Raw genomic sequence first — 72,089 nt, 5'->3', positions numbered from 1 at the left:
CCAAGATCCCGGGCCATTTTCCTCTGCTTTCCCAGGCTCATTAGCAAAGAGCTGGACCAGAAGTAGAGCAGTGGGGACTCTAACCAGCTGTGTCTATATGGGATGCCAGCACTGCAGGTGGCATCTCCACCCACTATGCCACAGTGTGGGCCCCACCATGTGGCTTTTTAAATGTTAACCTGAACTTGTTAATGCTAACGTTTAAATTTGAATTCCTTAGTTACACTAGCTGCATTTAAGTGTTGAATAGTCCCTGTAGCTAATGGCTGTTAGTGCAGACTAGATTTCCTTCATTGCAAAAATCACTATTGAACATTAGGAGGGTGAAAATTATCATTTCCTGCTTAGACACCAAAAAACTAAGATACTTTCTCTTTGTAGTCCTCAAATCTACTTTCCTATTAGTAGCCTAAAGAAATCTATCAACAGGAAAAATTGGTCAGTTCACTTACATATTTTGAATCATTTAACAGTGTCCTGTGGCTTGCTTACTTCCTGTATCATCCCACTCAACTGTTCTCAACCTTATTGAACTATTTTCTCTTCCGCTTTCTATCCCCACACGGTCGGTCTTGCTCTGTTTCTTGTATGTGTCACAATTAATTCCTCCTTTAGCCCTTTGGCTGTATTGTTTGGGCTTGCCCTCCTCAGTGGCAATTATGAGAACAGTAAGCTCACCACTGTGACAAACTTGACACAGTCACTAGGTGTGTCCCTTCTACAGATCAGCTCAAGCATCACATCCCAGGGTCTCCACAAGCATCTCTGACAGATTACATTTCCCATGGTCCTTTAAATTTTGATTTCTACCACAGTGGCTTCCGTAGAGCAGGCTTTTGTGAGACACAGAAATGACTCCAGTTCTTGAGTTGGCACTACTACTGTTACTATAAAAAGCTATAGGACCTTATATAGAACCAAATTGATCAGAACACTAAAATCAGTCTCCAGAGGGCATCAATTTCCCCCTGTCTCATGTTTCTATTTTATTTGAACTAGAATTTCGTAATAGGTGAATTATATAAGTAGATGTGAAATGGAAATCTGAGCTTCTACTTCTAGAATGTTAATAGTTAATATAACACATACTAATTGCTCCAGGGAGATTATTGTGAAATGTCCATTTCCTTAAAGCTGAAATGCAGTTCTGGTTCAAGAAAGCAAATTCTTTTTGGATTATTTGATCTTCTAACAAAAAAAATATTTCTATGTTCCTCCTCAGGGCTTCTGTCATGCCAGCATTTTAATATGCTTGACATTTTTGACTTTATAGTTAATGTCTAAAAGAAATTGTAAATTAAATTTAAATGTTTAATGGTGTTCAAGTTCATAATTATATATTTTATTTACAGGTGACTTAAAATATTTTTCAGCAGGATTTCAATGATCAGCTTAATGACTCATCAATGTGTTTTATGTCAGACTGTATTGGCTATCAAACTCTACTCTTCAAAGGGTAAAAATCTAATATTAATTAAAATAATGTGACCAACACTTAGTTGAAAAATACTTACGCTTAACTTCTTTAGAATGAAGGCACAACAGAAGCAAATTACAACTGCCTAGATATAATTGAACTTGTAAAGGATATTGTGTTTTCCTTCCTAAATGTTTATTAACTTTTTTTCAATAACAGAACTTCTCACTCATGATGTAAGTATGTAGAATCCCTAAATACATACACATGGTTATGAAATTTCTTTATTAGAAATACGTTGCTTTCTCTCCTTCCTCTTTTGCTGTCCTGCTGCTTTCTTACTCTCTTAGGTTTGATGTGCATAAACAAGAAGCTCTTCTTTGTTTCTCTCTTTAGTGTCATCAGCAGCTAATGTCACCTTAAGAGTTCTTCTGGGCCTTGGAGAATGTGTAATAATGATAATGATAATAGCTTCCATTTGTTGAGAACTTACTAAGCACTTTGCACCTACTTTCACAAAAAACACAAGGGGGCATATATCATTCTGTCTCTGAGAAGAGGCAACTGAACCTCCCAGAGATTAAAAAATCTAATAAAAAATTAAAATAATGTGACCAACACTTGGTTGCACTTAACTTCTTTAGAATGAAGGCCTTAAATTAAGTGGCTGGTTCAAAGTCACATTTTTTATAAGGGATAAAGATTGGAATCTAGGTAGTCTTAATTCCAATTCCACATTCCAAGATACTAGACTATGCTGTCTGGTAGAACTACCTATTCTCACCATAATTTGGTGAAGGGAATTCAACATCTACATTGTGTCTGGTTTCACTTATGACTAAGCTATGTTAGCATAAAACCACTATTAATAGGTTTTAGTAGGGCCACTTTCCTAACAGTTACTAAGCAATGCATCATCAGAAAGTGTTTTTGGCAAAAGTCTGTAATTTGTAATCTTTATGTCCAAGCAATGACCCTTACTTCAGTTTATTGGGGTTACATGCGCTAGTTTGAGTCATGGATCTATTACTCACCATCAAAACCCTCAAGAGGGTATGCTACCTCAGTTATGCCATCTATAAAATAGAGATGATAATTGTACTTTCCCTTATAGACCATAATAAAGATTAAATGTTAAAAGTTCTTTGAAAAGTGTCTGGCATATAATATTACCTACTACTATTTTGCTATTATCTTGGTTTCATAAAAATTCTCATATGAACTCCTCAGAAGTAAAATAAGAATACAACTGTTATCCAAAAGAATTATAAATAATATAATAGTTCTAATAACATGACTTAATTTTTTCTTAGGTTCATACTAAACTTCAGACAATATGCTATCATTTAGCTATCAGAATACTAAATAAATACTAAATACAGAATACTAAATATCATTTAGGATCTGGACATGAAGCCCATCTCTTTCATGGGCTTGGAAAGTTTTGATGACAAGGATCTCCAGGGAGCAATTGATGGTGTATAGAACACACTAGTCCAAAATATGCCATCTTGACTTTTGAGAGACTAGAAAGAGCAGGAACATTACAAATCATACCACCTAGGAAGGATTTTCTTATTTATTTATTTATTTGACAGATAGAGTTAGACAGTGAGAGAGAGAGACAGAGAGAAAGGTCTTCCATTGCCGTTGGTTCACCCCCCAAATGACCGCTATGGCTGGAACTATGCCCATCCGAAGCCAGGAGCCCGGTGCTTCCTCCTGGTCTCCCATGCTGGTGCAGGAACCCAAGCACCTGGGCCATCCTCCTCTGCTCTCCTGGGCCACAGCAGAGAGCTGGACTGGAAGAGGGGCAACCGGGACTAGAACCTGGTGTCCATATGGGATGCCGGTGCCACAGTCAGAGGATTAACCAAGTGAGCCACGGCACCGGCCCCACCACCTAGGAAGGATTTTCTAACCTTACCCTGAAGCAGGTGATAAGACACTTGCATGAGTAATGCTCTTCTTAGCAGTGAACATCCTTATTCTGCATATGAAGATCATCATGAAGAATATAAACAAATAGGCTTTTCTAGGTGCACTTCAGATTATTGCCATTATATGTTTGTTCAATCATGTATCTCCAAAACTGTCTACTCATCATCAAACCTAGCATGAACATACACAAATTTAACCTTTTGTTATTCATTTCCTGTAAAGACTTCATGCCACATAGAGGTTATGAGGAAATCTGTATCAATTCCTTTTGTTCCTCTGACTTTTGTTTTAGGAACCTCAGTTATAAATCTATGATAGTTTTTTTTTAAAAGATATTTTTCATCTCCTACACCATCAGATAGGAGTATGCTGAATATACAGTTTCCCAAATCCTTTCCAGGCTGACAGTGAAACCTGATTATCTGCATTTTAACATGATCCCTATGTGATATTGATTATATCCAAGCCTGGGAACTCCTAGATATCAGAAATACTTCAAGGGAGTTCAATTAACAGAGGGAAGCCGGTGGTGGAACAGCTAGATAAGCAGAGTTTTGGAGCTGTAAAGACTGTAAAGGTAAGAAATAGGGTCAGTCGGAGAAGAGAAGTTTAGCTACCAGGCCACACACCTGTAGGGCTAGCCAAGAATTTCAGCTTCTGGAAGATGCTTATAAATCTCTACTGGTAAGTCTCTGGCACGTGTCTGGAGCAGGAGTGCTACCCAAATGGTCTTCTAGCTCAAGAAGTAGAGCCCTAGGGTTAGAAAACATTATTTCCCCCACATAGGAAAGAGTGAGAGAGGAAGGGAGAGAGAAGACAGGGAGGGAGGCAGAGAGAGAGAGAGAGAGAGAGAGAGAGAGAGAGGCCAATTAACCTTATATATAGCAATTCTCAAAGAGCTAGTACCTCAATTTTATACTCATCAAACGCCTTCAGAAGAAAGCTGACTTTGAGTATCCTTGGCAAAATGTGTTAAAAGGAAACAAATGGCAACAAAAAATACTCCCACCTCCAAAATAAAGCAATATCATGAAGGCTTCTCACATTTTGCTCAAATGCTCAATTTCTTGGTTCCATCCCTCATGATTAGAATGATAGAGCTCTAGAGTCAAATGGAAGCTCAGAAATAATCATAAGTAACCTAGGGTTTTCTGGAGTAAGGACAGTGGCCTAACTACATTAAGTACCTTTGTTTCTAACCATGCATCTATGTATTTTTACTTAAAACAATGGCATTTTTCCCGAGGATAACATTCTTTAGTTTTTGTGACCCCTCTCTGAATTTTTCTTTGGGAAAAGAGACAAAGAGCAAACATGTCTTCATAAAACATTCTTATTTACATCCCATGAAGTCAGTCTTCTTTCACTAACTCATCTTTATGTGTAGATTTAGTCTTGACTATTTGTCTTTTCCAGATGTGTCTGAGGATACAGTTCTTCCTCTTAGTTTCTTATCCCAAGTCAGTCATTTCCCACAGCTTCTCTGCCTCTTCATTTGTGCCCCTCGGAGAGCTCATTTGTTTTGAACGTGTTACCTTTCCTCTTTTTCTTTCCACTATTTTTAATGTCTGTGTCCAATCAGCTAGTGTAAAAACATCTGTCATTGCATAAAGCATTAAACATGAAGGTAGTTTTCACTTATACCCATTTTGCCCACTCATTCTTCCTCAAAGCCATCTCTGTGCATATAATCTGATGCTTAAGGACTTGCAAGATTCATAATGACCTCTTGTGCTTGGACATCCTATTTATTCACAAGATGCTTTCAGCATGGCCGTATAAAATAGGCAAATAGCTCACTCCAGAACCACTTCTCACAATTTAGCTTCACCTTTTGCTCCCTGTCTGAATTCAGAAGAGGTCAATTTTTTTCCCATTTGCCCTCTCTTCTGGCCACAGGTCTCCAAGTTTAAAATATGTACTCTAGCTCTGCTGCCATCATTTAAGTCGTAAAAATTCACACATCTTCTAGTTAGTCTCTGTGCTGGTCTGTTACAAAGAAAGATTTTGTAGAAAGTGATTTTTCTAGTAGATATGTGCTAAGATTTTTAGTAACTGTTTTAAGCAAATGCCTTTTGATTCCATTTTCTCAGCAAATCATATGCTGCCCAATTTTGAAAGCCTTATAAAATGTTAAAGAATCAATTTATATGTATAAACCATTTTATAAAAGTTAGTAATCAGGTAGAATCCAGAAAATATTTTAGTTAATTGTGATTTGAAATTTTTTAAATGAGCAGAGATTCTTATATCTACTTTGTAATAGAGGATGTGGAGGAAATTATTTCTATTTTGTTAAGGAAGCTGGTAAGTGGTTTGTTCATGACAATATAACCAGCAAATTGTAAAGTAAAACTAGAACCCAGGGATTCTGGCTTCTGATCATATCAGAGCATATCATAACACTAATCACATAGGATGTGTAAAATTTACCCAGATGCAATATAATGTGCTTGTACTTCTATCTCGCTACATTTTGTTAAAAGTGCACCAGAACTGGGTAAGATAAGTGTCTGAGATGCTCACTACACTCACTCTTAAATCTCACTATGCTTTTGCATATGCTCTTAAAAAAGAACTTGGTGTATAGAAGAAATATTTGGACTGGGCTCTGAAACACAGGTAACAGCCCATTAGTTATTAACAGAAGAAATAGTATTACAGACAGAAAAAAACACGATGTTCCAAGGCACTACTCAGAAAAGCATTATCAACAGGCAGAGTAGGAGTCTGCATTAAAATCATACAGTGATTCGGCAAGTCACATGGCATAATATAGCCACAGAAGGATCCAATTTCGAGATTTATCCTATGGGTTTTTGAAAATAGTACTGCTGTAGGAGTAGATAACTGATTTTCCAGTGATGCTTTTAGTATTTTGTCTTGGAAATACCAAAATAAGTCATTTATTTTGGTATCTACAAAGGCTCCCAGTTGTAGAAGGCTTTATAAATTATGAAAAAATTTGGCCGGTGCTGCGGCTCACTAGGCTAATCCTCTGCCTTGCGGCGCCGGCACACTGGGTTCTAGTTCCGGTCGGGGCGCCGGATTCTGTCCCAGTTGCCCCTTTTCCAGGCCAGCTCTCTGCTGTGGCCAGGGAGTGCAGTGGAGGATGGCCCAAGTATTTGGGCCCTGCACCCCAAGGGAGACCAGGAGAAGCACCTGGCTCCTGCCATTGGATCAGCGCTGTGCGCCGGCCACGGCGGCCATTGGAGGGTGAACCAATGGCAAAGGAAGACCTTTCTCTCTGTCTCTCTCTCTCACTGTCCACTCTGCCTGTCAAAATAAATAAATAAATAAATAAATAATGAAAAAATCCATATAACTAATGTTATCAGGTCCTTACCAGAATCCTACTATATATATTACTCTTAGGGTTTACTCTGAGGTTTTCAGAGGGTGGACTTGAAAATTTAATATATCAAATTATGTAAAATCACTTAAGTGATTTATCTCAGAGATGGATCTGAAAAATATAGATTGGGACCCTTTGTATAGTACTCTGTAAAATAAGCCAGCTTGGGATCCTTCTTGACTAAAAATTCTGGAGGGTAATAGATAAACAAAAGCAAATCAGAAAAAGAAACCAACTGTAGCCCAACTTTAGACAGGTCATGGTTTGTCTTTGCTAACCTAAGATTGTTAATCTTTAAAAACAATAGTACTTGTGGATATTCTTCTGCTGTCGTTTCCGTTGATGTTTAGGACTTTAAGATTTTAAGACTTTCCTTTCTGTTTTGTTCTATGGATACCTAATCACATCAGAACTGTTTTTCAACTAACGTCTTATCAATCAAATAAATAAAGCAATGGTAATCATCTCTACATCACAGGACTTTTTACTGAGGTGCCTCTTACATGAAATAAAAGCCCAAGTCCAATGGTGGGCAAGTACTCTTAAATAATTGCAAAGTGTCTTCCAACATTCTGAACATAAATGAAAAGAAAGGGCATTTTTTGGTATGCAAGATTCATGAAATTACTGGCAGCTTCAAATTATGCTCCTTGAAAAAGTTTCTCAACCTCTATCATAATTGCCTCAGGGGTTTTACTCACTTGATAGAGCCATTGTTGGAATTGTATGATATAACATGTGAAAATTCTCAGAATGATGCATGGCACACAATAAATGTGGACCACATTTCTTCCTGTCATTCATTTTGCATGATATTTTTTGAATAATATACCAGAATTTGCTATTACTTCCCTGCCCCCCTCAATTGATCTTGAATCACACATGCTAAATGGGGCGGAAGTTTCAAAGGTACATAATACCACCAATTATTCTGTATGAGCAAATAATATGTGGTCACTGAACTGATCCCTTGGAAGTGGACACAGTATGGTTTTAATCCTAAATGGACCATAATTCTCTTGCCCCCAGTAGAAATGAGATAGTGCTAAGTGTGCTGGTATGTGTTCAATGACTCTCTGATGAATCTAATTATATTAATCACCATCCTTTTCAGCCTCCAGATATGCAAACAGATGCAGGGAGGCACACCATATGAGATTTTTGGCTTTACTCTCTTATTAATCTCTTTCTATTCTCTTTGTCATTTTTTCCACTCACCTTTTAGCTTTACGGGACTGAAATTGCAAATTCAGCTGCTTTTGAACAGGTGGACTTGTGGTGGATTCCTGGAGCATGTGGTTAATGGGGTCCTTTTTGGGGGAATGTTTAGATTTGTCTAAAAGAGAGATTGCTGCAGCTTTCACTACAGCTGCTTCTCTTCTCTCTGTAACTCCGTACACCTCAGGAAGAAGCAGTAGGGAGGAATAACAAATTATTTTATGTTCTGCATCTTGAACAGCAAGATTTTATTACAAAGTAGATGAACTCTTTCCTTCTCCATCCCACTTGAAATTTTAAAAATATGTAATTCAACCTAGTATTTTAACCACATATGAGATACAATTTTTCATCAAAATTTCTACAACATAGCATCATCATCTAGAACTAAGCCATCCTTTACTACTACTGCTAATCTAGCAATAATAGTGGTAGTAACACTAACAAATAAAGGTGAGATGTGTGGAGCCAATAGAGGGATGTAACTGGGTGAGTCCTGATGAGTCTTCCTACTCAACACCTTCTGTCCATCATGAAAAGAATAAAAACCATTAAAATCACAGCATTTTCTTTCATTCTATTTGTATCTTAACAGACAGTTAAAAGACAGGGTCATCTCCAGGAAGGACCACTTTTCTTTTAAAGACCTATTTATTTGAAAGAAAGAATGAGCAGAGAGAGAGAGGAGGGAGAGAGAGAGAAGGAGAGAGAGATCTACCTGCTGGCTCACTTTCCAAATGACTGCAACAACCATGGCTAGCCCAGGCTGAAGCCAAGAGCCAGGGACTCCATCCAGATCTTACACATGGGTGGCAAGACTTCAAATATTTTAGCTATCACTGCTAATTCCCAGAAAAAGTATTAGGGAGCTGGATTGGAAGCAGAATAGCCAAGACTCAAATCAGAGTTCCGTGATGGGACACAGGCATCCAAATCAGTGGCTTAATGTGTTGCAATTATAATCCTTGACTTAGGAAGGACCATTTTAAAGAAAGTTATAGAGAATGTTAGAACCTAAATTTGACCTTAAAATGTAATGATCCCAAGCCAATTTGCTTCCAAGTCTGTAATCCTAGTTCAAGCCACTAGCATGTCACATCAGAATTGTTCCCTTAGCCTTGTAACTGGAGACTGTCCCTTGCATTTTAACCTGTGTCCCTGCCTGAATCCCTGTTCTTCTTTCTGTACTGAAAACAAAATCTTGTTTTCTAACATGAAAATTTGATCAGGACAGTTGTCACTTAAATCTGTCCAATGCCTTTTAATATCTCTGGGTCTTAAAGTTTAGACTTTACTGTGTGCACTTGGTTTAATAAGTCCAATAAGGTATAACCATGTTAAGTCTATAGTAGATCTCATTCCTTCACTGTGTTTGTTTTCTGTAATCTAACTCTATTGAAAACTTAATGCATAGATTCTAAGACACATTTTTTTTCACATTCCAGATATCTTGGTGAATTTCACAGTGATACAATTTAGTGTTTTTCCTTTATAGTGGTTTGCAAAATTATTCTGCATTTTATATCTGATATAAACCTAAATTTTAAAGATGCAATTATTTTAATTTCCTTGAATATACCAACTTGTTTTAAATTTTTGCCCTTGGCCTAGGTAGGCAGACTTCCAGCACATCTACCATGTTACCATTCTGCTCATGGAATGCTCCTTTGTTTTTATTGTTTCAACTTCATAGAACTTAATTTTATAGTTTTCAACCAATATTTTTATGAGTCCAAAATATATTTATGTTTCCCATATTTAAAGAAATATTCTTTAACAAAAATGATTCATAGGAAAATTCTCAAGTTGCAATCCAAATACAGCTGCTAGATTGCCAGAGTCACTTTTATAAAAACTGAAAAAGGTGTCCAATGTCAAGAAAGGCATGTGTTCCTTGGAGATTGCTGCCTGAAAGAGCTGTAGCCCAGTGCCTTCTGGATGTTAGCAGTTCTCCGTCACTGTATGCCTGTGTAGAATGTGTTTTCACAGTGGCTTTCATATTTACCCTCTACCCTCTCATGTAGTTTGTGATAGTATTAAAGAACATTATGGAGAAATAAAGAAATTGAGAAAGATGATAAAATTAGGATATGCCACTGCATACAAAACATCAATAAATAACTAAATTGAGGTGATATTAATTTAGTAGACCATTTTAAATATTTTAAAATATAAAATAAGCATTTTTACTTAAACATCATGACACTGCAATTTTAGTTATATTCTAGGCTTGAATATTTGGGTTGAGATGTGCAGCAGATCCTTTAATATTCTGTTGAAGTATTGCAAAGTGGTGGCTTTGTAGGGCCTTATCATGTATGGACATAGACAGATAAAAGACTTGACATGGCCAACAAGATGATAGCAAATCCATGCCAACGAAAGGTCCAAATTCTGCTTGTGTGTTGTTTATACATTTTTTAGTGTTTTTTAAATTTTTGTAAAGATTTTCATGTATTTATTTGAGAAGTAGAGATACAGAGAGAGAGAGGGAGAGACAGAGAGAAAGATCTTCCATCCGCTGGTTCACTCCCCAAATAGCCACAAAACTGTGGAGCTGGGCTGATCTAAAACCAGAAGCCAAGGGATTCCTGCAGATCTCCCACAGGGATGCAGGGGCCCAGCCACTTGGGCCATCTTCTACTGTTTTCCTGGGGTCATGGCAGAGAGCTGGATCAGAAGAGGAGCAGCCAGAACATGAACCAGTACCCATGTGGGATGCTAGCCACTATACATATATTTTAATTTTCTATATCCCGTAGTAATTTCACATTTTAAAATCTTTGGGGTATGTGTTTTAATGCAACAAGTTAATCCATTGCTTAGGTGCCTGCATTCCATTTGGGGATGCCTCGTTTGAGTCCCAGCTACTCCACTTCCAATCTACCATCATGCTAATGTACCTGTGAAGGCAGACAGTGAAGGCTTGGATCCTGCCACCCACACAGAAGAGCTGGATGAAGTTCCAGGCTTCTATCTTTGACCTGGCTATTGTGGGCATTTGGGGAGTAAACAAATAGATAGAAGATTTTTCTTTCTACCCACTCTCCTTTCTGTCATACTCTCTTTCAAGTAAATAAGTAAATAAATACTTCTTTCAAACCATGAAAATTTGGGCTGGCACTAAAGTGTAGTGAGTAAAGCTGCCACCTACAGTGCATGCATCGCATATGCATATGTTTGGAGTCTCAGCTGTATCACTTCCAACCCAACTCCCTGATAATGCACCTGGGAAAGCAGCAGAAGATGACCCAGGTCTTTAGGCCCCTGCACCAAGAAAAATCCAGAAGAAGCTCCTGACTATGGAAGGGCCCAGCTCTGGCTGTAGCAGCCATCTGGGGAGTGAACCAATGAATGGAAGATCTCTTCTTCTTCCTTCTTCTTCCTTTTCCTTCTTTTCTCACTCTCTAAATCTGTCTTTAAGATAAATAAATAAATCTTTTAAAAAATTATGAAAACTTTGCTAATTCTTATGGATCACAAGAGGTTAATACATAAATCTGCCTTTGATATGCAAACTAACCCATGCAGAGCCCTAACTTCTCTATCTGGACAACACACCCCAGGGAGAATTAATCTGCCTTAATCTGAGTCTAGGTGGCAGGCAACTAGGACCACCCCTATAGTTAAAACCTGCCAAAATTGTTCGAACTAGCCTACCCTAAACTGCTAATTGTGACCTGTGCTTCCTATGGAAAGCTCAATATATGCTGCAGCCTTGACTTTCCTCTTGCTCCTCCCTTTGCCTCCTTGCCTCTGGTTTCTAGACCAGAGAGAATAATAAACTTTGTTTCCCTGAGCCTCTCCTCTGTTCCCCTCAGGGCCTGACTGACCATCAAGGAACACACAGCAGCTTGTATGGTGGGGCTCGTTGTTCTGTGCCATTGCTTTTCTTCATGAGATGACTGTGCCTCCAGTAGAGCTGATGTGCTGAGCACAGTGAGAGACACGTGAGTAGTCTGGGACTCAACCCAGCATAGATTAGCCAAACTTCAGTCTGCGTATAAATGTGTGAACAGGAAATAAATGCTTATTTTTGTAAGTGAACAAGTTCTAGGGTGACATGTTTTGCAGAATTATTGTGGAATAGCAGCTGACTAGTACCATGTAAACTATCATTTAATGAGGGAAAAAAGGCTGGCTAGAGATGTTGCTCAGAGCACGTGAAATTGGAATGAGTTGCTGGGGAAGTAAATCAAACCATCTCTAATATTTGCCATCAGCCAAGTGACTCTAACTACTTTTGCTTATATATTTGTCTTTTGATTGCCTTAATTGGGCTGATAGCCCTTTCTCCATTTTCCACAGAAACCTGAATTCTTCTATGCATCTATCATCAAATTGCACAGTAGTTGTTTACCTACGCTAGTGGATCAGATCTTGTATACCTGGAAAGTAGGAACAATATGTATTGCTGGCATTCAGCATGATGGTTGACACATAACAGAATCTAAAAATAATTAACTGAGCTAAGTGTATATCTCAACTCAGTTTGTGTCTAAAAAAAAGTAGGAGCCTGTACAAGATCTTTATTTTTATAGTCTCAATATCCCTTTGTGTCAATGAGAAGGTTGCTGTAAATAATTTTGGAGATTCTAATTCTATAAAACAATTTCAAGTACCAAAATTAAAAATTAAGTATTTGTTCCACTATAAATTTGCATAAATTCATGTTAACTTCAATAAATATTTATTCACCAACATTTTCATAAAAAGATAAAAAATAAAACAGTAGGGTCACAAAAATAAGATTAATAGCTTTATGTTTAAATATTTAAACTATTATACTGACTTACGTGCACACACACACATTTCCACTATTTTATTACATTCCTTTTCTTTTTTTTTCAAAGGTTTATTCACTTGAAATTCAGAGTTACAGAAAGAGGAAGATCCAGAGAAAGAGGTTCACTCCCTAAATGGCCCCAGAGGCATGGCACAGCCCTGGCTGGAGCCAACCACTTCATCCTGGTTTCCCACATGAGTGGCAGGAGCCCATCTTTCACAGCTTTTCCCAGGCCATCAGCAGGGAACTGAATCAGAAATGGAGCAACCAGGACATAAATCAATGCCCATATGGGATGCTGGTATTTCGGGAGGCAGCTTACCCAATGCACCATACTACTGGCTGTTACATTCATTTTCTTGATGAATATTTATGTAATTAGTATTTCATTCCACAGATTTTTTTATCTTATATTTTATTTATATCATGTTATAAGTTTAAGTAGAATGTTTAGTTATTGAATTTCAACATTTAAAAAAAAACTAACACAAAAATCATACATTTTTATGGGTTACCACATGATGTTTCATTACAAGTGTACATTGTGCACTGTACAACTTAAAAATTATTAGAGCTTTAGCCGGCGCCGTGGCTCAATAGGCTAATCCTCCACCTTGCAGCGCCGGCACACCGGGTTCTAGTCCCGGTCGGGGTGCCGGATTCTGTCCCGGTTGCTCCTCTTCCAGTCCAGCTCTCTGCTGTGGCCCAGGACCCTGCACCCACGTGGGAGACCAGGAGAAGCACCTGGCTCTTGGCTTCAGATCAGCGCCGGCGGCAGCAGCCATTGGAGGGTAAACCAATGGTAAAAGGAAGACATTTCTCCCTGTCTCTCTCTTTCACTGTCCACTCTGCCTGTAATAAAAAAAAAAAAAAATTATTAGAGCTTTTAAATTATAGAATTTTCTAGGTGGGAAATTTGTGAAGTGATTTGAATGGCACTAGGGAGGCCTGGAATCTGTACTGAAGCATTTAGGTTTTCTGATACAGTTGAGTTCTGGCTCAACTCTCACAGCTCTCTGCTAATATGTACCCTGGGAGGCAGCAGGTAGCGTCCCAAGTACTTGGGTCCCCTCCCATTCATGTGGGAGATGTGGGTTGAATTCCCAGCTCCAGGCTTTGGTATAGCCTAATCCAAACTGTTGCTAGTATTTGAGGACTAAATCACTCTCACTTTCATTCTCTACCTCTGAAATAAATAATTTGTAAATTAAATAATTAAAGTATGGATTTTTCTAATTGTAGCTTTAACTGTACTCCATTAGTCTTGGTGTATAATTTTCAATATTTTTATTTATTTAGTCATGCTTATCTTTATTCACTTAACACATTAAGTGTGTTGGTGTGTTCAGCATTGTTGCAAGCAGTGGAATTACAGATGTGTGCAAAAGAGATAAAACCCTGTCTTAACAGAATTCTTAGTAGTTTATAGTCTGAGGTATATATTGAACAAGAAGACCAGGGCTTCCACTGAGAAACAATATTTCACTTTTCTTTCAAATTCTTAAACAAAATTTACTTAACCTCTCATTTGTCAGTTTGAACAAAGACATCCCTATGTGCTAATGAGGCTTTTCCTGGGTTCTCACAGCACAGGTTCTAAGAATCAGGTTCTCTTCCTAAGGGCCCCCCACAAAGTTGTTTGCCACTAACTTCAGCTGGACTCTCATGGCAGTTTATGTTTTCAAAGTAGTACACTTGACTCTGGAGTTTAGGAAAATGGTCATTTGACTGTCTTCTTCAAGAACAATGGATGGATACTTTCTTTTCTTTATATTTGTGTAACTGGAGAAATCTATCAGACTACTTTCACAAAAGCGAATTTAAGTCATTATTTGGAGAATAACTGCCTGCGATTTTAAAATGGCAGTCTTCTGCAAGCTTTTCCTATTATTTCCAAATGAAAAAAAAAATACTTCAAAATCAAAAACTACCCAAAAACCAAAAAAAAAAAAAAAAAAAAAAAAAAAAAAAAAAAAAAAAAAAAAAACCAAAAACAAAAACAAAACCTTAGTTGGCTTAGTTGGACAGCTAGATAGATAAGATACTACATATGATACTAAGATTTTAGTTTTGAACCTATTCACTTTGAAATATATAGATTTTGGGCGGCACTGTGGCACAGCTGGTTAAAGCCCTGGCCTGAGGCACTGGCATCCCATATGGGCACCGGTTCTAGTCTGGCTGCTCCACTTCTGATTCAGCTCTTTGCTGTGGCCTGGGAAAGCAGTGGAAGATGGCCCAAGTCCTTGGGCCCTGCACCCATATGGGAGACCTGAAGGAAGCTCCTGGCTCCTGGCTTCTGATTGGCGCAGCTCTGGCCATTGCAGCCATCTGGGGAATGAACCAGCAGAGGAAGACCTCTCTCTCTGTCCCTACCTCTCTCTGTAACTCTGCCTTTCAAATAAATAATAAAAATAAATCTTTTTTTAAAAAAGAAATATATAGATGTTTTTCTTTGAAAATTATTTTCTTTGCTTTCGCTTTAAACTGTATCTCACTATGGAAAGCAAAAATTTGGTTTATGGATAATTATCAATAGAGTGCTGCAGATGCTTGGAAATTTGCAGATCAAGTGAAATAATAAATAGCCACATGTAAATTTGAAAGTAAAGTAGAAATTGCAGAGACTAGATGGGTAGATCATCATTTATGAGCCCTCCTCACAGAGGTGACCAATTGACCCTCTCATCTCCTGGGAGCCTGCTTCAAGTCCTTTGCTTTATAGATAAAAGCTCTTCTTAATGATCCAGGAAAAATTCTGCTAGAAGCTCCCTGGAATCTCATTGGTCTGAGCTATTTATTAAGATGGAACCATCTTAGAGCAGCTGGGCACATCCCAGCATTTGGTGTGTCCCAAATTGTCCAGTGGGAGCAAAGAAGGATCCTGAACAAAACCAATATTCCGTGAGTAAATACAAGGGAGAAGAATGGTTCCTGAAGAGATAATGTGCACCTCTGCTACCAGATTTCAGTATAAACATGACTACCAGCATCCAGAGGAACACCCATTTCTCTCTAGCTTAGATTCCTATTTATCCCTTTATACCAATTTTCATTATCCAATATATCTTAACTTTCGTTTATATAGTTTTATATTTGATGTCTCGGTTTGTTAAATGTAAACTCCTTAAACACAAGGATAATTTCTAGTTTATTACTTTTTATTGAACAATTTATCTTTTCTAGATCTAGAACAGAAGAAGTAATAACAAAAGCAAACAGAAAGTTATCAACAAAAATTATCTCCATTGGAATAGCTTTTGGACCTAGCACTTCAGATGCTCAACATTCCATATTGGAGTATCTGGGTTCCAGTCCTAGTTGTGCTTCTAATTCCAGCTTCCCTCTGATGAACACTTGGGGAGGTTAGAAGTAATGGCTGTGCTTGGGTCCTTGCCACACAAATGGGAGACTGAGTTGAATTCTGGGCTCTCAGCTTGGCCTGAGTCAACCCCTGACATTGCAGACATCTGTGAGAGAGACCCAGCAAAATAGAACTCTCCAATGTCTGTCAGTATCTCTCTTTCTGTGTCTTACTTTCCCTGAATGTATGTATCTCATGTCTGTCTTTCATGCTAAAAAGAAAAAAAAAAGTAGTCCCATAAATGAATTTGAGAGTAAGTTAACCAATTAATTTAATAAATTGTGCCATCTAAACATTGACTGGGCTTGTATAACAAGCAAGTTAGGCTTGTACTCTTTGATTCAACATATGATAAGCCAAAGTATGCACTGCATTATAATAATGCATATGAAATATATGTAATTTTAGAAGAAAATGTTTTCTTTAGTTAAATACATCACTAAACACTACATGGGGGAAGTCTTTTAATATTTTGGGCATTAAAGAATGCAAATAAAAGCCTTGACATATCATTATACACTCACTAGACTAGCCAAATACACAAAAAATTCCAAAACCAAGTACCATCAAGTACATGGAGCAATCTGTCACTTCACACATTATGGGTGGGAATGTAAAATTGTACGACCACTGTGAGAGCCACCTGGAATTTTCCTAGAAAACCGTATTTACATTTATCCTATAAACTACCAATCCAGCTGCCAGTTATTTACCTGAGATAAATGAAAATATATTCAAGGATATTAGTAGCACTTTAATTTACAATAGCCTTAAATGGGAAACAAACCTGATATTGATGGAACAAGGGCGTAAGCCTCAGCCATTTAGTAGGTTGCCTGAACATAAATCAAATTCCCTGGATGACTTCATTACCCCTGCATCCCTTCAGGAGACCAGATCAGTCTCACACCCCATACTCTTCCCCACCTGACCCTCGACCCTCTGCATTCTTTTCTATGTTTGAAAGTCTGGGAAAAATCTGAAAAACCTGTAGGAAGGAACTCACCTCCACCTACTGGCCACCCAGCTGGGACCCTTAGCCCATCCCAAGCTATATAAGACCCAGACTGCTGGAGGACTGGGCCCTCTGCTATGTGTTACATCTCCGCACGCTGGCACTTGGCCACCTCTGTGGTCTTGAATAAATTTATTTTGGCTGTGAATTCCTATCCTGTCTCTTCTCTGTTATGCTCCCCTTCTCCTTACAGATATTAGCAATTAGAGGGAGACAGACTATGGTATATCCATGCATTGCAAATTATTCAGCACTGACCATTTAGAAAAACGGTCATTTAAATGTTTTACCAAAGAACAATGGTACAGGAATAGTCAACAAAATGAATGTACTTAAAGTGTGTATATAGTGTGATTCAATTTGCATGAAATTCTTGAGCCAGATGATTGAGTAGAAAGACCCTGAGACATTTTCAAGAGTACCATGTAATACTTTGTTTCCCCCAAGCTTCAGATTGCAAGTGTTTCAGGTTTTGTGTGACTCATGATTCTGTTGCAACTTCTCAGTGCTGCCAGTGTATCACAAAAGCAGCCCCAGACGCCATGCACAGAAGTTTTTTTGTTTATTGGTTTTGAGTTTCTTAGTAGTAAGCATGCTAGTCAGTTTTAATGAAGAGAATACACCAGATAGACCAGGTTAGTATCTCAGTTAAGAACTGAGAGTATCCAGATTAAAGTTTTATGGGTATGGGTATGGGTATGGGTATGAGTTCTTTGTTTTTCCTTCCCACTCCCTCTCTGGGTAGAGAGCTTTCGGGTGTGGAATTCCTGGAATTCCTCCTAGAACTTAGTAATGGACCTAATATTCCCTTGGTGCATGTGGGAAAGATGCTCCTTACCTGCCACTGGAATGACTTGGTACCCACCTAAAAATCTCGTCGAACAAACACAAGACTTTTGACATATAAATGCTGGTCTGCTTCCAAGGCTCATATCTGTATTTCTTTTCTCATTCCATCACCCATTTTTCTTAAAAAATTCCCAATTTTTTTGGCTCTTACACACATTGGCTAATATGTACTATCTTAACATTCCCCCTTCAAGAGATATAACCCATAATCCATAAATGCTGGACTCTACTTATATAGGTATATGTGCAACAACATTTGGGATAAAGTATACTGATTTTTAAATTTAATTTAAAATGTACTTTAAAATTGAATAACAGATTAATAGTGAGATGGACAGAAGGATATATATGTGACTAAGCAATTGAGTAGAATTTTAATGGAAGAATTTATGTAGTAAGTGAAAGAATATTCACTTTGAAATTCTTTCAGTTTTCTAATTTATGTAATTTTTAATAATAAAATTTGGGTAAATGGGCTTGAAGAAACTGATCTGGAAGCAAGTGTAGGTAGTGATCAGAACTGGTCACAGTTCGGGCTGTAGTATTGGCAGCATCATGCAGTGTACAGATTTTTGTGTTGGAGGGGAGGCCAAGTGTTTTAGCTTTCTGTTTCAGTTTTGTCCTTGTGTGAGGACCTTCAATTCTCTGTGTCTCAGTTTCTACATCCACACTTAACAAGAAATACAATAAATATTTGTGGACTTAATGGTTAATATATTAATACATAATTTGAAACAATGAATTAGATGATTTTCAAGTCTCTGTCTTCTCTCATTTGAATAATAATATTTATTAATTGTATATCAAGCCACACATTTATACCACTATTTGAAATATTTAGCAATGTATAATTATTTAAAGTATAATAACATCATATAAAATTTTAATTGGAGAGCTAATGTTTTTGTTTATAGATGATTAACTTTCAGAATCAGACCTCCTGAGAAGTCACACAGTATAAGTCAGCTTGATAAGAGAGTCAGAGTCAAATATAGAAACAAAATAACTCTATTCTCAATGCTTTCTCCAAAATTTAAAATGTGTAAATAAGTGTACATATGTTTCCTAAAGTTTAAAGTTTGGAGCTAATAGTAGATACTTTGAAAGATTGTTTCATTCAATATGATACATTTTTGTGCTGTACTACAAGCATCCTGATTACTAGTTGGAGTATAAGTTTCACTTCTACAGGTTTCCTTTTTGGTGCTCAGTTGTCACAGATCAGGGAGAACATATGATATCTGTCCCTTTGGGACTGGCTTATTTCACTCGGCATGATGTTTTCCAGATTCCTCCATTTTGTCGCAAATGACCAGATTTCATTTTTTTACTACTGTGTAGTATTCCATAGAGTACATAGCCCATATTTCTTTATACAGTTTCCTGTTGACGAGCATTTAGGTTGATTCCATATCTTAGCTATTGCAAATTGAGCTGAAATAAACATGGAGATGCAGATAGCTCTTTTATTTGATGATTTCATTTCCCTTTGGTAAATTCCAAGGAGTGGGATGGCTAGGTTGTGTGGTAGGGCTATATTCAGATTTCTGAGATATCTCCAAACTGTCTTCCATATTGGCTTTACCAGTTTGCCTTCCCACCAACAATGGATTAGGGTACCTTTTCCCCACATCCTTGCCAGCATTTTTTGTTTGTTGATTTTTGTATGAAAGCCATTCTAACCTGGGTGAGGTGAAACCTCATTGTGGTTTGGATTTGCATTTTCCTAATGTCTAGTGATCCTAAACATTTTTTTCATGTGTCTGTTGGCCATTTGGATTTCCTCTTTTGAAAAATGTTTAAGTCCTTTGCACATCTCTCCAAATCCCATAAGTTGGGTGATACTAATGCCATCTTACTAGTTAAGGTGATCATTTTAAGTGTATAACTGATCATAAAGCTAGGAATAAGTGTCAAAGAGATCACATAAATAAAACCAAGTTTCTGCTAACAACAATAGATAGAATTAAAAGGAAGAGAATGATGTATCATGGGAAGCAGGCCACACAACAGATTCATAGAATGAGAAATGCTCTAAATAGTACCCTGGCTTCAGAATCAGCACTTAAGGCATTCAGATCTGGCTGAAAAGCCCATGAGAGCATTTCAGGCATGGAAAGCTAAGACACTGTGGCAAAAAAATGACCTACATGAAAAATTTGTGAGTTCACAGTAGAAAGAAGGGGCCACCTCTGAAGGTAGAGAGAACTTCCACTTTGCTTATGGCTCTGTATAAATACTGACAGAGTTTGTGGTCTCAGAAGGCTTCCATAGCCTTGGCAGCCCATGACAAGAGCCTCTTGTGATCACTGACATCATAAATAAGAATGTCAATTGTTAAATCAACAACAGGAATCATTGTGTGCTTGCTCTCATGGAGGACCTCTGTCCTTAATGAGTTGTACTATGAGAATTAATGGTAAAACTAGTCTTCAAACAGTACTTTATATTTTGTGTGTCTGTGTGGGTTCAAACTATTGAAATCTTTACTTAGTATAGAGTTGATCTTCGGTATATAAAGATAATTAAAAATGAATCTTGGTGGAAGATAGAGTCAGGGTCCCCTCAAACTGCATCTTACACAATGGGAGAGGGTGGAAGGGTGTTGAACAGGCCATCCAAATTGCCTTAGTCAACATTTCATAGTTTACAATAAATCTCTAGGAATCTTACATATATTTTGTAGATAAAAGGGTTTTCAGAGATACTTCTCGAGATGGTACTCCAAGATGGTGGAATAGGGAGGGAGCTCACTGATAGTCTAGGAAAAGATAGTTTAATAAAAGTGGAGATAGTGTAGTCTCAGGGAAAAAATGGCAGAGGAATCTCTTCCAGATTTAGAGGGACACGGTGGATCTACGTGGAAGGTACAGGTACCCACGGCTCGGGACAGCTGCTGAGAGTCTCCTCCGCACCAGTGCTGGAAAAAGAGGTGAGGTGAAACTACAGTAACCTGAGACACTGTCAGAAAAGCAGCAGAAAGAGCCTAGAGGGAATGAGGCTTGAAGTCCCGTGGGGGAAAGTACACCAACCTAACAAGAGGAGAGAAATAAAATAAAAGGGATGGTATGGACATGATTATCTCTCTCCACTCACCTTACAAAGGTGTGTGAGAGAATAGAGCAGGCGCCATATTGGACATCTGTAACAGCTGCACCAGCTCAGGGCTGTGCCCGCCCTCAGCCAAGCAGAAAAACCTGACTCTGGTGGGGAGTAATAACAGGAGACTAAGACCTAGTGAATGTATGGAGCTTATGAACTGGGACTGTGAAAAAAAAATAAAAAAACTGAGGGTGTCTGGGAGAACTCATGATGTGGCTGAGAAGGGAGTAGTCTCGGTGGGAGACACCACAGACTCAGGCGGTTTTGGCAGGAATCTGAGCTTTCACTGAAGACTGCACAGATCATTTGTGTGGTCCTTGGGACAGAGCAGAGGAATATTATAACCACTGGGGCTAGCACTCAGGCACTGATCACAATTGAGGAGAAGAACTCAGCTGAGTGGAAGTACTTCCCTTCTGAATAAAAAAAAAAAGAGAGAAAGAGAGAGAAGATTTACCACACTAAACCTGGGTGTATCTCCTTTGGCACACCCTTAACCCTGAAGAACTGAATAGAACTCTCTGGCCACACCCACCACAAGCCTCTAGAGATTCACCAAAGCAGACAGTCCACTTAATCTAGAGTTATAGTACAACAAGAAAAGCTGCCACAGGAAAAAAAAAAAAAAACACCAAAGAATAACTACACAATGCCAAACAATAAACACAACAATTGAGGAAACAAGAATAAGGAAGACAACATGATACTTCCAAAACAACATGATACTCCAATACAAGATTATGAAGAGGATGAGATAGAAGAAATGGAACTCAAAAAATTTATGATACGAACATTTAGAAGTAATCAAAAACAAATTCATGAACTACTGAAATTATGCAGGGCATGACAGAAAATCTCTCTCACAAAAATGAAAACTTAAGGAGGAATCAAATTAAATGAGGAATTCAGTAGAACATGAAATTGAGATATTGAAGAGAAATCAAAATGAAATGAAGAATTCAATATATCATATGACAAACACATTAGAGAATCTTAAAAACAGAATGAGGGAAGCAGAAGAGAGAATATTGGACTTAGAAGACAGAGAACAATAAAGTATACAGTCAAACCAAAGAAAAGAAGAGGAAATTAGAAATCTAAAAAATATTGTTGGGAATCTACAGGATACTCTTAAAAAAAAACATTCATGTTTGAGGAGTTCCTGAAGGCATGGAGAGATTTAAGGGATTAGAAGGCCTTTTTAGTGAGATAGTAGCAGAAAACTTTCCGAGTTTGGAGAAAGACAGAGACATCTAAGTACAGGAAGCACATAGAACTCCAAACAAACATGACTGGAAGAGATCCTTGCCACGACATATTGTAATCCACAGTGAAACATAAAGAAAATATTCTAAAATGTGCAAGAGAGAAATGTCAGATTACTCTCAAAGGATTTCCAATCAGACTCACAACAGACTTCTCATCAGAAACCCTACAGACTAGGAGGATATGGCAAAATATAGCCCAAGTACTAAGAAAAAAAAAAAACTGCCATCCCAGAATATTATATCCTGCAAAGCTCTCATTTGTGAATGAAGGAGAAATAAAGACCTTTCATAGCAAACAGAAATTGAAAGAATTTGTCGCCACTTGTCCAGCCCTGCAAAAGATGCTTAAAGATCTGTTACACACAGAAACAAAGAAACACAGCCATCAATACGAAAGAAGGTAAAGGAAGAAAATCTCTCCGTAAAAGATCACAGGACATTCAGAGTATATATTTGAAATATCTTGGAAAAATGGCAGGGCAAAGTAACTATTTATCAATAGTCACATTGAATGTAAATGGCCTCAATTCTCTAGTTAAAAGACACAGACTGGCTGAATGGATTAAAGAACAAAACTCATCTATTTGCCTGCGCCGTGGCTCAATAGGCTAATCCTCCGCCTTGCAGCACTGGCACACAAGGTTCTAGTCCTGGCCAGGGCACCGGATTCTGTCCCGGTTGCCCCTCTTCCAGGCCAGCTCTCTGCTGTGGCCAGGGAGTGCAGTGGAGGATGGCCCAAATGCTTGGGCCCTGCACCCCATGGGAGATCAGGAGAAGCACCTGGCTCCTGCCTTCGGATCAGTGTGGTGCACCAGCTGCAGCGCGCTGGCCGTGGCAGCCATTGGAGGGTGAACCAACGGCAAAGGAAGACCTTTCTCTCTGTCTCTCTCTCTCTCACTGTCCACTCTGACTGTCAAATAAAAAAAAACTCATCTATTTGCTGCTAACAAGAAACATATCTTTCCAACAAAGATGCATGCAGACTGAAAGTGAAAGGTTGGAAAAAGATATTCCATGCCAATAGAAACCAAAAAAAGAGCTGGTATAGCCATCTTAATATCAGACAAAATAAACAATAACACAAAAACTGTTAAGAGAGACAAAGAGGAGCATTATATAAGTGATCAATTCAACAGGAAGATGTAACTATTATAAACGTATATGCACCTAATTACAGAGAAACAGGTTATTTAGAAGACATGTTAAGGAAATAAAGGGAGACATAGACCCTAATACAGTAGTATTGGGGGCTTCAATAATGCACTTTCAGAAATAGACAGATCAATCAGACAGAAGATTAATAAGGAAACAGCAAATTTAATCGACACTATAGACCAAATGGATCTAACAGATATCTACAGAACCTTTCATCCGACACTTGAAGAATACACATTCTTCTCAACAGTATATGGAATCTATTCTAGGACTGACCACAAACTAGGCCATACAGCAAGTCTCAGCAAATTCAAAAGATACAAAATCATACCATATATCTTCTAGGACCACAATGGAGTGAAGTTGGAAATTAGCAACTCAGGAATCACTAGAGCATATGCAAACACATGGAGACTAAACAAAATGCTCCTGAATAAACAGTAGGTCATAAAAGAAATCAAAATAGAAATCAAAAACGTTCTGGAAATAAATGAAGATAACAATACAATATATCAAAACTTATGGGATACATCAAAACCAGTGTTAAGAGGAAAGTTTATAGCAATAGGTGCTTATATCAAGAAATTGGAAAGGCACCAAACAAATGAGCTATCAATGCATCTCAAGGATCTAGAAAAACTGCAGCAAACCACACCCAAAACTAGTAGGAGAAGAGAAATAATTAAAATTAGAGACTAAATCAACAGAATTAAACCAAAAAAATTACAAAATATCAGCAAAATGAAGAGCCAGGTTTTTGAAAAAATAAACAAAATTGACACACCATTGGCCCAACTATTTAAAAAAAAGGAGAGAAAAGACCCAAATCAATAAAATCAGACTTGAAAAAGGGAATGTAACAAAAAACCACAGAAATAAAGTCATCAGAAATTACCTCAAAGAGTTGTATGCCAATCAACTGGGAAATCTATCAGAAATAGATCGATTCCTGTACACATACAACCTACTTAAATTAAACCATGAAGACATAGAAAACCTAAACAGACCCATAACCAAGTCAGAAATTGAATCAATAATAAAGGACTTCCAAAAAAGAAAAGCCCAGAACCAGATGGATTCACTGCTGAATTCTACCAGACATTTAAAGAAGAACTAATTCCAATTCTTCTCAAACTATTCAGAACAATTGATAGAGAGGGAATCCTCCTAAATTCTTTCTATGAAGCCAGCTTCACCTTAATCCCTAAACCTGAAAAAGATGTTGCAGAGAAAGAGAATTACAGACCAATTTCCCTGATAAACATGGAAAAAAAATCCTCAATAGAATTCTGGCCAAGAAAATGCAACAACACATCAGAAAGATCATCCTCCCAGACCAAGGTGGACTTATCCCTGGTATGCAGGGATGCTCCAATGTTTGCAAATCAATCAATTTGATATACCACATTAACAAACTGCAGAAGAAAAACCATATGATTACCTCAATAGACACAGAGAAAGAATTTGATAAAATACAACACCCTTTCATGATGAAAATTCTAAGCAAATTGGGTATAGAAGGACCATTCCTCAATACAATCAAAGCAATTTATGAAAAAATCACGGCCAGCATCCTTTTGAATGGGGAAAAATTGGAAGCATTTCCACTGAGATCTGGTACCAGACAGGGATGCCCACTCTCACCACTGCTATTCAATATAGTTCTGGAAGTTTTAGCCAGAGCCATCAGGCAAGAAAAAGAAATTAAGGGATACAAATTGGGAAGGAAGAAGTAAAACTGTCCCTCTTTGCAGATGATATGATTCTTTATTTAGGGGATCCAAAGAACTCTACTAAGAGACTATTAGAACTCATAGAAGAGTTCGGCAAAGTAGCAGGATATAAAATCAATGCACAAAAATCAACAGCCTTTGTATACACAGGCAATGCCACGGCTGAGAAAGAACTTCTAAGATCAATCCCTTTCATAAGAGCTACCAAAAAAAAAAAAAAAATCAAATACCTTGGAATAAACTTAACCAAGGATGTCAAAGATCTCTATGCTGAGAATTAAAAAATCTTCAGGAAAGAAATAAAAGAGGATACCAAAAAATGCAAAATTCTTGTATGCTCATGGATTGGAGAATCAATATCATCAAAATGTCCATTCTCCCAAAATCAATTTATAGATTCAATGTGATACGAATCACATTGGAGGGCAGAGTCACTATAATCCAATAGATGTACTGTGGAAATTTATATTTATTAAATAAAATTTGAAAACATGAATCTTAATGAAGAATGGGATGGGAGAGGGAGTAGGAGGTGGACGGGAGTAGGGGTGGTAGGGCAGGTATGGAGGGAAGAACTGCTATATTCTAAAATCTGTACATATGAAATTTATATTTATCAAATAAAAGCTTTCTAAAGAGAAAGAAAGTGGCTTAGGAAGTATTTAGTAAAGATCAGGTTGGGATATTTTAATGTGTATATATTCACTAAAGTCTTATTAAGGCTTCTCCAAAAAATAGAGCTAGATCATCATACTAGATTACATATTATAAGAATAGCAAAGATGCTGCCAGCGCCGCGGCTCACTAGGCTAATTCTCTGCCTTGTGGCTCCGACACACCGGGTTCTAGTCCCGGTTGGGGCGCCGGATTCTGTCCCGGTTGCCCCTCTTCCAGGCCAGCTCTCTGCTGTGGCCAGAGAATGCAGTGGAGGATGGCCCAAGTCCTTGGGCCCTGCACCCCATGGGAGACCAGGAGAAGTACCTGGCTCCTGCCATCGGATCAGCGCAGTGCACCAGCCACGGCGGCCATTGGAGGGTGAACCAACGGCAAAAGGAAGACCTTTCTCTCTGTCTCTCTCTCAATGTCCACTCTGCCTGTCAAAAAAAAAAAAAAAAAAAAGAATAGCAAAGATGAGGAAAACTATGGTATTTTTTTTTATCTTTTATTTAATGAATATAAATTTCCAAAGTACGACTCATGGATTACAATGGCTTCCCCCCCCCCATACCATCCCTCCCACCCGCAACCCTCCCTTTTCCCACTCCCTCTCCCCTTCCATTCACATCAAGATTCATTTTCGATTATCTTAATATACAGAAGATCAGCTTAGTATACCTTAAGTAAGGATTTCAACAGTTTGCTCCCACACAGAAACATAAAGTGAAAAATAATAGATGATTTTTTTTAAATGATGATGAAATCAGAGCAGACCTATTGTCATGTTTAATCCCAGTGAGAGTCAAGTTGGGAATTGATAATTTCCTTTTTTTTTTTTTTTTTTTTTTTTTTTTACAGAAGATCAGTTTAGTGTACATTAAGTAAAGATTTCAATTGTTTGCACCCCCATAGAAACACAAAGTGAAATCTACTGTTTGAGTACTCGTTATAGCATTAAGCCTCAATGTACAGCACATTAAGGACAGAGATCCTACATGAGGAGTAAGCGCACAGTGACTCCTGTTGTTGACTTTACAAATTGACACTCCTGTCTATGGCATCAGTAATCTCCCTATGCACCAGTCATGAGTTTCCAAAGCTATGGAAGCCCCTTGAGTTCTCCGACTCTTATCTTATTTAGACACGGTTGTAGTCAAAGTGGAGGTTCTCTCCTCCCTTCAGAGAAAGGCACCTCCCTCTTTGAAGACCTGTTCTTTCCACTGGGATCTCACTCACAGAGATCTTTTTGCCAGAGTGTCTTGGCTTTCCATGCCTGAAATACTCTCATGGGCTTTTCAGCCAGATCCAAGTGCCTTTAGGGCTGATTCTGAGGCCAGAGTGCTATTTAGGACATCCGCCATTCTATGAGTCTGCTGAGTATCTCGCTTCCCATGTTGGATCACTCTCCCCTTTATTTATTCTATCGGTTAGTGTTAGCAGATACTAGACTTGTTTATGTGCTCCCTTTGACTCTTAGTCCTTTCATTATGATCAATTGTGAACTGAAATTGATCACTTGGAATAGTGAGATGGCATTGGCACATGCCACCTTGATGGGATTGAACTGGAATTCCCTGGTATGTTTCCAACTCTACCAATTGGGGCAAGTCAGCCCGAGCATGCCCCAAATTATACATCTCTTCCCTCCCTTATTCCCACTCTTATGTTTAACAGGGATCACATTTCAGTTAATTTTCAACACTTAAGAATAACTGTGTGATAATTACAGAATAAAACCAGTCATATTAAGTAGAACAGACAAAAAAAAATACTAAGAGGGATAATGTATTAAGTTGTCCATTAGCAGTCAGGGCTATGCTGATCAAGTCACCATTTCTCATAGTGTCCATTTCATTTCAGGAGGTTTCCTTTTTGGTGTTCAGTCAGTTGTCACCGATCAGGGAGAACATATGGTATTTGTCCCTTTGGGACTGGCTTACTTCACTCAGCATGATGTGTTCCAGATTCCTCCATTTTGTTGCAAATGACTGGATTTCATTTTTTCTTACTGCGGTATAGTATTCTAAAGAATACATATCCCATAATTTCTTTATCCAGTCTACCGTTGATGGGCATGTAGGTTGGTTCCAGGTCTTGGCTATTGTGAATTGTGCTGAAATAAACATTAGGCTGCAGACCGCTTTTTTGTTTGTCAATTTAAACTCCTTTGGGTAAATTCCAAGGAGTGGGATGGCTGGGTCTAACGGTAGGGTTATATTCAGGTTTCTGAGGAATCTCCAGACTGATTTCCATAGTGGCTTGACCAGTTTGCATTCCCACCAACAGTGGGTTAGTGTCCCTTTTTCCCCACATCCTCGCCAGCATCTGTTGTTGGTAGATTTCTGAATGTGAGCCATTCTAACCGGGGTGAGGTGAAACCTCATTGTGGTTTTGATTTGCATTTCCCTGATTGCTAGTGACCTTGAACATTTTTTCATGTGCCTGTTGGCCATTTGGATTTCCTCTTTTGAAAAATGTCCATTGAAGTCCTTGGCCCATCTCTTAAGTGGGTTGTTGGTTTTGTTTTTGTGGAGTTTCTTGATCTCTTTGTAGATTCTGGTTATTAACCCTTTATCTGTTGCATAATTTGCAAATATTTTTTCCCATTCTGTCGGTTGTCTCTTCACTCTCCTGACTGTTTCTTTTGCAGTACAGAAACTTCTCAATTTGATTCAATCCCAATAGTTGATTTTGGCTTTGACTGCCTGTGCCTCCCGGGTCTTTTCCAGAAATTCTTTGCCTGTGCCAATATCTTGAAGGGTTTCTCCAATGTTCTCTAATAACTTAATGTGTCAGGAGGTAGATTTAGGTCTTTAATCCACGTTGAGTGGTTTTTTGTGTAAGGTGTAAGGTAGGGGTCTTGCTTCATGCTTCTGCACGTGGAAATCCAGTTTTCCCAGCACCATTTATTGAATAGACTGTCCTTGCTCCAGGAATTAGTTTTAGATCCTTGATCAAATATAAGTTGGCTGTAGATGTTTGGATTGATTTCTGGTGTTTCAATTCTGTTCCATTGGTCTATCCATCTGTTTCTGTACCAGTACCATGCTGTTTTGATTACAACTGCCCTGTATATGTCCTGAAATCTGGTATTGTGATGCTTCCGGCTTTGTTTTTGTTGTACAAGATTGCTTTAGCTATTCGTGGTCTCTTGTGCCTCCATATGAATTTCAGCATCATTTTTTCTAGATCTGCGAAGAATGTCTTTGGTATCTTGATTGGGATTGCATTGAATCTATAAATTGCTTTTGGGAGAATGGACATTTTGATGATGTGGATTCTTCCAATCCATGAGCATGGAAGATTTTTCCATTTTTTGGTATCCTCTTCTATTTCTTTCTTTAAGGTTTTGTAATTCTCATCGTAGAGATCTTTAACGTCCTTGCTTAAGTTTATTCCAAGGTCTTTGATTGTTTTTGTAGCTATTGTGAATGGGATTGATCTTAGCAGTTCTTTCTCAGTCATGGCATTGCTTGTGTATACAAAGGCTGTTGATTTTTGTGCATTGATTTTATATCCTGCCACTTTGCCAAACTCCTCTATGAGTTCCAATAGTCTCTTAGTAGAGTTCTTTGGATCCTCTAAGTACAGAATCATATCGTCTGCAAAGAGGGATAGTTTGACTTCTTCCTTCTTGATTTGTATTCCTTTGATTTCTTTTTCTTGTCTGATGGCTCTGGCTAAAACTTCCAGAACTATGTTAAATAGCAGTGGTGAGAGTGGGCATCCCTGCCTGGTGCCAGATTTCAGTGGAAATGCTTCCAACTTTTCCCCATTCAATAGGATGCTGGCTGTGGGTTTTTTTTATAAATTGTTTTGATTATATTGAGGAATGTTCCTTCTATACCCAATGCTTAGAGTTTTCATCATGAACGGGTGTTGTATTTTATCAAATGCTTTCTCGGCATCAATTGAGATAATCATATGGTTTTTCTTTTGCAGTCTGTTAATGTGGTGAATCACATTGATTGATTTGCGAATGTTGAACCATCCCTGCATACCAGGGATGAATCCCACTTGGTCTGGGTGGATGATTTTCCTGATGTGTTGTTGTACTCTATTGGCCAGAATTTTATTGAGGATTTTTGCATCTATGTTCATCAGGGATATTGGTCTGTAATTTTCTTTCAGTGCTGTATCTTTCTCTGGCTTAGGGATTAAGGTGATTCTGGCTTCATAGAAAGAATTTGGGAGGATTCCCTCTTTTTCGATTGTTCTGAATAGTTTGAGAAGAAATGGGATTAGTTCTTCTTTAAATGTCTGGTAGAATTCAGCAGTGAATCCATCTGGTCCTGGGCTTTTCTTTGTTGGGAGGGCCTTTATTACTGTTTCAATTTCTGTTTCAGTTATGGGTCTATTTAGGTTTTCGATGTCTTCCTGGTTCAATTTTGGTAGATTGCATGTGTCCAGGAATGTATCCATTTCTGATAGGTTTCCCTGTTTGCTGGCATACAGGTCCTTGTAGTAATTTCTGATGATTCTTTTTATTTCTGTGGTGTCTGTTGTTACGTTTCCTTTTTCATCTCTGATTTTATTGATTTGGGTCTTTTCTCTTCTTTTTTTAGTTAGTTGGGCCAATGGGGTGTCAATTTTTTTTATTTTTTCAAAAAACCAGCTTCTCGCTTGGCTGATTTTTTGTAATGTTTTTTTTGGATTCAATCCTGTTAATTTCTTCTCTGGTTTTAATTATTTCTCTTCTCCTACTAGATTTGGGTTTGGTTTGCTGCAGTTTTTCTAGGTCCTTGAGGTGCGCTGAAACCTCATTTATTTGGTACCTTTCCAATTTCTTGATATAGGCACCTATTGCTATAAATTTGCCTCTCAATACTGCTTTTGCTGTATCCCATAAGTTTTGATATGTTGTGTTGTTGTCTTCATTTACTTCCAGAAAGTTTTTGATTTCTCTTTTGATCTTGAATGACCCAGTGTTCATTCAGGAGCATGTTGTTCAGTCTCCATGTGTTTGCATACTTTCTGGGGTTTCCTGAGTTGCTAATTTCCAGCTTCATTCCGCTGTGGTCTGAGAATCTGCATGGTATGATTCTAATTCTTTTAAATTTGCTGAGACTTGCTTTATGGCCTAGTATGTGATCAATCCTAGAGAAGGTTCCATGCACTGCTGAGAAGAATGTGAAGTCTGTAGACGTAGGGTTGAAAGTTCTGTAGATATCTGTTAGATCCATTTGGGCAATAGTGTCAATTAAATCTGCTGTTTCCTTGTTGATCTTCTGTCCGGATGATCTGTCTATTTCTGAGAGTGTGGTATTGAAGTCCCCCAGTACTATTGTATTGGAATCTAAATCTCCCTTTAAGTCCCTTAACATCTCTTTTAAATAGACCGGTGCCCTGTAATTAGGTGCATATACATTTATAATAGTTACATCTTCCTGTTGAATTGAACCCTTAATCATTATATAGTGTCCCTCTTTGTCTCTCTTAACAGTTTTTGTATTAAAGTTTATTTTGTCTGATATTAATATGGCTACACCTGCTTTTTTTTGGTTTCTGTTGGCATGGAATATCTTTTTCCAACCTTTCACTTTCAGTCTGCATGCCTCTTTGTTAGAGAGATGTGTTTCTTGTAAGCAACAAATAGTTGGGTTGTGTTCTGTGAGCCAGTCAGCCAAACGGTGTCTTTTAACTGAAGAATTCAGACCATTAATATTCAATGTGACTATTGATACATAGTGACTTTGCCCTGCCATTTTCCCGGAAATATTTTCTAGTATATGCTTTGAGCTTCCCATGCTCTTTTACTGGTAGGTGTTCTTCCTTTCCCTTCTTTCATATTGATGGCCGTGTTTCTGTGTTTCTGAGTGTAGCACATCTTTAAGTATCTTTTGCAGGGCCGGACGAGTGGCCACAAAGTCTTTCAATTTCTGTTTGCTATGAGAGGTCTTTATTTCACCTTCATTCACAAATGAGAGCTTGGCAGGATATAATATTCTGGGCTGGCAATTTTTCTCTCTTAGCACCTGTGCTATGTCTCGCCATTCCCTCCTAGCCTGTAGGGTTTCTGATGAGAAGTCTGCTGTGAGTCTGATTGGAGATCCTCTGAGAGTAATCTGATGTTTCTCTCTTGCACATTTTAGGATCTTTTCTTTATGTTTCACTGTGGTAAGTTTAATTACCACGTGTCGTGGTGAGGATCTCTTTTGGTCATGTTTATTGGGGATTCTATGAGCTTCCTGTACTAGGATATCTCTGTCCTTCTCCAAACCTGGAAAGTTCTCTGCTAGTATCTCACTAAAAAGGCCTTCCAATCCTTTCTCTCTCTCCATGCCTTCAGGAACTCCTAGAACTCGAATGTTGGTTTTTTTAATAGTATCCTGTAGATTCCCAACAATATTTTTTAGATTTCTAATTTCCTCTTCTTTTCTTTGGTTTGACTGTATGTTTTCCTGTGCTCTATCTTCTAAGTCCGATATTCTCTCTTCTGCTTCACCCATTCTGTTTTTAAGGCTTTCTAATGTGTTTGTCATTTGATCTACTGAGCTCTTCATTTCATTTTGATTTCTCTTCACTATAACACTTTCCTGTTCTACTAGTTTCTGAGTTTCATTTTGACTCTTCCTTAAAATTTCATTTTCACGAGAGAGATTTTCAATCTTGTCCATTAAGGATTTCTGTAGTTCAAGGATTTGCTTTTGAAAACTTCTAAATGTTCTTATCATAAATTTTTTGAAATCCGTATCTTGCATTTCTTCTATCTCATCATCTTCATACTCTTGGCTTGGGGTGTTTTGCTTATTTGGAGGTATCATAGTGTCATCGTTGATCTTGCTCCCTCTATTTCTGTGTTTGTTACTCTGCATAGTTAATTCTTCTTGCGCCACTGTGCGTTTTTTTTTGTTTTTGTTTTTGTTTTTATACTGTGTCCCTGTTAAGTGGACTGCCTGCTGTTGGAGGAGCCTTGGAGGCTTGAGATGGGTGCGGCCTGAGAGCTCTGCCTGGTTCTTCCTGGTTAAGGGTGTGCAAAGGTGACACCCTCAGGTTATGCGTGGTAAATCTCTCTCTTTTTATTTATTTATGTATTTTATTTATTCAGGGAGTAAGTAACACTGCATGGCAAGGCTGTGCAGAATTGATGGTATTTCCCTTCCAGTCTTTGGCTCCTCTGGACTCCCACTGGGTTGCCTAGGCTACTGAATTGTAGTGACTCAGTTCCTCAGCTCTCCCCCATTGATATGTAAATCCAGAGAGGAGGCCTGCTCTTTGTCTCTTGGGAATTCTTCAAACCTTGCAGCCTTGTAACCTTTGCAAGGTTAGGGGGAAGAGAAACCCCGAAGCTTTTTTTTTTCCTTCTTTCCGGTAGTGAGTTTGCTGCACTTTCCGGCCCCCCTCTAGATTCTGACCCCCGTTTCCCCACCAATGTCTCGGGTTATTGAGCTCACCTCCCCTTCCAGCGCGGATGTGTGGACTCGGAGCCCTGAGCGTCCCAAGTCTCCCCGCTGTTGTCTGTGTGGCATGGCATTTTGTTTTGTTACATGTATAGGGAGGTATTTAAAAAGTTCATGGAAATGCACAATATGAAAAATCTATATATTCATTTAAATTTTATCTTGTACCAAAAGAAGCTCATCTTTAATTTAATTTTCCATGAATTTTTTGAAGTACCTTCATATTCCTGTTTTAATATAGGAGAAGTTATATTACACAGAAAGAGCTATGTCATGCTGTAGCTTACAGGTTTTGGAAAGAAGTACACTGTTTTTCTGCGCTCAATCAGATTGTCTCTGTATGATTAAGTTACTGTACAAAGTAATGTCTCCTGAAAAAATGTAATGTGGTTTATAGTTGATATATTTACTAATTATATTAATGATAGTGATATTTCTGGGTAATCTGATTCAGAGTCAAACCTCAGAATAGGACATTGCTGATTTATTTCAGCATTTATTGGTGTCACCACTGTTAAGAAATTGTTGTATTCGTCATCTTCATCATCACATACCTGCTTTTCTTGGTTTATTATAATCTGGGAACCTTAGTCCTTTCAGAAAAAAAGACTTAGAGGGTATAATTTTCTAATGGAAAATGAAAATTACATAGTGATTATTCAGAACATTATTACATAGAAGCACTCAGGATATACATGGGGTTGTAATAAGAAAAAATGATAAAATAATTACATTAATATCTAAATTCTAAAATAAGTTGGGATGTTAAATGTTTTAAAATGAACAGAAATGTACCCAGATAAGCAAGAATGGACAACATCGCACACTTTGTTGGAACAGAGTGAATTGTTCATTCATTTTTAATATAGACATTTGCCTGTGTTACATATTCAGAAACCCAGAATCTTACATTCTTCTATATTCTGCCCCTCCCCCCACATACTGTACAGTTGGTGATGATAGACTACCTGGCCCTTGTAATGTGGATGAGAACAGAACACTTCACATGGTACATAGCAGGTATCTGTAGGTCCCTAACTGATGCCTCCTCTGCTGCTTTCCCTTAATTGGATTTGCAGTTTTTGAGATGTTAAAAACTGTCACTCAAAGTGGTAATTGCTCCCAAACTCAGTGGTCTTCCCCAGCTTGTAATACAACCATACTTGCAAAGCTAGTTAGCTAGCAGGGAGTTCGGTAGCTAGTTGGCTGAATGGATATAAGGGAAAGTCCAGAACCGACTGCCCCATGAAAACATGCAACCTTGCTTGACCTCACCTTGACCTACCCCTGATTCGGATGCTGTGTGGTGAACAGCTGCATGTGGGCTCAGTCACATCCTGGGAACATGGCATTTCACCCCAAGCAGAACAGTGAGTGTGTTCATTTTATCCCCCACCCCCCCACCTTTCTTTGACCCTGTTCTGGCCCATGCAAAAGTACAGCCTGAAAGAGGAATTTATATTCTTGAGGGCAGCCTTCAACTAATGGGGCCTGTGGGCTGGTGGATAAATGCTCTAACCTTCTGTCCTTCAGAAGACAAAAAGACAAGGGATGGATTAGATTTTCTTTGCTTTTTACTAGCACCATAATTTGAAAGTTCCACAAGGCAGTGAAAAACACATACAAAAGGATAGATTATACTCATATATCCACAGTAAGGTGGCAAGGGCATTTTATTCACCTGAAAATTAGTAGCATGCTATATATTACTAGGAAGAATAGTGCCAAGAGATAAAGTTGATGGATATCATTTCCTTACTCAGTTTAGTGCACAGCAGGCAAAGTGGTATTCTTTTTTTTTTTTTTTTTTTAATGGAGACAGAAATAGAAAACCACAGGCAGGAGAGAGACAAACATATGGAAGGAAAGGCCAAAGTAAGGATATCGCAAAGAGTGGTAAGGCACAAACTACTTGACAGTTATATCTGGAGTGAAATAGAAACATCTATGATAGTTTAAACAAAAATAACTTCCTCATTAGCTCTACATTTGAGAATTCCAATAGTATTAGTTTGGAGGTAGATTTTCTTTGCATTTTCACCCTTGAAAATGGAAATGTGATGCTGTTTTACTTCTCTATATAAGCGTATAAGATGTATCCTCAGCTCCAACAGTGCATTAGCCAAGTTACACTAGGTCCTCAATAAATGTATGCTAAATAATGAATGAATGATGTTCAGAGGCCATGAGTGAGATGCTGTGTTAATTGGTTAGTCCTTTAAAATGGCCAAAACATTTGCCCAGATCTATTTATTAATTATATCTATCCCAAGTGAATGATATTACATGGATTTTGCTTTAGCTTTGTCTCCCTGACAACTGAATTCAAATGAGAAATTTTTGCTCGGGGGCCAGGGAATGACATAATTATAATAAATTTGCCATAATTATTCATTAAATGAATAAAACACTTGCATTTTAATACACATCTCCTTCTAAGTATCTGTTCAGTGTTAGATTAAACAGAACCAAGTTACCGGTCTTCGTGTTGGTACAAATATGAAACTTGGCATGGCTTCAAAAGTGTGAGTATTGCTTAAAATTTCAATAAATTATAAAAGTTCCTTTTATTTTGTTAAATGAAGTATCTGCTATAGTTTATGCATTTAGTTAGGCGTTGGGATATACAGGTGAATAAGACACAGTCTCTGTCATGGTGTGGTGGACACTGTCATGCCTTATGGCTATGCAACATCTGAGTCTCCTTTGTATATTTGGCTGTATTTCACAATGCAGATCTTTAAAGGAATAAGAAATCGTTCCCTGTCATAGAAGGTTAACATGACAAATTCCTGCCTCCTCAGGCTTGTAACAGAGACTCAGATACATGGTCTAGTTTCTGGCAATCAGTGACATTGGTGATAGTTTTGATACAGAAGCTGACATCAGGAAAATAGCACCATGGATCTCTCTTCCTAGTGGCAAACAGCAGTAACAAATTTTGCGGGATCAATGTCTCATGCAGTAATAGCAGCTTCTAATTGCTAAGGAAGAGCGCCGATAGCTTCCTGACCAGAGGAATTCTAGACATGGTTTTGTTAGTTGAGTCTTATTCCATAAATCTCATTTATCAGATTCCAAATTGCTCTGATTGATTCATCCAGTTATAGAGTATTTTGTAAAATACCCTTCTTTTCTTCTATGATCCAAAATTAAATTACTGTTTACAACTGAGATTAATATGCAAACACACATGCAAACATTTCCTCAATATAGTACCAGAAAAGAGACACATGCCTATTAATATATCCTCAATAATATTAATAATTTCATGGAAGATAGCCCACCCTTAATGACAGGAAAAACAATATGTACTGAATATTTACTATGTGTCCAGTATTAAGTTTATTACAATTTGTCACAGTTACTTGGCTATGAATTAGAGAGCTACAAACTTTGTTTTGTCTATGCTAAGGCATATTTTATAATTAAAATAATAACATTCACATAGCATACACAATGCAGTTCCTGGCACATGATGAATATTCAACAAATGCTTTATGTATATATTAGATGGCTTTCAAAGTAGTTTTTGTTGACTTTACAGAGAAAATAATGATGACAGATATGTAGCTTGGGACAAAGTAAAGTTAGTATCTAGTAGCATACTATGAAAATGATGAAATTAGTCTGGCATTAATAAAAAGACCATATAAAGACATAAGTTAGTTTATAATTAAAAATGAATCTCATATAAATAATCTTATTTTTTGTGTCTTCTTTTAATGCAGAAATATTTTATTCAGTTTATTACATATAAATTATTTTAAAACAACACCATTCCTTGACCTCTTTCCTGAACTTAGACTCATATATACAACAGATTGTTTATCTCACCCCATCTGGTTAGTAAGCCCCCTCTATTGGTTTCTGAGGATTGGATGACAAACAACAGAAATGATTGCCTCACAGTTTGGATCAAGGTTTTGAAAGGGTTAGTTCCTCTTGCAGGTTGTAAAGGAAAGTTTGTTCCATGACTCTTTCCTGGTTTTATGAGGTTTGCCTGCAATATTTGCCATTACTTCACTTTGAAATGCATCTCCCTAATCTCTGCCTTCATCTTTACATGGCATTCTCCCTGTGTATGTCTAGATCCAAACATCAATCCACAGTTGTTCTTTTTTAAATAAGAACTGAATTACACAGCATTAGGACTCTCCTTGATAATCTCATTTTTTAAAAATAAACTTTTTAATATGAAGTTTTAAATTTACAAAGCAAAAATTGTGACATGGTAGGATTATCTGCTAATATCTTATTTCCAAATAAGGCCACATTCACGTCTTTTGCTGGGTTTGATATCATTCAACTTACAATAGTGCCTCAACCCTAATATACCCCAATGCAAATACTGGGCTTCCTGTCTCCCTCTCCTATGTCTTACCTCTCACCAGTCTGCCATTCTTATTGTTTGCTCTTTCTTAGATAAATGGCGCCTTCATTGTTTTATTTTCTTAAGGCACTGGTACAGAAAGCCGATATAGTGTCTGTGTAAAATACATTGAGTTTGGAGCCAGAGAGTCTTGATTTGAGTTCTTTCTCTTCAAATTATAAGCCATATAGTATTGGTAGTTTACTTGATTACTGCCTGTCTCAGTTTTCTCATCTATGAAATAGAGATAACAATAATATTAACTCACAAGAGTCTAATGTATTAACCAGTTAGTAAGTTGTACATAGGAAGTCAGTGATTCTTTCAAATGTAGAATTACCTCTAGAACTATCTGCATTATCTATGCAGCATGGGGTGATAGTCTCTGTCTCCCACAAAATTAATTAAATCTTATGCATTATATATATATATATATATACACACACATAATATATAATGTATATATTTATAATGGGAAAATATGAAAATTGAATTTCTTCCTAAATGGTTGTGAAGAAAAATTACAGAGAATCAGGTAAAACCAAATAATACCTATTAGGAGAATAAAGTGCAATGCTCAATACTGTAAGTAATCTAGGTTTATTTAAATCAAAAAAGGTCATTTTTCAAGTTTATGCAAAATAAGTCCCATTATTTGAAGCTGAAAAAAGATTCATCCTATAAAATCAGAGAAAAAGTCTTTGCAGGGAATGTAGACTCTGAAATAATATTTGAAATTTCTTTTAAAAATGATAATTTTGTGTGCCAGCGCTGCAGCTCAATAGGCTAATTCTTCACCTGCAGCGCCAGCACCCAGGGTTCTAGTCCTGGTTGGGGCACCGAATTCTGTCCCTGTTGCTCCTCTTCCAGTCCAGCTTTCTGCTGTGGTCCGGGATGGCAGTGGAGGATGGCCCAAGTGCTTGGGCCGAAGCGGCCATTGAGGGGTGAACCAATGGAAAAAGGAAGACCTTTCTCTCTGTCTCTCTCACTGTCCCCTCTGCCTGTCAAAAAAATGATAATTTTGCTTTTTAAATACTCATCTATGGCTTTATGTATTCATATGTGTATGAAAAATCAGGATTTTGCATTCTTAATAGACTAAAGGCACTGAGCATTGTAATAAACAGGTAAAGAATGAATCACATCTTGCTAATAGTGGGGATGTCAACTCAACATCTGGACCACACAGCAGTGACAAGTCTTAAAAATAAAATGCAAGATTCTATTATAATTTTTAAATATGGAAAGAGATTATCAAGTCTCTATTTTATATAAAGCTGTCTTCTCTCTTTAAGAAGTTCTAGGACTTATTTAAAAACTGCATTTATAGTCTCATCTTTTCTGAGTAATCACAGTACAAACTGGGCGCTATAACTTATACCTAGCAAGTCTCATGCAGACAAAGGGGAGGAAGCTTACTCAAAGCCAGGTGGAATTATTGCTCAAAGCATGAATAGAAATCTCAAGGTTTCTTGTTGGTCAGTTCTAGTTTTTAGTCCCAACCTTAGACACTTCATGTTTATGAAGTTATTACATAACAAATACAAAATCTGTTAATATATGCAAATTAGAGCAGAGTTTTGATTATGTCAAAAAACATGATTAATTCCAATGAAAGTATTTACTGACTTTCATTACTTCAAATTTTGTAACTTTCTATTTAAGGTATGGTAGCAGTTGACAATAATACTTATTTTTATTTTAAATCTACCCAGTAAACTACTTCTTTCTCTGTGTCTACATATTTTAAAGTGTTGGGTGAAAGATTTATTTATTTTTTATTTTATTTAAGTTATGAAGTTTCATATAGTTCATATATACAGATTTAGGAAGCCCCACTTTGGGTGAAAGATTTATATCAGATTAGGAGAATATATTTTTCTACAAGTTTTATATGAAATAACTTGTACACTCTGCCTTTCAAGTCTGTCACTTAAAACATAAAATACCATGAGGGAAACCTGGCTTGATTTCCAAGCTCTAGGCTTCCATCCTGTCTAGCCCTGGTCAATGGGGGCATTTGGGTAGTGAATCTGTGGATGAGAAATACCTCTTTCTCTTTTTATTCTCTCAAATAAATAAACAAGTACTTTTCAAAATTATTAGACAGGATGATACTAAAAAACCAACATAAAATAAAATGCAAACATTTGGGAACCTTAATAGTCACTTTACCAAATTCAAAATGACCTTGCCGTATATGGAAGAATACTAGTCAATGACTCAAAACCATTCCCCTGTATTAACTGTCTGAATAACGGGAGTTAGATTCCCTCTGGATTTTCCTTTTAGGACTATGAGAAAAGAGATGAATGAACTATCCCTTGTTGGAGATTCTAAGTACTGTCAGTGGAATGTCTAGGCCCTAGTATATGGTCCATGAGCTTGATGTTGTTTTGGCGGGATGTGTAAAAATTTCTTCATCTTTCTTTCTACTTCAGGCTTATCTAGAATCACACAGCCTAGGTCCTATCTTGGGAAGCCAAATATGAAGTGCTACTATGGTGTGTAGCCAGTTTCCATTTTATTTTGAAGGAAACTATTTTAGTGGCAACTGATGCGTCTAAAAATTTTTTTTATATATAGGGGAACTGAAAGACTCCTCCACTAGGAGACTATTGGAACTCATAAAAGAGTTTGGTAAATTGTCAGGATAGAAAATTTGCACACAAAAATCAATATCCTTTGTAGACACAGACAAAGTCATGGCTGAGAAAGAACAGTAAGATTAATCTCATTCACAATAGCTACAGAAAAAAATCAATATCATGGAATACATTTAACCAAAGAGGTGAAAGATCTCTATGATGAAAATTAAAAACATTTAAGAAAGAAATAGAAAATGACACAAAAAATGAAAATAAATCTTCCATTTTCATGGATGGTGAAAATTAAGATCATCAAAATCTCCTTACTATTAAAGGAATTTACAAATTCAATGCAACCCCAATCAAAATAACAATGACATTCTCAAAACTTACAAAAAATGATGTTAAAATTTGTATGGAAACACCTGAATAGCTAAAGCAGTGTTAAACAGAAACAAAGCCAGAGGCATCACAATACCAGATTTCAATACATACTACAGGGCAGTTATAATCAAAATAGCCTGGTACTAGTACAAAAATAAACATGTAGATCAATGGAATAGAATAGAATCCCCAGAAATCAATCCAAACATCTACAATCAACTAATCTTTGACAAAGGATCTAAAAACAATCTCTGGAGAAAGCACAGTCTTTTCAATAAATGGTGCTGGGAAAATTGGATCACCACATGCAGAAGTATGAAACAAGACCCCCACTTTACACTTCACACAAAATCCAATCAAAATGGATCAAAGCCCTAATTCTACAACCTGATACCATTAAATTACTAGAGAACATTGGAGAAACCCTTCAAGACATTAGCATAGGGAAAGACTTCTTGGAAAAGACCCCAGCAGCATAGGCAATCAATCCAAAGTTGTCAAATAGAGAAATGTCTGCACTGAAAAAGAAACACTTAAGAAAATGAAGAGGAAACCAACAGAATGGGAGACAATATTTGCAAACTATGCAACTGATAAAGGATTAGTATCTGGAATCTATAAGAGCTTAAAAAATCAAAACAAAATAAACAATCCAGTTAAGAAATGGGCAAAGGACTTGAACAGGCATTTTTCAAAAGAGGAAATTCAAATGGCCAAAAGACACATGAAAAAATGCTCAGAATCACTAGCCATAAGGGAAATATAAATTGAAACATCAGTGAGATTTCACCTCATTCAGTTAGAATGGCTCTCATACAGAAACCAACAAACAATAAATGCTGATGAGGATGTGGGGAAAAAGATACCCTATTCTACTGTTGGTGGGAATTTACATTAGTACAAGCATTGTGAAAGACAGGATGGAGTTACCCCAGAAACCTGAAAATAGGTATGCCATATGATCCAACATTCTCACTCCTGGGAGTTTACCCAAACTGAAATAAGCATATGAAAGCATTTTATGTATCCCCATGTTTATTGTAGCTCAATTTACAATAGGTAGGATATGGGGTCAACCCAGATGTGTCAACCGATGACTAGATAAAGAAATTATGGTATAGAAACACTATGGAATGCTACTCAGCCATAAAAAATGAAATCGTGTTTTACAATATAATGGATGCAACTGGAAAGCATTATATTTAGAGAAATAAGCCAGTTCTGAAAATACAGATACTATGTGTTTTCCCTAATCTGTTGTAACTAGTAAAGTACTAAAAATATAATGTCTAGGAATAAAATTGACATTTTTAGATTCAATGATTGTTTATAGTGCTTAATCTCTATATTGAGGAAGAGTGATTTTTTCACTACTATTTGCTGAATACTTTAATTAGTATAGGGTTAATCTTATGAGTTTAAAGTAAACTGAAAATGGATCTTTGAAAAAATTAAGAGTGGGAATAGAAGATGGAAGAGGAAGAAGGGTGGGAGTGTGGTAGGAGAGAGGTTGGGGTGGAAAGTATCTCTAAATTCCTAAATCTGTATATATGAAAGTATTAAATTTGAATACCTTAAATAAAATTTGAAGAAAAAATTTAAAAAGAAATAATCCAGTCCCCAAAAGATAAATACCATATGCTTTCCCTGATCTGTTGTAACTAATAGAGTACCTAAAATGTAATACAGAAGAATGAAATTGCCATTTTGAGCTTCAATGATTGTTACAGCCCTTGTTTCAACTGCTGAGAAAAAGTGTTTGTTTTCCTATCTGTTGAAATCATTACTCAGTATAGAGGTGTAGAGTTAATCTTATGAGTATAAAGTAAAGTAAAAATAGATCACTGTAAAAATTAAGGGAAAGAATAGGAGAGGAAGGAGGAGGAAGTGTGGGAGTGGAGGTGGGAGGATGGGGTGGAAAGTATCACTATTTGATAAGTCTGTATACATGAAATAGATGAAATTTGTATACCCTTAATAAAACTTTTAAAACACTGACATTGCTTTCAATTTTTTTTTAGTTTTTGCATAAATAAAAGACCTTGATTAACAGACCTTAATTTGTAAAAGTACAGATCACAACTGATATTTTTGGTGCCGTCTGTGTTCAATATGTGTCATGTTAGAAAATGCTGAGTTGCTAACTTTTATAGAATATCTGTATATAGGCATATTTGGGAAATATTGCTTTGTACTTCATTGATGATTCTTAGGTTTTCAGACCGATTGTTTATATTATGGTTTGTGGTTTCCAAAAAAAAAAAAAAAACAACCACATATTGTACTTAAAGGAGACATTGCAGCATGCAGTTGTGTGTGTTCCCATAATCCTCCTATGACAATATAATTGCTGTTTAGTTAATAAGCCTAAGTACTGATGATGAATGTAAGTATATGCATGGCATATTGATGATTATATTTGAGTAGGGTAAGCTGACAAATGAGAAACAGCAAAAAGAAATATTGCAGTACAAATTGCCTTCCAAATAACTATTTTCTCTTTATGCAATCAAAATCGTATAGTATATAGTTATTTCCATAAACACCCATTGGGTTTGTGGAATGAAAATGATAACTTCATGTGATTCACGGCAGATGCTGATAATATAAACCTGTACACCTGTGATGAATAGGATTTAGTAATTCCTTCATGATTAAGGAAATGTACACTTATGGTTTTGCAATTGCATAGAGTTGTTTATCTTTTCTATTAGACTTGTAATTAATCATCAAGGCACGAACTACTTGATGCCAGGTAGATTTAACATTCTGGTATGCGTGTTAGGGTACACAAAATGTACTGCACCTAAGTGAAACACATGAAGTGCTCTCTCATATTTCTTTGTTTGTTTGGAACATACTGGGTGAATGATAGGTAGAAAGAAAGGAGTGTCTAAATTGGCTGTGAAAGAGCCTTTCACATAACAGAAAAAATTCTGTTTGAATTGTAGACTGCCCTTTTTAAACTTGTAAAGTTTTAACAGATCTATTTTGCTGTTGTTGAAAAGAGAAAATGGGTTTTTTATAATTTAAGTGGGCAAAGTGTGGACACTTAACAAAATAATAAAGACAATATTGTCACAGCCTGCTTAAGGACAGGTTCAAGCTGCAGTAATTCAGAAGGCAACTAAGTGAGCTAAAACTCTTAGCTAACTCTAGTGAAATGTTCTAAACAGAATGTTTTAGGAAGCCCAAAATGCATGTAAAGGATCCTCTATCTTCTGCTGATATCAAGAGGGGAGGTAGCTAAGAAACATTAGTCACCATCTTGCTCATGGTGTTCTGTCGTGGATAAAATGAATATACATCTTAAAACTATCTTTTTCTAGAAATTATTTTTCATAGATTATTTTGTCCATTACCTTCAATATTATCATGTATGATGCTTCCTTGAGTAGGCTGTTCTGTTTGTATCAATGTTTTAGTAATTTACATGGGAAAGGCCTCTTTTCAAGATAGCTTTATTTTTTTCTTAAAGATTTATTTATTTACTTGAAAGATTTACACAGAGAGAATTAGAGGCAGAGAGAGAGAGAGAGAGAAGTTTTCCATCCTCTGGTTCACTCCCCAATTGGCCGCAATGACCAGAAATAAGCCGATCTGAAGCCAGGAGCCGGGAGCTTATTCCGGGTCTCCCACACAGGTACAGGGGCCCAAGACCTTGGGCCATCTTCCACTGATTTCCCAGGCCGTATCAGAGAGCTGGAATGGAAGAGGAGCAGTAGGGACTCGAACCGACACCCATATGGGATGCAGGCACTGCAGGCAGTGGCTTTATCCACTATGCCACAGCGATGGCCCCTAAAGATAGTTTTAAAAATGGGCCGGTGCCTTGACTCACTTGGTTAATCCTCTGCCTGCGGCGCTGGCATCCCATATGGGCGCCAGTTCTAGTCCCGGCTACCTCTCCTCCAGTCCAGCTCTCTTCTGTGGCCCTGGAAGGCAGTGGAGGATGGCCCAGGTGCTTGGGCCCCTGCACCCGCATGGGAGACCAGGAAGAAGCACCTGGCTCCTGGCTTCAGATCAGCACAGCACCGGCTGTGGCAGCCATTTGGGGAGTGAACCAACGGAGGGAACACCTTTCTTTCTGTCTCTCTCTCTCACTGTCTATAACTCTAGCTGTCAAATAAAAAAAAAAAATCATTTAAAAACTAAGAGTGGATTCAGTTCCTCAGTGCTTTGTATTGAAGTGTTTGTTGTTGAAGGAATACCCTGGCAAGTAAAAGAAGACTGATCTTTTTTCTCAGATAGCAATAAGTAATGTAGCGATCTGAAACAAGAATAAAAATATAGAAAGTATTTAGGAAATAAAAGCCCCCAAATTTTACAAATGGCAATATAAATAAAGTACAAATAAAATGCAATAAGAATATATATATAAGCTCCCAATTTTTAAAAATATTTTTAATTTTTTTAACTTTTATTTAATGAATATAAATTTCCAAAGTACGATTTATGGATTACAATGGCTTCCCCCCAATACCGTCCCTCCCACCCACAACCCTCCCCTTTCCCACTCCCTCTCCCCTTCCATTCACATCAAGATTCATTTTCGATTATCTTAATATACAGAAGATCAGCTTAGTATACATTAAGTAAGGATTTCAACAGTTTGCTCCCACACAGAAACATAAAGTGAAAAATAATAGATGATTTTTTTTAAATGATGATGAAATCAGATCAGACCTATTGTCATGTTTAATCCCAGTGAGAGTCAAGTTGGGAGTTGATAATTTTTTGACAGTTAACACAGAAAGAAGGAGATACAAAGAGATTTTCTATCTGCTGGTTCACTTCCCAGATGGCTACAGTGGCCAGCCCTGGGTCAGACTGAAGCCAGGAGCCAGGAGCTTTTTCCAAGTCTCCCATGTGAGTTGCAGGGCCCCAAGCACTTGGGCCATCTTCTGCTGCTTTCCTGGGCCATTAGCAGGGAACTGGATCTGGAGTGGATCAGCTGGAACTCAAACCAGCGCCTATATATGATGTCAGCATTGCAGGCAGTGGCTTTACCCACTACGCCACAACATCGGCCACAAAACTCCAATATTTTATAAATGAAAATAGAGTACTACAATTCAGTTAATACAAATAATCAAACAACTGCATTTGTTGATAATGTGATAAAAGAGTAGTTGTAATATTCCAAAGATATCAGGAAAGAAGTATTGTTTTCATAAAAAGTTATGCAGAATTCTTGATCTTTCTTGGAAATCACAAAATTTTAATAAATCTGTTTTAAATCTATGGCGAACTATGGTTCACAGTCCAACATAGCCACTGCCTGTTTTATAAATAAGTTTTACTGCAACACAGTCAAGCCCAGTTTTTATTTATTATTTTTTTTGAGAGGCACAGAGCCAGAAAGAGAGAGAGCGTGCCCTTCCACTATTTCATTCCCCTAATGCTCACATGGCTAGGAGAAACTCAGGGAGCTGGGAATATAAGTCAAGTCTCCCATGAAGGTGGCAGGAACGCTGTCACTTGAACAATCACCACTGTTTACATTGGCAGGAAACTGGATCAAACCGAGTGACTCTCATTTGGGATTCAAGCGTCTAAATCAGTAGGTCAAATGCCCACTCTGATTTGGTAAATTGATGGCTGGCTGCTTGAACTGCAATAATGACAGAGTTCAATAGTTGTGACATTTGGCCCAGAAAGCCAAAAATAATTACTATCTGGTTCTTTACAGAAAAAAAAAAAATTGTCAATGTCTAGATTAAATCATTTGAATTGTATTTTTTGATGGCCACCTAAATTGTGGGAAAAGGCAGCAGACTCAAACATATATGACTCCTGAAATGAATAAAGCAAGCTTTGTAAACTGGTGAATTGTTAATTTAGGACTCAAATTGCCTTGCAGAAATTAAAGTATTTTCTGAAAAATCATTGCCATTTCTTGCGTGACATTAATTCAGAATTTATCATTCTTCCTAATCCATATAAAATCCAGTGGAAAGTGTTATGTAAAATATGAATTGAGCAAATTTATTATAAAATGTATTTTCAGTCAGTTCTTTTTTGTAGTCTAAGATGTTGAGTTGCAATTTTTAAGCAGTTTTTCCATGCAGCAGACTTGTTTACAATTGACTAGCCCTAGGATAGTATTAAATTATTCCAACATTGCATACCTTGGGGGCTAGTAAAAACCTACTTAAAAAAAAAAAAAAAAGCAAGCAAGGACATATAAAAGTAACTTTTACTCCTGGAAAGTCCTTCAAATTCATAAGCTAATGTCGTGGCATAGGTAAAACAGAACCAACAAGAAAATAATGAGTAGGGGCTAGCCTTGTGGTATAGAGGGTAAAGCATCCATGTGGGCACGGGTTCAATTCCCAGTTACTCCACTTTTGATCCAGCTCCCTGATAACGTGCCCGCGAAAGCAAAGGATGGCCCAAGTACTGGGGCCCCTGCATCCACCTGGGAGACCCAGAAGAAACTACTGGCTCCTGGCTTCAGACACACCCAGCTCTGGCCATTTAGGGAATGAACCAAAGCAGATGGAAGATTTCTTCTCTCTCTCTCCCTCTCTCTCTCTGTCTCTCTCCCACCCTGTTTGTCTCTTCCTTTCTCTCTCCAACCCTGTCTTTTAAATAAATAAATAAAACTTTAAAAAAAGAAAAACACTTATAAATAAATAATAATTATGCTTATGTTTTAATGTAAATGTTTCTTTCCTGCAAATTGTCATCCAGCATCTTGAGCATTTGTAAAGGAAAGTCAATAAAATATATTTATCAAGTAGTCAGTGTGGGCTACCCATACATGTATAGTATTACAGATTTAAAAAACAAAAAAGCATGTTTTAGAGAATTGGTGATAACTTTAATATTTCCTAAATGCACAAGGCTGTGTGGTATCCATTTTTACAGAAAAATGGAAAGGAGATATAAGAGTGCTTTTTGTGAATAAACATCCCACCGTGCGTATTTAAAATCGTAAAATGCCGTATCACCTACTTAAAATTTTTGAGATTCTGGAGGTGTGTGTATAACTGCCTCTGCCTTATTAAACTGACTTTTTTTTCTTGAAAAGAATCAAAAGTTAAACATGTTCATGCTTTCTGCCTGCCTCCTCAGTTCCATTTGCCCCTGCACGCACAGTGCACATCTTTTGCTCTCCCACTCTCAAATTATATGCCTGACTTTGAAATTGTATCACAGACAATAGAGAAAAAAATCTAAGTTTTGTTTCAAAACTAAATAAAGAGACAGTTTACTCAATAGGGATATTCAGGATGCTTTTATTTGTCTCTGTATAATGTACAGAATCTACTGGCTCTTCTTGGCATGGTTTTCTAGAATCTTTCTGGTTCAATATTTGTGGATTCTGAAAATGTATTGTATTTTGTTGTAACAAATAAGCATTTTTAAAGGTCGGTGGCTTCTACTCAGCGTCTGTATATAGCAAGTAGCAGATGGAATTTTCCCTCTGATAACTGTGAAGAACTGCTCTTCACATATCAAAATAACAGTACAGATGAGATGTCCATCTGCAGATATGCCTCAGCCATGTCTAGAGGTATAATACCCGCACTCTAACAAGCCCACTTTTAGAAGTTATAACCAATGTTCTGTGCACAATTCAGGTAATGGGCATTCTGTTTTATTAGTGCAGAAGCTTATCATGAGAGATTATAAGTTCTGAATGATTTCTTTGTTAAATATTTTTTTATTATTTGAAAGGCAGAGTTACAGATGGCAGGGTTGGGGGAGAGACAGAGAGAGATTTTACATTCGCTTGTTCACTCCCAAAATGGCTGTAAACAGCCAAGGCTGGGTGAGGCCGAAGCCAGGACCCCAGAGCTTCATCTGGGTCTCCTGTGTTGGTGCAAAGCCCCAGTTACTTGGGCCATTTTCCACTGCTCTCCAAGGTGCATTATCAGGGAGCAGCTGGATCATAAGTGTTGCTTCTGGGACTTGAACCATTGACCCTGTGGGATATAAGCATTGCAGGTGGCGGCTTAACACATTATGCCACAGTGCAGGCCCCACGTTCTGAATAATTAATTATTCATCTGTGTTTTCACTAAAGTAAAAGAAAATCTAACAGTGTATTCATTTTACACAAAGTTTTATTGACAAGGAATCCAGAGAGATACAAGGAAGCTGTATTTGTAAAAAAATAATCTATGTTTCTGGCAGCACAAACACATGCTATTTCAAAGTGAATATTGAATTTTATTTGAGTTATTTTTAGTTGATTCCTCTTCTTTGGAAATCTTGTTTCAGCACTTGTTGGTGGTTCAAGACAACAATATGAAGATGAGAGACATGGGCTCTGATAAAATTATTCCAAATGCTAACTGAAATAATCCAAATGCTTAATATAGTGCCTGGTAGGTAATACATAAGGGCTAGCATCATGGTACAGTTGGGTTAAGTTGCTGCCTGTGAAACCTGCATCCAATATTGAGCCCCAGTTCAAGTTCCTGGTTGGTCTATTTCTGATATAGCTTCCTGCTAAAGTGCCTGGGAAGGCAGTGGAAGGTGATACAAGTTCTTGAGCCAGTGCTACACATGGGTAGACTTGGATGGAGGTTTTTTTTGTTTTGTTTTGTTTTTGTTTTTCTTATTTTTTGACAGGCAGTGTGGACAGTGAGAGAGAGAGAGAGAGAAAGAGAAAGGGCTTCCTCTTGCCGTTGGTTCACCCTCCAATGGCCACCGTGGCCAGCACACTGCGGCCGGCGCACCGTGCTGATCCGAAGCCAGGAGCCAGGTGCTTCTCCTGGACTCCCATGGGGTACAGGGCCACAGCAGAGAGCTGGCCTGGAAGAGGGGCAACCGGGACAGAATCCGGCGCCCCGACCGGGACTAGAACCTGGTGTGCCGGCGCCGCTAGGCAGAGGATTAGCCTAGGGAGCTGCGGCGCCGGCTCTGGATGGAGTTTTAAGCTCCTGGTTTCAGCCTGGCTCAGCACCACAGATGGGACGTAGACCAACAAATGGAAGATCTCATTCTCTGTCTCTGTCTCTCTCTCTCTCTGTTATTCTGCCTTTCAAATAAATAAAATCTTTAACAAATAAATACTAAAAAGAATTCCTAACATAATAATAAATATAACAATTATTATTATTATTATTATTACTACAACTCCTAATTTTACTACCAGTATTATGATGAATTTAGATTGGGGGAGCATATTAGAACAAAAATGTTTTTGTTCCCGTTACATTATTGTCATGTTTGTGCTAAGGAATTTTGCATATATTTGATTTATATGTGGTCCCAAATAATGTCTTATGACCTAACATTCCAGATAATATCTTGTTCCTTGAATTTTGTGGTCATAAATTATATTCTTTTGTTTGGAATTGGTGGGATTAAAACATCATATTTCAAGAATTATGTAGAAGGAAAAAAAAAAAAAAAAAAAAAAGAATTATGTAGAAGGGAAGGTTGAATTAACTTACTGTCTTCCTACTCATACAAATAATTCCCTCTATAGGAAAAAATATTTGAACCACTACCTGCAATTACCCTTAAATATAGGAATTCTAGTTATGCCACACGTGGTTGGTTGTCTCAAGATTGTTTTGATGCATAAGTTAATCTCAGACCATAAAGAAAGTCTGCAAATTATAGTTAGCTTCTATTTTGAAGTGCTAATGGGATAACAGATCAATTTCATCTGTCTGAGTCCCTAGTTTCCAAAAGGTCATATCTAACTTTCAAGGAGTTAGTTGCCAAGCCACTTTTGAAGTCAAGGAATTCTTTACCTCCTTTTCCTGAAGGAATTGGATGATACCATCAGGATCCAGTCATATGCTATTTTTCTAGAAGTTATAGTTCTCTTTCTTTTTTTTTTTTCATTTTCGATTCTCTTTATATACAGAAGATCAGTTTAGCATATATTAAGTAAATTTCAACAGTTTGCATTCTAACATAGAAACACAAAGTGAAAAATACTGTTTGAGTACTAGTTATAGCATTAAATCACAATGTACAGCACATTAAGGACAGATCCAACATGAGGAGTAAGTGCACAGTGATTCCTGTTGTTGACTAAACAAATTGACACTCTTGTTTATGGCATCAGTAACCACCCTAGGCTCTTGTCATGAGCTGCCAAGGCTATGGAAGTCTTTTGAGTTCACCGACTCTGATCATATTTAGACAAGGTCATAGTCAAAGTGGAAGTTCTCTCGTCCCTTCAAAGAAAGATACCTCCTTCTTTGATGACCTATTCTTTCCACTGAGATCTCACTCGCAGAGATCTTTCATTTAGGTGTTTATTTTTTTTTTATTTTTTTTTTTTTTTTTGGCTTTCCATGCCTGAAATACTCTCATCGGCTTTTCAGCCGGATCTGCATGCCTTAAGGGCTGATTCTGAGGTCAGAGTGCTGTTTAGGACATCTGCCATTCTATGAGTCTGCTGTGTATCTTGCTTCCCATGTTGGATAGTTCTCTTCCTTTTTTATTCTATCGGTTAGTATTTGCAGACACTATTCTTGTTTATGTGATCCCTTTGGTTCTTAGTCCTATCATTATGATCAATTGTGAACAGAAATTGATCACTTGGACTAGTGAGATGGCATTGGTACATGCCACCTTGATGGGATTGTATTGGAATCCCCTGGTATGTTTCTAACTCTACCGTTTGGGGCAAGTCCGATTGAGCATGTCCCAAATTGTACATCTCTTCCCTCTCTTATTCCCACTGTTATATTTAACAGGGATCACTTTTCAGTTAAGTTTCAGCACTTAAGAAGAATTGTGTATTGATTACAGTATTCAACCAAAAGTATTAAGTAGAACAAACAAAAAAAAATACTAAGAGGGATAGCATATTAAGTTGTTCATCAACAGTAAGGGCAAGTGTTGATCAAGTCACCATTTCTCATAGTGTTCATTTCACTTTAATGGGTTTCCTTTTTGGTGCTCGGTTAGTTGTCACATAGAAGTTATTGTTCTCTTTCAAAGTCTTCCCTGCTCCTCTCTGTATGGCTTCTCAGGAGTGGAAACACTTTCAATCATGCATTACTCCCAGATTGTTTCTGTGCTTGAGATATGTGAGCTAGGAGTTAGAGTTTTCCTTTTTTGTTCTTATTGTTTTTGATTCTCAACCTATTACATACCTTTCTTCTAAAGAATCCTGATATCTGATCCTTTTAAGTGTAAAAGAAGAAAACAGAACATCTCAGATGAGGAAAATATGTTAGTATTCCAAATACTAGTTTTCCGAAGGAGATGGCGCACAGTGACATCACTGCCACATTCCCAGACTCCAGGGGCTTGAGGGTTTGAAGTTCCACAAAAGGAATTTGGGAGTCCACAGAGAATTTTCCATAAAAAAAGAGAATGCTCCTCTGTATTCATGAGGAGAAAGCTATGACAGTCTGCTTTTGTTCTCTCCACAGTTGTGCAAAACCTCTTCTTTTCACAAGTTCTACATGGAGGAAAGAAGTATGTAGAAAGGGATCCAAAGTTCAGAAGGTTCAAACATTAGTACTTTTTGTAAAGATTTATTTATCTATTTGAAAGGCAGTTACAGAGAGTCAGAGTCCGAGAGAGAGATAGAGAGGTCTTCCACCCACTAGTTTACTCCCCCAATTGCCCCAACTGCCAGAGCTGGGTCAATCTGAAGCCAAAATCCAGGAGCTTCTTCAGGTCTCTCCTGCAGGTACAGGTGCCCAAGGACCTGGTAGGTGCCCAGGCCACAGCAGAGAGCTGTATTGGAAGTGGAGCACCCAGGACTGGAAACAGTGCCCATATGGGATGTTGGTACTGCAGGTGGTGGCGTTACCCTCTATGCCACAGCAAAGGCCCCTAAACATTAGTATTTTAATTGGCAACTTTATGCACTAAATATTTTGTGAGGGATTTTTTTTTTATTTGTTTGTGTGTTTGGTTTGGTTTTGCCAACAAGACATGCTGAGATTGAAAGAGAGGTTCCTTTGTTTGCAAAGTTACCTTATTTGCCTCCATATCTGAAATCATTGTATAGATAGACCAAGGAAGGAGATTCAGCATGAGATAGAAACTTCTTCAACTACTCATGAGTGGGCCAGTATAAAGGTGGCCTCATAAAATGGTACACTTACATTTACATCTAAATTTGAAATTCATTAAATCGTTATATTTAGTTTCAGGGCAAAACATTTATGGTAAGCATAATGATACCACCAGGAACCAGAAAGATCCTGGATGACAAATTTGTAAGAATATTGGAAGGCTTTAGAGGCTATAAATCTTCAGTTTCATCCCATTCAAAGTTTGTTCATTTTTCATAAGAGACAAGTCATTGTCTGACATGAGGGAAACAGTGGGTCTAATATCTGCCCACCCTCCCATACATACATCTCATATAATCCTGAAGATGCCATATGCACTATTTCCCACACATCTGATTTACTCCTGCCGCATCCCAGATTCCCAGGTCCTGCTCTTCTCCAGCTTGGAGTCATGCCATTGAAATGCTGGTGGGGCCGGTGATATGGCATAGCGGGTAAAGCCTGCACCTGCAGTGTCGGCATCCCATATGGATGCCAGTTCGAGTCCTGGCTGCTCCACTTCCAATCCAGCTCTCTGCTGTGGCCTGGGAAAGCAGTGGAAGATGCCCCAAGTGTTGGGCCCCTGCACCCACGTGGGTGACCTGGAAGAAACTCCTAGCTCCTGGCTTCAGATCTGCGCAGATCTGACCTTTGAGGGCATTTGGGGAGTAAACCAGCAGATGGAAGACCTATCTCTCTCTCTGCATCTCCTTCTCTCTGTGTAACTCTGACTTTCAAATAAATAAATAAATCTTTAAAAAGAAAAAGAATGCTAGCACTCCCCCTTCCATGACCGAAACATGTTCTTTTCTTTTTTTTTATTTAAAATTTATTTGACAGATAGAGTTAGACAGTGAGAAAGAGAGACAGAGACAAAGAGAAAGGTCTTCCTTCCATTGGCTCACTCCCCAAATGGCTGCTATGGCTGGAGCAGCACGGATCCGAAGCCAGGAGCCAGGTGCTTCCTCCTGGTCCCATGTGGGTGCAGGGGCCCAAGCACTTGGGCCATCCCACACTGCCTTCCCAGGCCACAGCAGAGAGCTGGACTGGAAGAGGAGCAACAGGGACTAGAACCTGGAGCCCATATGGGGTGCTGGTGCCACAGCCAGAGGATTAGCCAAGTGAGCCACAGCACTGGCCCGAAACACCTTATTTTCAGGGTAGACAAATGACAGTGGCTGAATTTCATTAGCTAAGACTCATTCCTCATCTTTATTCTACAATGTACATTATTTTTAGTATATTCAATATCTGTTCAACAAGCATTTCTCAGAAATTCTAAGTAGAGAGCTTGAAATATTTTTGCAGAATACATTTGACTATTTTTGATCTCCGATCAAGTAAAGAAAAAATCATATAAATACCGGCATTGGTTTATGTCTCGTTGTTCCTTTCACATCTTGATGCATCATCCCTTTGTACCTCTCTTTTTTGAAATATTTCAGAAAAGAAAAGCTTAATAAAATATGAAGTGGGAGTTCTTAATATAGTATATCCATATCCTGGGCTGTGAAGCTCACCCTTCTTAAGAGTGTTCTAATGAGTGCTGTATCATTAGTTTGGTTCAATGTGCTATACCATTAGAGCAGTTCCTTAGGGTACTTCTTTTTTTTTTTTTTAACTTTTATTTAATGAACATAAATTTCCAAAGTACGGCTTATGGATTACAATGGCTTCCCCCCCATAACGTCCCTCCCACCTGCAACCCTCCCCTTATCCACTCCCTCTCCCCTTCCATTCACATGAGGATTCATTTTCGATTCTCTTTATATACAGAAGATCAGTTTAGCATACATTAAGTAAAGATTTCAACAGTTTGCTCCCACACAGAAACATACAGTGAAAAATAATAGATGATTTTTTTTAAATGATGATGAAATCAGATCAGACCTATTGTCATGTTTAATCCCAGTGAGAGTCAAGTTGGGAATTGATAATTTCTTCTTTTTTTTTTTATACAGAAGATCAGTTTAGTATACATTAAGTAAAGATTTCAACAGTTTGCACCCCCATAGAAACACAAAGTGAAATATATTGTTTGAGTACTTGTTATAGCATTAAATCTCAATGTACAGCACATTAAGGACAGAGATCCTACATGAGGAGTAAGTGCACAGTGACTCCTGTTGTTGACTTTACAAATTGACACTCCTGTTTATGGCATCAGTAATCTCCCTATGCACCAGTCATGAGTTTCCAAGGCTATGGAAGCCCCTTGAGTTCTCCGACTCTTATCTTGTTTAGACAAGTTCATAGTCAAAGTGGAGGTTCTCTCCTCCCTTCAGAGAAAGGTACCTCCTTCTTTGAAGACCTGTTCTTTCCACTGGGATCTCACTCACTTCTACCAGCATTTCCTACTAGATTTTGGAAAAATAAAATGTGAAGTGGAATTTCTTTTATAAACAAATGCACTTGATACAGACTCCTTGAAAAAGTTAGGCAAACTTCTTATAGTGGCTTTAAAGAGTGGTTTTAGTTTATTGAAATAAATTCAGTAACTAACATTAATGCAAGAATTCAGTCAAAATGGAATCAGAGGTGATTCACAGGTTAATTCTGTCATCCTGGCTATCCTGGTAGTTGAGTTGGAGCTTTTGTGCTATCATGTTCATTCCTGAGAATGGCATTACTATCAGGTTTGCTTTTTTTTTCTTCTGACCATCATGAAGGAATTTCCAGTGGAAATGAAAAGAAAAAACAAAATTAGATATTTCACTTACTTGTTAAACAGTAATGTTTTATACATGTAGAAAATTTGTTACAAAATTAAAAGTGTCTGTGTACGGCCATATTTATGTTTCCATGAAAGTTTTGGTACCAGAAATAGGAAACAGTAAACAATTAAGATACTCAAATGATCCTCAATAAAAACCTTGTGTTTTATATTATGGTTTACATTAATTAAGCAAAGAAAATTCACCTTCCACTCAGGATGCAGAAATTTTAAATAAATCATATTTCAGAATTATCGAAACTCATTAATAAGAGAATCTGACATAAAAATGGGCAAAACATTTGAACATCAAACAAAAGATGTGCATGGCAAATAAGCCCATTGAAGTATACTCAACATTATCAATCATTAGGAAAATACAAGGTAAAAAAGTAGTGAGATAGTACCACATAGATATTCTAGTGGTTCCAATTAAAACTAAAAAGACAATATAAAAGGTTTGCAAGGATTCAGAGTAACTGGAATTCCCATGCATTGCTCCCAGAAATGTAACTGAATAAAATAGCTTTGGCAAATAGTTTCCTAACTGTATATGAAGTTATAGATATCCCTACTATACTGTAGGACCCAAGAATCTCCTAAGTAATCATCTAATTAAATAAAATATTGGTTTAGAAAAAAAGAAAAACTGTAGTCAATATTCAGAAAAAAATCATATTTTCATGACTCCACTTAACATATTTAAAAAGGCATAAATATGTGAACAGAAATCTGACCAATGTTGCTGTGGGTTGGGAATTGAAATAAGAGATTTAATACAAAGGGATGAAAGAAAACTTTTGGGGATGATGAAAATATTCTGTCTTGATTGTGCTGATGTTTAAGGACTATATAATTTTCAAAATATGTAGAAGGGAATCCCTTTTAAGAGTGAATTTTACCTTATCTTTTTAGGTAGACTGAAACTATTTCTCACTAAACTAAAGGTGAAAGTTTTAGGGGAGTGATGCTGTGACATAGCATGTTAAGCTACCACCTGCATAGCCAGCATCCCATATGGTCACTGTTTGGAGTCCTGGCTGCTGTACTTCCAACCCAGCTCCCTGTTAATGGCCTGAGGAAGCAGCAGAGGACAGCCCAAGTGCTTGGGCCCCTGAACCCACATAGGAGACCTGGAAGAAGCTCCTGGCTCCAGTTTTGTCTTGGCCCAGCCTGGGCATGTGGCCACTGGAGGAGTGAACCAGCAGATGGAAGACCTCTCTCTCTCTCTCTCTCTCTCTCTCTCTCTCTCTTCCCTGTCTTTGTAACCCTGCCTTTCAAAAAATATTTTTTAAAAAAATAAGAGTAATATAAAGTAGAAAATCCTTTATGTAGGCACTAAGCAAGAAGAATCGGAAACTTAATAAACTGGATGGTTTTCCTCATAAATTACTGATATTACGTTGTGTAAGAGCTCAGTTTTTGTAAATTGGTACTTCAGTACGACTATTCATTTCATTCTAGAATCCTTTCTTATCCTATGAGCTCCATGAGTGTTTGATATTAATGATGTGAAATGACAAGGTATTAAGAAACCAGAGTGAGGAAGGAATTCTTTAATTCCTAGAGAAAATTTTATCATGAGCACCCACGGCTGCTTACTCTAGGCTTCTGGGGAGAAAGAATACAGAGCCACAAAGCTGATAACTGAAGTACCCTATTGTCATTTGATGCTGAACATCAAATACTAGTGAAGTATTTAAATGCAGATTTAAATGGGGAAGTAGGTGATACCTACTAAACTCATACTGAACTTGGGGTTTTCCTTAGAGTTAGTTTATCCTGATGCACCATAGGCACACCATGGAAATGATAGCATACTGCTTCACAGAGTGTAACCAATTTGTGAATTTTTGTGTTTTGAGGCTCAAAAATATTGATCAATTAAGTTGACAGTTTGACAGAAACAGATATCATGTGAAAAGATGCATTTATTATAAAAAAGGTAAGTCTGTGGGGAGCAACTCGGACTAGACTACGTTACTGGAATTAAGACTTATTCTACGCATCTGCTCTCCCACAATATGGCGCTGAGAGAGGAGTAAACAGCTTCTACGCAGCTGCCTCCAGTTCAACCAATAAACTGCAGGACCTGCTCCTGATTGGAGGAGAGCAGCGTACTCGGCGTGTGGGTAGCAGAGTTGGGATTGGTGGAGGAGGACTATAAAGGAGGAGAGAGACAACATGCACCAGGAACACCTGAGGAACATCTGAGCAGCCCCCGAGAGAGCCGGCCGGAGGTGTGCCGCTCCCCCGCGGAAGTGGGGAAAGTGGCAGGGGGGCCCGCCCCTCCATGGAGGTGGAGGGACGGCAGCCAACCCGGGAAGAACCAGCAGCAAACCCGGGGAGGGCCGAGCAGACAAAAGAACAGCGCAGGGTTCAGTGTCGTTCCCCCGCGAAGAGGGGGAGCGACATAAGTCCTAATTCATTTTCATTTAATTTCTGTTTGAGCCATTATAGAGTTCATAAGAATCTTGGTAATACTAGCTTTGTAAATACTTCTAAAGATTATTCACTCTCCGTTCTTGCATCTGTCATCCTGCTAGAATACAAAGGATTGTGCTGGTCTGGGGTAGCTTGTTAGATTCTTTAAATGTTTATTTTCACCAGTTTTTAAATGTGTAAATATAAAAAAGTTAATGTTTTAGCAAACAGTTTGTCTTTGTTCTTTTATAGCATGCATGCATTTTTATATCAATCTGTTTCATAATGAAGCATATTTTATACAGAAATGGTATGTTTCAAAGACCAAGATATTGGTCACTACATGTATTTCATGAGTTCTTTAAAAGACCATACTATTTAGCTGAAAAACCTTTAAAATGGTTGCATATTATATTATTTGCACTACTGGGTATTATTTAATATAGTAAGAGAGAAGAATGTTTTACATGCTTGAAATAAGAGGCATTGCATATTTGACTTTTAATGCAAATGTACAATGATGAGGGACATGACCTACATTTCTATAACAATTAAAATCCTCAATTATATTTTTTCCATGTGCAAGCATATTAAAGCCTATTTTTCCCTTTGGCTTTTTTTTTTTTTTGCTTATAGAAAAAAACCAGGTACTTTAGGTAATATACAGTTGTTTTGGTTATTGAGTTTTGCTGACTGAAAATTGTTAATCAAAGGCATATTAATTATAAAGAGCTATTGAAATTTAAGCCTGGAAAGGCAGTAAGCTCTCAGGTATTTTCTATTCAACATTTAAGTAGAAAATGTGTTTGCTTTTTATATAAAAAATGAGAGAAAATGGAATTCAGCCTCCAATGGAAACCTTTCTATGAAGAAAATGTACTGATTTTACCATGGGTATGGGAACATGTTAAGATACAATTAGGCTGGCCGGTACCTTGGCTTACTTGGCTAATCCTCCACCTGTGCAGCCAGCACCCGGGTTCTAGTCCCGGTTGCCCCTCTTCCAGTCCAGCTCTCTGCTGTGGCCCGGGAGTGCAGTGGAGGATAGCCCAGATCCTTGGGCTCTGCACCTGCATGGGAGACCAGGGGGCAGCACCTGGCTCCTGGCTTCGGATCTGCACAGCGTGCCAGCCATGGCAGCCTTTGGAGGGTGAACCAATGGAAAAGGAAGACCTTTCTCTTTGTTTCTCTCTCTCTCACTGTCTAACTCTGCCTGTAAAAAAAAAAAAAAAAAAAAAAAAAAAAAAAAAAAAATACAATTAGGCATTTGTTGGGCAACTTTAACAGAGTTATTTTGCAGGCAAGGAATAACATTGACCATAACCTTCCTAACATTATCCTGACCTGCATCTATCCATGCTCCTGATTCAGAAACAAACTACATTCTCATAAACATGAACATGTAGCTGAATTCTGTTTTCATCCACAATGCTATCAATTCAATACTAGGATCATGTTTTCACATTTAATTTGCATCTCGCATTGCTTGTGCTAATTGGTACACTGGAAGAAGCCCCTAGCGACTTATACCCTATGGAATGATTTCACATTTTGTTTACTTGGTCAACTCTATCCAGTATCCCATGCTCTCTTTGTGGCAACCATGGGTTGTAGGTCAGTCTGTACAACTAAACGACTCACATAGCTTTTATTATTCACTTCGTATATCTCTGTTTATTTATATTTTACTTTTAAGCCAATGTCCTATATTTCCCAGAGGCTGTCATTTCCACCACCTCCCATTAAGTAAAACAAAAATTCTTTACTACAAGAGATTAAAATGGGGCCTGGCGCTGTGCTGTAGCCAGTAAAGCCACCATCTGCAGCACCGGCATCCCACATGAACGCTGGTTCAAGACCTGGCTGCTCCACTTCTGATCCAGCTCTCTGCTGTGGTCTGGGAAAGCAGTAGACGATGGCCCAAGTCCTTGGGCCTCTGTACCCACACGGGAGACCTAGAAGAAGTTTCAGGCTCCTGGATTCAGATCAGCCCAGCTCTGGCTGCTGCGGCCATTTGAGGAATGAACCAGTGGATGGAAGACCTCTCTCTCTCTCTCTGCCTCTGCCTCTCTATAACTCTGCCGTTCAAATAAATAAATACATCTTAAAAAAGAGACTAATATTAGAATTGAATGAGAAAATTTCAGTAACATTGTGCTAAGAATTGTATAAAGACCTAAAACTGTTGAAGACTTACATCTCTTAATCATTTTCCAAATGGAAAAATATTTGGCCATGACTTCATACTTCTGAATAGATAAAGGTATTCTCTGCTTCCCAGGCAGATAAATTCAGAGTGGTGTCTGGGAGTATTGCTTTGTCTTGATCTGTAGTTTCAAATACCCATGCAGATTATTTCCTCAGCAATCTAGACTGAACAGTCCATGAGCTTCAGGAACAGATATTACTGTTATATTACACTGAATTAGAAGCAGGACTAGGTAATTTTTCTTAGCTACCCTCTCCCTAAACATCACCCTGTTCACACTGGGCCTATTCAAGGGGTTGGCAGAAACCCCTATGTCGTAAGTTCATCCACTCCTTAGGAGAAAACATCCTATAGGATGGAGAAATACAAGGTAAGGGAAAGACAGAGAAGGAAAGAGGCTTTTAAAAAATTTATTCCTCCTGGGATGGATTATTTTTATTATCACAAAACTGAAGAGGAGAATACCAGATTATCATGGAGAGAGTTATAAGTGTGTCACCTGTAAGATCTTAGAATACTTCTTAGGAGATTACTGTATTTCTCTTTCTATTCCACTTTCACTTCATTCTAATTGAGGAACAAATATAAAGAAAATAAAGTTGTCCAAGGTAGGATCCATGTCAGACCTGTTTGAAGACCATGCATTCTTCAGCACAGCATTTTAAAGATAAAATGTGCTGAATCTATGTCTTAAAACTCAGATTGTTTCCAATAATTGCTTTTTTTTTAAAAAAAGATATTGATGAAAATATGAACATTCCATCTAATTTGCAGTCACAAAACATGTAGTACAACTGGTTAGTATGCAGACCCAAAAGGAGAAAGGCTTCAAAGAAATTAGACATCAAAGAAAATATAATTTATGATTTATGACTGTAGAGAGCCAGTGTTGTGCAATGTTTAAGACCCGAGGCTCTGGAGTCCACATACTTAGCTTGAAATTTCAGTTCCACCATTAGTGAGCTGTCTGAACAAGACAAGTTTATTAACTGCCCCAAATCTCAGTTTCCTCATCTGTCAAATGGAATAATAGGATTTCTCAGCTTTACAGAAAGGTTAAATGAGATGATGATGAATTATCTTAGATGAATTAAACTTAGATAATATTTCTAATATACATGTTGAATAGTCTAGGCAGTAACCCACTGAATGGCAAGGCATAGATTATTGTTGATAAATAACCACACAACATGAGAATAGCAAAAAACAAAAAGAAAGTATGCAATTTTTTTCATTAATTGTTTTCAAAGAAAAGATCTAAAGAGCTGGTTTAATGCATATGCATTTGTTTTGAATTAGTCAATGCATATTGACTTCCTAAAAGGTTCAGGACACTTTTCCAGATGGAATGAGAGTGGAAAACATGTTAAAACAATCTTTAAAAAACAGATTTTCATCACTTGCATAAGATATGATAGTACTTTCTGGATGTTCTGGGCTGAATATGCAGCTTTGCTTCAGAATTCATTTGATCAGAATGAATGCATTGCCTCCCAGAATGATGTAAACAACAGACAACATAGACAAGTTAAGATCAAGCTCTTGAAATAAAATTTCTAGATTGGGATTCTGGCTCTTGCTCAGTATGTGACAGTGAACTGTTTCCTCATTTGTGAAATGGATATGAAAAATAATACTCATCACATAGGGTTGTTGGAAAGACTTAAAGAGAAAGTCTTTGTTAAGTAGTAGTATAGTGTTTGGCACATAATGAATACCAAAATATTCAATTAACTAAGATATCACCATAAGGTTTTCATTTTCACTCTTTGGCTGAGCTTCATGAACAGCTGAAAGACAGCTTCTAACTTGTACTAGGCTAGATTAAATAAAGATCCGGGTTTTGTCAATAGTGTGCTTAATTAAACAGGCCAGATAAGATTATCAATAAGCACTTGAAAGAAGCCTTGATATGGATAAACTTGAAGGGAGCTAATCTGGAATGGAGGTAAATAAGTTAGCATGTGCTGGGCTAATTCAAAAGATTATCTCTAAATGCGTGGCCCTTGTCTCACTGAGCTCTGATGCATTCCAGTAACACTATCTTCCAACTAGCTCTTATACTTCCTTTGCACTGTTTTGTACAATTTGGACCTCCGCTTCTGAACATACCTGAAGTTCAACTTCAAGTCAATTTTTTGGAATGCAAAAGACATTTTTTAACAAGAATAATGTTGTGAATATTTCTGTTGTCTGCAATGTCAAATATGAATCACACTTCTCTTTGTTATTCTTTCCTATCTTCCTAGCCTCTTGGGACCACTACAGATGACAGAAAATCTCCTAGAAGGGAATGTGGTAACTTTTCCTGCAAAAGCCAGGCCCCCAGGTCAAAGACCACATTCCTGTGAATGCCCTCACCTCTGCTCTCCTAACCTCCAAGGATAGCTAAGTTTTAGCTATTATTTTCACAGTTTTTGGTGACATCTTTCATATCAGTCCCCTCTCTAGCTAGAACACAACTCTCCTTTCAGTTCAAATCTTTTTTCTCCACCCCTCATTAAACATCTCATTTTAAAAATTCTACTTGAATGGGCAATTCATTGTTACTTCTATGGGTCTAAGCATTTTCAAGAGGTCAGTTTATAAATATGATTAAAACAACAATAACAACCCCAAAAGTCTACCCTAGTGTCAAGTTTGAAATTTTTCTTAAAGATTGTTTTTGAACTTTTCATTATTTTTAACTCTGAAAACACATATGGGAATAAATAATGCATCCTTTTGATTAGAACTTTGCTCTAATAAATGCTGCATTTTATATAGAGTTAAAATGGATTTGGTATCCTAAGGATACTAAGGACTTCTACATCAAATGGTACCAAGCTATCAGCTGTCAATACTGTGTCATGGAAGGCACCCCAAAAATACCTCACACAAAAGAGAAGGAGACATATGCAGACAGTTATGCCATTTAAACATTATCTTGAGATACCTAGGTGGATCCTAGCTATTGTGCTCATTATAAAATGATTCTCTAAAGTTAGAGAGATAAGAGTTCTCCAGTAAAATTCTAAGCATCTATGACTGCACTAACTTTGGTGTTGCTTTAACTTCTGTACATGGAGTTTTAGGATTTAGTGATGTTTTCTTTCTTTTCTGCCTTTAAATATTTGTTTTTGCACTTTGGTTTCATCTTATTTATTGGGTACAAAAGCAGCTTTGTGCCAAATCTGTGCTACATTACTCAATACACCTTAGCTTTTCTAAACTAAAGCACAATGCAGCTGCATTGGTTCACCTTTGACTTGCTGTGTTCAACAGAAAGAATGCACATAAAAGTGATATTGTGCAATGTGACTGCTTCTACCCTTGTGGCAACAGATGAGCATGCCATGGATTAAAAGAGGTGTGATGGTGAGCTGGTTCACTCCTGAACTTTCTCATGATCTACCCTAGTCTGGTCAAGCGATGGGGTTGCTAGTGCCAGATGCCCTCATTCAGCACTTTCTCTCTGCAGTGTAGTCCACATTCTGTTTCCTTTCTACTCAGCCTAACCCTCTGTTCTCCCAGCATTCTGCTTTCAGACTTCTACATTAGATGATAATAGATAATGGTCCAGACAGATGCCCCGCATCAATACTTTCTCTCAATTTGTCTTCCTTTTCTGTCACCTTCCTTATCTCAAATCACAGGATATATTTGTTCTGCACATTTCAGGCAAAAGAAATAAAGCAAGCCAAGAAAACCTAATGGTCATGAAGCACTTTCATAGACCCTGCTACTTTGCTCCCACCCACACAAATGTTTTACATGGAGTGTGATGGCTGGGAGAGTAGAAGAGGAAGAAGATAGAACTTGAGAGCTGAAGGAAAGATAAGGCATTGACAGGTTGTCTACAGGAGATTTTGGAGACAGGAAATTCATGTTGGAAGAGTGAATTTACGTTTGAAGCTTGAAGACCAGTACCTATTTTTTGCTTCCAGATTCAAGGAGGGTAAGAAAAAAAAAATGCTGCCTTTGAAGCTAAAGTTTCCTTAGTTCCAAGGCAGAAACTCAGTCCAGTACCATACCCACATAGAGTTCCACCAGCTGATTTTTCTCCCTCTCAAAGGTACTACGTATTCAAGAGTCCAGGCTTCAAGCCTCAGTCGTCACCACACACAATCAATGATGATGTTTTGCAGATTTTCTCCCTCTTCATCCCTACAGCATTCTCTCTGTCTCTTCATTCTTGACAGCATTCACAAGACTTCCATGAGCACAGCCTCTATCCCCATCTAAATTAGTTTATTTTCGACTCCATTCCGCCAGTCTTCCTAAAACACAGCTCTGACAACACTGTTCTGGTCAAAAACGCTGGAGGTGGGGAGACTTGGCTGGCTCAAGCTTAGGATTTTGAAGTGTTAACCAACCAACGGTTGTAAGGGATTGCCTTTTTTTTTTTTTTTGTTATTTGACAGGTAGACAGTAGAAAGGTCTTCCTTCCATTGGTTCACCCCCCAAATGGCTGCTACAGCTGGCACGCTGCACAGATCCGAAGCCAGGAGCCAGGCGCTTCCTCCTGGTCTCCCATGTGGGTGCAGGGCCCAAGCATTTGGGCCATCCTCCACTGCCTTCCCGTGCCACAGCAGAGAGCTAAACTGGAAGAGGAGAACCCGGCGCCCATATGGGATGCCGGCGCCACAGGTAGAAGATTAACCAAGTGAGCCATGGCGCTGCCCCGGGATTGCCCAGTTTTTAAATCATGTGTCCAGGTATTCTCCATCAATTAGCTTCTGCTACAAAAAGACTGAAAATATTTTTTTTTCTGACTGGTGGGATGATTCCAAATCATATTGATTCACAAAGAAAGGCTTCACAGGTAGCAGAATCGGATTCATTTGAATGAACATTCTCCACCTATCAACTATCCAGTCAAACGTTAGCACTAACTGCATTCATGCCATTTCTTACCTATTTGCAGTAATAAAAGTAGTTTCTATATCCAAGTGACTCATTGTCTCTTCAAAGTATTATCCTGGGTAAAGGTTCTCAAAGTGCGGTCTCCAGAAGAATGAATTCTACACTAATGCCTATCAATTCCGAGCTCAGTTTTTCAAAAAAGTGAAATTCCTATGAAGAAACATAAAACTCTCTGGCTGTACCTGCTACACAAAAAGGGTAAGTTGTTGTACTCAGCTTCTACTTAATAATCTGAACCAATACCTGAAACTTTTGGAAAATAAAACTCCAAGAGACCTAATCTTCCAAATATATACTTAGATATCTAACAATGGAAAGGCATAATGTTCCAGGCACAGTTTGTAGAACCTTACAGATATAAACTCCATCCTCAAAATGAACTCAACATCTGTTAGTAACTTCCTGTTTTATAGATAAAGAAAGCAAGATCCAGGGAGTTTAAATAACTCAACAAAAGTCAGGAAAGATAGTTAAAAAAAAAAAAAAAAAACTTGGAATTTGAACCTAGGCAATCTATTAATCCCCATGTTTTAACACCTACTTTATGCTACCTGTTACATAAATATCCTCATATCCTCTTAAATTAGCTTAAACGTCATCAGCACTATGGTGTCAATATAACTTGAATTTTGAGCCTGTATGTAAAATTTGAAGGGCTCCCCAATGTGTGTGTGCATGTTTTTTTGTTGTTGTTGTTGTTGGTCCTAAACTTTCTTTTAAAAAAAAAAGTTATTTAAGTTATACAAATTTCATGTATTTCATATATAGAGATTTAGGAACATAGAGATAACCGTGTTTAATTAGTTTTTAACAGATTCAGTGTGATTTGAAGACACAATTGTAAGAACATAATTATATTCCCCCTCGCTGCTTCCCAGCCTCCTTCCATCTCCCCTTCCTTCTGTGTTGTTTTTCAGCTTTTGAGATAGCATATTTTAAGTTTACATAACAGTAAAAGGCTTAATACTTCTCAAGTCAGAAGTTTAACAAGTCAAAAGCAAAAAGAGCCTAGTTTAGTGGGAATATAGACAACGGCTATAAACAAAAACTGAATGGAAAATGACCATTTCACCCATATTCAGTAAATTTTGAGGTAATCACAGATCATTAAAACTGTGGTAATATAACATTCTTTATCATTTGTTACACAAATGCATAAAACAAAGTCTTATAGAATATATTAGCAACAATACTGATACACACAGAAATTTATTTCTTTTTTTGTTTATTTATTTATTTATTTTTTTAATTTTAGCTGCCACATATAAGGGAGAACGTGCAGTATATCTTTCTGGGGCTGGCTTATTTCACTCAACATGATGCCCTCCAGTTGCATCCATTTTGTTGCAAATGGTAGAATTCTATTCTTTTTTTATATCTGAATAATATCTCATTGTGCATATATACATTTTCTTTATGCATTCATCTGATAATGGACACCTTGGTTGATTCCAAATTTTGACTGTTGTGAACAGCACTGCTATATACATGGTGGTGCAGGTATCTCTTCAATACCTTGTGTTCAAGTCTTTGGGTATATAGCCAGTGGTGAGAATGCTGGGTTATATGGCAAGTCTATTTCTAGTTTTTCAGAAATCTGCACACTGTTTTGCCCAGTGGCTACATTGATTTATATTCCCACCAGCAGTGCATAAATGTTCCCCTTTGTCCACATCCTGGCCAGCATTGTTTACTCTCTGTGTTTTGGATTTTAGACATTCTGATAGAGGCAAAGAGATATCCCATTGCTGTTTTGATTTTCCATTCCCTGATGGCTAGAGATGTCTAACATTTTTTATACATTTGTTGGCCATTTGTATTTCCTCTTTTGATAACTGTCTATTGAAGTCCTTTGCCAATTTCTCAGTTGGATTGGTTGTTTTATGGTTGTTGAGTTTTTTAAGTTGCTAATCTATTTGGAATATTAATCTTTTGTCAGTTAGATGGCTTGAAAATATATTTCCCATCCTGTTAGATGTCTCTTCATTCTATTGATCTTTTCCTTTGTTTTGCAAAAGTTTCTGAGTTTAATAGTCCCATTTGGTTAGTTTTGCTTCTGTTGCCTGTGCTTTGTGGGTTTTATACAAGAAGTCATGCCCTTCATCAATGCTTTGGAGTGTTTTCCCTACATTTTCTTCCAGCAACTTCATAATCTCAGATCTTAAATTTAGGTCTTTGATCCATCTTGAGCTGATTTCTGTATATGGTGAGAGTACGGATCTAATTTCATTCTTCTACATATACACATCCAGTTTTGCTAGCACCATTTGTTGAGGAAATTATACTTTTTCCACTGAATATGGTCTGACACTTTTGTCAAAACTCAGTTGGCTGTGTATATGTGGATCTATTGATGAGCTGTCTATTCCATTCCATTTATTTATGTATCAGTTTTCGTGCCAGTACCATGCTGTTTTAATTATTATAGTTTTGTAATATACTTAGAAGTTAGGTTTTGTGATGCATCCAGTTAGATTTTTTCATGTTCAATATTTCTGGATATTCTGGGTCTTTTGTGATTCCAGAAGAATTTTAGGATTGCTTTTTCTAATTCTGCGAAGAATGTCATTGGTATTTTGATAGGAATTTCATTGAAACAAAACAAGATATATATACTTCTAGCCATATTAACCAAAAAAAAAAAAAAAAAAACTTAAATAAAATGAGATGAAAAGGAGACATTACAGCCAACACCACTGAAATTCAAAGGATCATAAGAAACTACTATAGGCCGGCGCCACGGCTCACTAGGCTAATCCTCCGCCTTGCGGCGCCGGCACACCAGGTTTTAGTCCCGGTCGGGGCGCTGGATTCTGTCCCGGTTGCCCCTCTTCCAGGCCAGCTCTCTGCTGTGGCCAGGGAGTGCAGTGGAGGATGGCCCAAGTCCTTGGGCCCTGCACCCCATGGGAGACCAGGAGAAGTACCTGGCTCCTGCCTTCGGATCAGCGCGGTGCGCCGGCCGCGGCGACCATTGGAGGGTGAACCAACGGCAAAGGAAGACCTTTCTCTCTGTCTCTCTCTCTCACTGTCCACTCTGCCTGTCAAAAAATAAAAAAAAAAAAAAAAGAAACTACTATAAAGAACTATATGCTAATAAACTGGAAAACCTTGAAGAAATGTGTAAATTCCTGGATTCATATAACCTACCAAGATTAAATCAAGTAGTTATAAACAACTTGAATAAACCCATAACAAGCAATGTGATTGAAGCAGTAATCAAAATTTTTCCAGGGGCTGGCACCATGGCTCACTTGGTTAATCCTCCACATTTTGGCGCCAGCATCCCATACGGGTACTAGGTTCTAGTCCCAGTTGCTTTTCTTCCAGTCCAGCTCTCTGCTGTGGCCTGGGAGTGCAGTGGAGGATGGCCCAAGTGCTTGGGCCCTGCACCCCATGGGAGACCAGGAGGAAGCACCTGGCTCCTGGCTTCAGAGTGGCGCAGTTCGAGCCATAGCGGCCATTTGGGGATTGAACCAACAGAAGGAAGACCTGTCTCTCTGTCTCTTTCTCTTTCTCTGACTGTCTAACTATCTGTCAAATAAAATAAAATAAAATAAAATAAAGTACATTTATAAAAAAATTTTCCATCAAGGAAATGTCTGGAACCTGATGATTTTACTAATGAATGCTACAAAACATTCAAAGAAGAACCCCAATATTCTTCATAATATCCCAAAATATTGTATTTAGAACCCTGCTGAACTCTTTTCATGAGGCCAGCATTACATTGATACCATAGAAAAAGACTTTACAGGAAAAGGAAACTACAGACCCTTATCCTTAATGAACATAGATGCAAAGATTCTCGAAAACACTAGCAAACTGAATCCAAAACCATGTAAAAATACATTTGTAAATCAATAAATATCATAAATCACATCAATAGAATGAAGAACAAAAACCACGTGGTCATCTCAATAGATGCAGAGCAAGCATTTAATAAGATTCAACACCCTTTCATGATGAAAACCCTTCACAAATTAGGTATAGAAGGAACATTCCTGAATATTATAAAAGTTATATATCAGAAACAGCCGATATCACACTGAAAGGGGAAAAATTGAAAGCATTTCCTCTCAAACCCGGAACAAGACAGAATGTCCACTTTGACTACTCTTATTCAATATAATACTAGAAGTTTTAGCCAGAGCAATTAGGGAGGAAAAATCAATACAGAGCATCAAAATTGGAAATAAGGAAGTAAAATTATACATGTTTGCAGATGATATGATATTGTACATGGAAAAACCTAAGCATTCTACCAAAAAGCTGTTAGAACTGATAAAACAATTCAGTTAAGTTACAGGTTATAAAGTAAACATACAAAACACAATAGCTTTTTTGTATACTAATGATGAACTCACAGAAAGAAATCAAGAAAGAAACCCCATTCACAATAGCCATAAGGAAAATAAAATATTAAGGAATAAATTTAACCAAAAAGTGAAAGATCTCTACCATGAAAATTATCACACATTGATGAATGATATCATCGGGGATACAAAAAAATGGAAAGATATTTCTTGTTCATGGATTGGAAGAATCAATATCACTACCCATTTTTTTTTTTTTTTTTTTTTTTTTGGACAGGCAGAGTGGACAGTGAGAGAGAGAGAGACAGAGAGAGAAAGGTCTTCCTTTGCCGTTGGTTCACCCTCCAATGGCCGCGGTGCACCGCGCTGATCCGATGGCAGGAGCCAGGTGCTTCTCCTGGTCTCCCACGGGGTGCAGGGCCCAAGCACTTGGGCCATCCTCCACTGTACTCCCTGGCCACAGCAGAGAGCTGGCCTGGAAGAGGGGCAACCATGACAGAATCCGACACCCCGACCGGGACTAGAACCCGGTGTGCCGGCACCGCAAGGCGGAGGATTAGCCTAGTGAGCCGCAGCGCCGGCCTTACCCAATGTGTTTTAATTCAGCTTAATTTATAGCCTATTTATATTAGATAACTGAGTCTTATAAGAGTATATGAATTTTCAATTCTGCATAATTATTGTATTATTTGAGCAGGTCTGCTTTAGAGTACAATGTATTTTCCCTAATAGAATCTTTTAAACTTTTAAATGTAAATTTACTGATTAGGAGATTACTATTTGCATTTAATGGATATCAGAATACAGAAGACTTCAGATTTTTATTCCATGGAGAAGCAACATAGTAAATACATCATTCCCCATGTTAAATGTAAAAAAATCCTAGTTTTTACAGATTGGCTTATTTAGGGATGTTTTGCTTGTTAAGGTTAATATACAGAATCCTACTTTGCAACATATTTTACTGTTAATAAAAATACTAATATCTAAGATACTTCTTAGAACCTATGAGGCCACTGAAGCCTGAGAGAACCCATTAAGTCACTGGGCCTGACCTCCCAGGCCTGATGAAACTGGGCACGGATAATGTAAACGATGTGGGATGTGGGATGTGGGATGCTTATTGCTTGGGAAAGCCCCTTATCTGGAACATTCCAAAACACTGCTAAGACAGTGTACTGTAAACTTCACCAAGGAGCCCCCACCCACCTTATAGGGTCCATGTGGAGCACTGCATCTCCCCAACAATAAGTAGGGGCTCTTCTTGCCTCTCAAACAGAATGAAGCCCAACTTCAAACACCCTGCCCTGTGTCAGGGCAAGCTCAACCCCTACTCTCTTTAAACCTGTATTTGTCACCCTTAAAGTCCCTTCTACTTTAACTAGCTGCCTTCTCTCCTTCAAACCCTCACATCCTAAAACCTAACAATACTAGAAATAAATTGAAAATTGAGTTACTACATGAATTAAAGTGTAATCTTTGTTAGCCACATTTGTTAGCACAAATTGTTTTGCAGTATTTCAAATAGAAATCTGATACAAATTAACATGAACATTCAGGAGATCCTCTGGGCTAGGTATTCAGCTTTTTTTGAGATTTAAAAAATGCAAAGAAAGGCAGCTTCCCTCATTTAGTAAGAAATAGAATTAGGAAGATTTTTAAAAGTCATCCATCCATCAACCCATTTTAATGCAGTATTAAAAACATTGACAATTCCCTCCCCATAGTCCAGTGCAAAGATGTTTGGAAACACAATTCAGTAACTCTAAAGTACTGTGAAGGTAAACTGCCTCTTGGGGATTCAATCACCATTTGATTTAATGTTGACTGTTTAATCATATTATAAACTTTTCCAACAGGCCTGCATAATTGCCTCCTTAGCAGAAAAGAGTAAACAGCTTACCTTGCAACTCCAGTTCCTTAAGAAGCCCATTACATTCCTGAAAACATCAAAGATTTGTCAGCACTTCCATTATCAACCTCCATTTTCTACAGCTGATAGCTGGCTGTAAAATTTTACTCTAGGATTAAAATTGACATTTAATATTTTAACCATGGAATAAGCATGGTCATGCCTCAGGAAGGAGGGTGGGCTTTTTTTGCCATGCAATTCAAATTAGCTCAATTGTCATTTCCCAAAATATAGCAATACCCTTTTTTAGTACCTATTTCCTGCCAAGCTTTCACTATATTTAATTCTTTTTGGACATTTCAAGAAATATGGTATTATCCTTGACTTACAGATGAGGAAACTAATACTTAGAAGAGTGAAGTCATTTTTTAAGCTCACATGGTTAATGAGTAGGGCACCAAGCTCAAATACAAGTTCAGATTACTACAGAGGTTCGTTCTATAGAACTGCTGATTAGCCTCACCCGTGTGGATGGGGCAAGATGGAGAGACAAGATGTAATATTGAAAAACAGGGTCATTACAAGCCAACAGCCAACCTATTTCACCTCAATTGCCAGAGGCGACTGTCTCATTCCATAGCCAATTATAGCTCCTGTGGGTAATTTTGCTTCCTATCTTAAAGGGGAAAATTACATTAATAAGTCAGTATTAGAAAAAGATATTTCACTCGTTTGACAGTTTGCCATGTTTCTGTAATAAACAGTGATTTGATTAGAAAAAAATGAGGTTTAGAAATATTCACTTTGATGCAAAACGCCAACTAATTGATGTAGGTGTTTTACTAAAAACAAGTTCACAATAGTCATAATTCACTAGTTTAAATAACAATCATCTCTCACATTTGTTCTTTATGACTTCTTGAGCATAAACTCTGTAAATACTGCTCACAGAGAAAGTTTAGGCACCTGACATCTGGGCTAATATGACAGATCACATTGCTCAGCATGTTGGAAATTCATTTTAACTTACAAATACATCTAAAATAGTTCTGTAAGTAAGTGCTGAATAGTGTTGA

The sequence above is a fragment of the Oryctolagus cuniculus genome, chromosome 9 (assembly GCF_964237555.1).
Source record: "Oryctolagus cuniculus chromosome 9, mOryCun1.1, whole genome shotgun sequence".
NCBI lineage: Eukaryota > Metazoa > Chordata > Mammalia > Lagomorpha > Leporidae > Oryctolagus > Oryctolagus cuniculus.
The sequence above is the reverse complement of the archived record's forward strand: the minus strand, read 5'-3'. Positions refer to the sequence as shown.